We start from the raw sequence: 60948 nt of genomic DNA, 5'->3' as shown, positions 1-60948 counted from the left end.
CACGTTTCGCTTGGCTGACCCTGATCCGACTGGATGGAGGTCCAAGAGGATGCGCACACATATTGCTGTGTTTTTTTTGTGTTTTTTTAAAAAGCATACAGAGCGATTTGATGATTGTCTCTGTCCATGAGCACAAAGACACCCCCCTCTCAAAGTGAAGCCCTTCTCATCTGTTTGAAACCCATTATGAACAAAATGTAAATGCTCCAGATATCACCTGTGTTTTTAGGCCAACCCCGGAAGTTAGTATAGTATAGGATACTGATAGGATACTTTTCTCAGCAACATAATCTTCACCAGTCACTGTTATGATTTGTGAAGCATGGATACAATTGATGTGTAAAACGTCCAACATTAAGCTATAAAAGAACTACAAAGCTGTGAAGGCAGAGTCGTCTGCAGATTATGTTTTGTATAGCTCGCACAGTCAGTTGTTAGAAACCGCCTTTTAAAGGAGGCGTAAAAGCTTAAGAAATTCACGAGAGTGGTATTTACTGTAGTGTTTTATATTGTAGGATATGACCAAACATTTCCCAATTCCCTTTCAAATAAAAATTGCACCAAGTCTATGCCCGGTAGGAGACGAAGCACTACCGGATCATAAAACACAATAATGGGAAGAAGAGGGGAATCTAGGCCGCCATAAGTTCTTAGGGACTGTATGAACATTATTAGAGGGGGATGGTTCTGCACGGGGTTGTTCTTTTTTACTTATCTGGGTGGGTGGAGGAGTAATTAAATTTAATATCACCAGAATTGTTTGTCAGAAGGTGACCACCTTCATTTTATTCAGCTCATTTTAACAGAAAGCAAAGCAAAGTCGAATTTATCAATGTGTTGGCAATGTGAACATTATTTATTAATGTTCATATTAAGGCTTGAATTGGAAGTTAACCATCCTAAATAATTTTCTGCATTTTTGGCCCATATCGTTATATTAGTTTAAGATATTATGTGAAGGATGTTTCAGTTTTAGAGTCACAAGGAGGGTACAGACAAATGATGGACAAACTATGCATTTTGTATTTTAATTTGGAGATCATGTTCAATCATTTTCATGCAGTCCCTTGAGTGTGGTTTTGTGAGTTGCCACCGTGACTTTCACAGACCCAGTCCCGCATAGTCCCAGTAAAATGAATCTGACACCAGCAGTACATCAGTGTGGTGCTGGAGGGTGAGTAACGCTGAAGCATGGGATCCTGAACCCATCTCACAAACAAGCGAGCTCTCCACCATCACTGTACAGCATGTAAGGTGGCAAATAATAGCCAGACTGCATCACAGTGTTGTGCTCTATATTCCTGAGCTACTACTATATTCTCAGACTGACTAAATATACCTTTGCACAGTTATGCAACAGTTTACTAAAAAACAAACTGCTCTAACCCAGATATCTGACAGTTATACAATGCGGAGACAAGGTTTGCTCACACGAATGCAAACATATATTTTTCACCTGCGATAATCCCATTGCGGAGAACTGCCCCTTCTGTGGCCCGGAAACACTCAGGGGGGTAATTCTTACTGAAGATTAAGTATGACCTCCAGCAGCTGCCTGTGGTCAATCGAAAGAGCGATTATAGCTGCTTAATCCCAGATGATCTCTGCTTTTAAAAGCCACTGCAGCAAAGTCAGGGAGGACCGCAGTTTAGGAGTCACGCCTGGCCGCCATGACGACTGGAAGATGAAGGAACAGGAAGAAATAGACAGATGCAATAATTGATTCTCAGGCGGTCGATGAGCTTGACTTCTGTGTACTGATGCACTGGCATCCATCCATTAGGTCATTGATAGTTCTTTGATCCCATGTATCCAACCTTTAACCCGCTGTACAGTGTGACACGTGTGACAAGCATGTTCACTAACTTCAGACTCATCTCATTGTTTTCCTTTTGAAACAAAGATAATCATATCTGTGCATGTAGAATCCTAATACCATCTGAGAGTGAATTACTTATATTCATGCAAGATGCATTTTACTTTTACAGTACTGAGATTTAACAGCTATGCCTGAAGAGATTATAAATTGGATTTCTTTGCACACATACCGTTTACAAGCGAGGTAATCCTCTCCATCAGCAGCACCATTTTGTAAACTGCAATTTCCTGTTTCTATCGGATTTCTGTTTGTCTTTAGTCTCTTTAATATCATTTCATTTAAGTGCTCAGATGATGTCCGAACCTTTGTTTTATGAGTAACACATCAGTGGTGAGACATTTTATTTGAAAGAGGTTTACACATTCTGTGCTGCTTTATGGTTTGTGTGAAAATCTGGCGCTGGGGGTTTGCACATTAACCCTCAGCACTGGCCTGAAGCCACGGCCAGGCTTTGGGAGGATGCCACTCTCTTTTTGTTTGAGCCAACAGGAGCTGGAAGGCAGTGGGGCTGTTAGTAGTGATGACATTAGCCCTGCAGAGAAACTGATCAGCTCCACATGGAGGTAAAAAAGAAAAAAGGATAAATTAATACTCAGTATTTGAAGAAAGTGTCAGAGGGGTGAACTCTCACAGCCTCTGCTGTATTTCAGATTATATGACTGCCAGAGAAGAACAAATAATTCACCCGGGCGCTCTCTTAATCTGAATAAATGTAAGCTGGTGGGGCATCAACACAAATCCCTCTTTTAAGAGATAAAGAGAGAAAGATGCTGGTTGCTTTTCCTATCCGTTTTGACTCAAAGAGGCACCACACATCAGCGGGAGCCATTGTCTGTGACTGTGTCTTGCTCCTGAAATGTTAGGACTGGCTTTGTCTTTTTTTGGATTTAGACTCCACAAAGGAGCAATCAAGACTTTTGATATTTTACAGGTGCTTTAAGTTCTTCTTTCCAGCGGTTTGATGCCTGACATCCTCGGGCCGGATGTTTCAAATCTTCACAAATCTTTATCAAAATAGCTCTGCCTTGTTGTTTTGTTTCTAACTCAGAAGCACTTTTTGCCTAAAGTAGATGTAGCAGACAAACCTGAGCCGCAGAGACAAACGCTTTTCATCAGTTTGCAGCACTTGTTTCGACATAACAATGTTTGCAAGCCGAGGTGGTAGTGGAGGAGGTAAGGGAGGGAAATACTCAGTGGAAGACCTCTATGGAATCAGTAAGAAGCCCAAGGCGTCGTCCTCCTCAGGGAGCATCGTGGCCAAAACTGGAGCCCGGAGCAGCAAGACTCCGGACCAGAAGACCGAGTCAGAAGCCCTGGCTTCTCAGATCCTGGAGGCGGCACACAGGCTGGTGGAGCGACGCCGACTGGAGCTCTATCTGAGAGAATGTGGCCTCTCCCTGGCCGAGTGCGAGGCTGAGCGCTCTGCAATGACTTACAAGTAAGAGTGGAAAAATAGAAGTGCAGCAAAAATAATGATGTGAAACCACAATGTGATTTGATCGCGGAGAATAACAAGATGACAGGCAGATAAACACCTGATAATTAAACCTCTCTGTTGCATTCATGAATAGGGAATATTATAAATAAAACATAAAGCTTTAATACCTACAGTCGTAATAATAAGTCAGATTTTGAAATGCTTCTAAGCGAGGAGAGATTGCAGGACGAACTGAATGTTTGAGAGAGTCGGACCATCTTTGAGCACTCAGCCATCTGGGGATATGACTCATTTAAATAACATGCTTAATACTTTTTTTGTGGTATATGAATTCTGCATGAATTGTTGAGTGTTTGAAGAGGCTTCAGTTGAAGGCAGAGAGTGGAGACATCTTTCAAGGGTGAAAGAAAATGAAATAGATTAGCAATTTTCTTTTTTCCACCAGTGACCTAGAAAATAAATATCACACTTTTGATGAGATTTCAAAGCACAGCAGCACTGGATAAATGTGTCTGGACTGCGGATCATGTTGACGCCAGATACATTAACTTACATGGGACTTGTACGTCAGCCATTGTCTAACTTTCTTCCAAACAGACAGCTTGACTGGGTCACCAGCAGTGGGGCATACGTTTAGGGTTAATGATGCATGATTGACAGCAGGGGACAGGCAGTTGGTTGCTACTCTGTTTGTATCTCTCAGTTTAATGTGTGCAGATAAAGCTATAATTGGATCCATGAATCCATTTTCACTGGAACATGTGCAAAATTAAACTATAAAGAGGATAAGAGGACACACAGCAGATTGTTTTACATATGTTGTAGCTTTGTTTGCATTTTTATATCAGTGGCTTCTTTTTGAATGTCACTTAATTGATTTACTGTTGAAAAACATATTTTGGAAACATCGTTGCTATGATGTGATATGACATTTTAATTTCATTATCTATATCTGAAACAGACTCACACAGCATTTAAGAGTGCAGTAAAGTCGCCTCTAGGTGGCAGCGTCACTCCAGTGTGAAGACAAATCAGAACTGTGGCTCAATGACTCAAAGCCAGGGAAGAAACTCAATCTGCAGTTTAAACAGAATCATTTGTTCGTGCAGTCTCAGAGATCATGCCTCATATACTCTCTGATCTATTTGCAGTGTTTTGTATCAGCAAACATTTGATAACTGATATAAACGAATGAAGTAACAGAGGATAATGCAGTTGAGATACTTCCACCTCTGGCAGCGCTGCTTCCATCTCTCGAGCTGTGAATTTGTGAATCGTGATGGCAGCAGTCTCTGAGTGTGTCATATGTTTGGTTCATTTGTGTAGCGATGCATCCGACTTGAACTCCCACCTGACTGAAAGTCATTAGTTGTAATCAACACAACAGCTCACAATCTACCCCATAGTTCTGTCTAATTTTTCCACATCCGCTCATCTCTTGACTGCAGAGCAAATTTGGGAAAGTAAGACAGATACTTTAATTTTGAAAAACTGAAAGGCTGAAAGTGTAATCTTGTCTTTCACTAGAGAAAAGCTTAAAGGTTAGGCATATTTAAACAAATTGCAATTTGTCAGATGGCTTCAGAATGTTGATGGATTTATCCTCCTAAAACATATGTAATATCATGTCCTCTGACTGTCCTCCTTGGGTTAATCTTAATGCCGGCTGAATTGTTTTAAGATGAACCAAAACCGCAAGAAAAACAAGATGTCTGAGGGAATATATCAAAGTTACAGATTCAGAGATAACTGCCCTCAGCTTTGCTAAACTACAAGCACATTTCATGTTGAGGCACAACTCAAATATTTCTCAGCATTCTTTATTTTTGCTTCAATCCAAGGAAGTGAAAACCAGCTGTTCATCTCTGCAGGCACCAGAACAATGACACTGTGAGAGATGTGTTCCTTCTGCTTGGAAACATTTGTTCATCTGAAAACTAATATTCTCCATGTTATAGAGTGTTATCTTTACCACTTGTATGTTTTTAATGACTTTGAATGACCCAATGAGGTCAGACACCCTTTTCTAATATGGCATGATAGTTATTCAACACCTTTTGGCAGAATACCTCCCTCAAATAAGAGATTTACAGCACAAGAAACCTCATTGTGTGAATAATCTTGAGCATTTTTTTTATCAAGGACGAAAACTCGCCCGATTATAGAGGATCACAGTCAGAAAAGACGAGAGCTTTGCCTTCGAGTCTAATGACAGAATTGTATTGAAAATCTTCCCCTTCAAGGACGTTCTCATACAAACAGTAATATAATGTATCTTCAGAAGAAAGATGGTCATCTATCTCATTTCCTGAGACGGCAATTTCATACAGCCTTCTAATTTGCAGAGAAGTGAATATATGTATTTAAAGACACGTTCACGTGTGTTGTCTATCAATACTGAACTTAAAGGGGAGCTCCATAGGGCCATGTTGGGTCTGAGCTGTTGAGCAGGTTGTGTCATCGCATTACAGGGATGATGGCCATTGTTTGGAAGGTGAAGGTTAAGCCTATGTGTTGATGAAGATGTAATCAGAGTGATGATGTAGGTGTGTCTCTCCTCACTTCATGGTATTTTGTCAGAGGTCTGGAACACAAAACAGCGCTTTAACAGGACAGGATATCATTAAACCATCTTCTCTTATATAATGTCACGGTGCATTCACATTTTTATTCCGCCCATGCGGCTGGAAAACGTCCCCGTCCCAAAATGTACCAAATAGCTCTTTAAAAAGAGTCCAAGTTACAGTCTGCTGGCAGCTGACTGCTCTGGGGATCATCCCGGGACTGCAGATTGCTCTAAAGCCACATTTCATTCGACACGGCTCTGAAGAACAAATTGACAGAAAGGATGAATGTGTGTTCGGAGTGCGTGTCTGCATTTCTATTTGCACAAGTGTTTTTTGCAGGTTGTCTCTCTGTGTGAAGCAGAGAGAGAACAAACACTGACTGAAACTTTTTGGATTGACAGTCATCTCTGAAGTTATGGCACCATAGACTGTAAACACAGCCTTGAAGGTGCTGTTATCATTGCCTGGCCACCAAATGACACATCAGTTTTATTTGGACGTGATGTGATCTGATGCAGTACGATATGATACGCTATGCTACGTGGTGATGTGATGAGAGGGGACTTAGAAGCCATGTATCTTTGTGGTGAGATGATGATGATGATGGTGCAGTATATGGTGTTTGGGGATTGGTATAAAAACACAGCAGATCAAGTGAAGAAAAAAGGACTGGTTTAAGGGGGAAACGTGGGTGTGGTATAAAGAGAGATCCCTTGAAAAAGAGAGAGAGGCATGCGCGGAAATGATGATGGAATTAAAGTGATATAATATCATTAATGCGATATCAGGCCCTTTGTGTGCCACTATGAAGAAATTGCATGGATGGAGGCAGACTACTAGTGTTCAAGCTCCAGTACCATAATGTGATGAAATGTATGTATACACCCGCTTGATGACAGAGAGAGAGAGAGAGAGAGAGAGAGAGAGAGAGAGAGAGAGAGAGAGAGAGAGAGAGAGAGAGAGAGAGAGAGAGAGAGAGAGAGAGAGAGAGAGAGAGAGAGAGAGCATCTTGAAAAAACCCACATTGCTTGTGTGTCGTGAACATTTTTGGAGCCCCTGTAAAAAGGAAGAGGAGAAGAAAAGAAAGTCGGACTGAACTGACGGACTGATGCAGAGGGAGGGGGGCACGCGGCGTTGGACATGTCTGGTTTTTGGGCCAGTGTGCCGGCGTTTTTTTCCAATCCGTGCACGGGGAGATTTTGTCGAATAACGGGAGAACTGCACAGCTGCTGCCGGTATGTGAGCGACTTCACACACTGAAGGTAATAAAAGACACCGGCTCGGTGTTTGCTGCCTGCATTTGCTTCTGTTTCCTCTCTCTCTCTCTCTCTCTCTTTCTCTTTATCTTTCTCTCTCTCTCTTTCTGTTGCATCAATTTGATGCTGCGTGAGGGTGCTGGGCGATGATGCATCGGCGGGCTTTGCCTCTGTGAATTCGCATCACATCAAGTCTATTCACCCCGCTCGGACTGATCACCTCGGCAATGTAAATTACAGCAATTTAAGTCTTCTTCTTCTTTTGCTGACAAGTCTCGCGACAAAAAAAAAAAGAAAAGAAAAGAGAAAAGAAAGGAACGAGAAATGCCTTATTTCGACGCGAGGTGCGAGGATGCCTGTAGCTGTGGTTGTGTCATTGCTGCGGCACACTCCGGAGCTCCTCGGCTCGAGACAGACACAACACACCTCAGATGAAGAGAAGACAGCGAGCTACCTTGTGCTTCACCACCCAACATAAGCCATACCAGCCCCGTGCGTGTGCGTGCGGGAGAAGGCCCGCTTTCTGTTGCACTGAGGTTTTGGGGCTTCCCAAAGAAACTGCCACATCCCCAAATCCGTCTGAGGACTGCTGTGAGCTGATAGGCTTCCTGGTGGCTTCTGGAGGGCAGCCCTGATGCATCTTATGAGCGTGAGAACTCTGCGGACCCTTTTTGCCAGGTTTGCATCACCAGACAGGAGACGGAGCAGATGGTAACTCTGTGTGTGCCATGTTAGAGGCTGGACTCTTGCCTGCGCCCTCCAGCTCGCAGCCAAAAACTCTGACCTGCCCTGTCTGAGCCCTTTTGTATGAGCATCACTGCTTCGCCACAACAGCACAACAGGAAGCAGCACCAACAGTTTGCAGACATTATTGGTTGTGTGATTGTCCCCACCCCCCACCAAACCCACCCCCCCTCTATCAAAATAAGAGCCCCCCAGAATCCAGGGTCAGGATGCAGGTGTCCTTCGCCTGCACTGAGCACAACCTCAAGAGTCGCAGTGAGGACCGACTTTGTGGCCTTCGCACTGCCCCACCTCCTGGAGGAAGCAGTGGAGGCGTAGGGGGCGGTGGTGGAGGCGGTGGTGGCAGTGGAGGAGGAGGAGGCGGTGGAGGTGGTGGAGGAGGAAGTGGACAAGGGAGCAATGGCAACTACATGTCTCAAGGCTCGGTCAAGACCAGGGAGGGGCCCGGGTCCCGTCATACTCCACAGGGCCATGCCCACATGAAGGAGGCCATCGGGCGCCACACCAGTATGAAGTATAGGTGAGTATGGGGATTAGGAGCTTCATGGGTGGAGGGTTGATCCACATCAGAGGGATCTGACTGGTTTTCATTTCACTTTGATTATCTCGGCCTATTGACCTCCAGATTATCCCACATTTACTAGATTATCGTAACGAGCATCAGTGGCAAATCCTCTGCCAGCCAAGTTATGAGGTGGCAGGTTCCTCTCATCACGAAGCTACATGCATCCTGTAACATATTGTGCAGGCTGCCTACACATCCATTAGCGAGCACTCAGCGAGCGCACACACTGCAGTGATTATACTGACATTATAAAAAAGGATATCAACGCTTAGAAAGCGTTTGCACTGATGGATGTGAAAATGCTTATATAATCCATAACAAACAGCCATGTTATCGCAGTATAACAGACAGTATGCATATAGGAGCATCTGCCATATAGGCTTAGGTGTTTTATGCAGATTCTGCCCTGGCCTCTTGCTCTTCACCACAGATTAATAAAAAGAATGCCTCCACTACAAGGTTTTCTAAAAGTACCTCGGGACCCCGCAGCTTTTCTTCGAGGTTTTAAAAGCATTTTATTTTTATAAAATAGATTTGCAGCCGGGCATCTTATGCACACTCCAGGTCTCAGTTGTAATGTAGAGGGAAAACAGACCAGATAAACCGCAAGAAAGGGTTTTTTCTTTCTCTTTCAGTTTTTCTCTGATTAAGCTCACCTTGATGGATCAGAGCTCCAGTCTAATATGATGTTTAAAAAGGAAATGAGGCACAAGATGACATCAGAATATCTCCACTACTGTTTAATCTCCCTTGAGAATTGCATACATTCTTCTGATTGTGTTATTCTGGTTGCTCTGCTCTCTCTGTAAAAGTGCCGGTATTAGGGACTGCAGCAGTACAATAAGTCTATAGAGCATATGGCCGGCTCCAGTTGCCAGTGGCAACACCCCAGGCATTGCCTTTAGTTTTTGTCTGCCTTATCAGTCGGCTCAAAGCCCCACCACCCGGCCACAGAGTGCGCTTGTGGCAGCAGTGGTCGCACATTCTCCATTTTACACTGCTGTCACGACCACGCTGAGGTCGGGAAGGAGCAGGATCTACATAAAACATGTCTGCATGCCATATGAATGAGTCTGTGTATATCTGTGCAGAGACATGGTGGAGAAAACCCCAATAGAGCAGAGTTGAACAGTTGTGAGTAAATCTGCATCTGCAGATGGCACCCATCGTTTCCAGTCTTGGCGCTGTTTGACTGCTTGTTTTCTAATGTCCCCCGCTATGTCATTAACGTGAGTATTCATCACTCAACGGCAGGTCGCAGATGATGGCACCTGCTGCCAGTCGTCACTCCCATGAGCCCCTGATGTTACCCCCCTGGCCCAACTCTTCCGTTTGAATCTCTCTTCATCTCCTTTCTTTGATTAACAGTTCTCAATTTCTGACAATTAAAAAAAAAAAGAAACGACAGGGAACACTGTTGCAGTGCAGCATTCTCTGTTTGTTAAGTTGAAAATGTGTGTGTGTAGTTTATAAGATACGGAGAAAGGTGACCAATATGCAAACGTGTGTAAACAACAGAGAAATAAGCTATTGTCAGGGATATTTTAGGACTATATTTACTGCTGCTGATGTCTAAAAGAAGCGTGCATAGATCAATATTTATAGGCACAATTGGTTGGATATGTCAGTTGCTGTTTGTTAACACAACACTCAAAGTTGGCCCCTCCTCCCGAGCTCAGTGAGGGTCAGGGTGCTCGCGGTCAGTGGATGAAAGCCAATGAACCGAGCTTTGTCTGCTCGTCCCGCTATAGTTGAGTACAACGCAAAATGAAAAGAGAAGAGGAAATACAGACTGAGAGCAGAAACAAACACTGCCTTACACGTCTATTGAGAGGGATTATTTTCATATGAGTATAACATCCTACTCATTGCCTTACAAAACATTATCTTTCAATAGTTAACATAAAATATACCTTTGAGTAATGGTCCAATATTGTGATTACAAAACTGTAAAAACCTTTGCACCCACTTGTTCAAGAAAACCAGAAAGTTACCTGGAATCTAAAAATATGTGTTCACGTCAGCACATTTCAAATTCCTGAGTTTCAATTAAATGTGTACGGTGTATTGATCAAACTTCAATAAGCAGATAAGCAATAAGTATACCAAGCAGAAAACTGCAGATACGGTCTATTTTCTTTCGGGACCTGTGGAGGTGAGGCCAGTCTTCGGCAGTACTGTCTGTCACTCAACAAATTGTCCGTTTCTATGGTAACCAGGCCCTCTCTGTTCTGCAACAGCAACCTGGTAAGCAGGTCAGGTACATTTCCAAGATAGATTTATCTGCCACTGTTGGACATTTTTCATGGATTTTAGTGAGGGCCGCAGGGCACATTGTGTCAGTTGGAGATAGCTGGATGCAGCTGGATGCAGCTATTACGATGCATGAGTGAGAAGAGTTGGGAAGCTTAACATTGTTAAAGAAGATTGTGGTTGCAGACTCTAAAACAACTTTAAAAACAGCAGGAGAGACAGAGCTCTCTGCTGTTTCTAAATGCATCGTCATGGTTTTCTCAGCCCTGAACATTTGGCAACATGTTGGTTCTATGCAGTCAATTTAGCAACTTGTTAAAGGGATAGTTCTACATTTTTTGAAATATACTCATTGGTTTTTTTGCATGAGATGAGAAGAATGATACCACTACGTATCTGGTGAACGGTACCCATCTTCCTGTCAAACTATTCCTTTTACATTTCAATGGCCTCAGGTAAACCTGAAGGTCTCCTCCAATCTTGTCATAGAAGTCGATGTTAAATAAATTTCCAGCAAGCTTTTGTAATTTATTTTTTAATTACCTTAAAGTAGTAATGGCAGCAGCTAGTGGTAGCTGTTGGTCCCCTGACCTCGCATCTCAGGCAGGTCTGTAGACTCTCTTTTGGATATATTTTGGTCGATTAATTCTTAGTTTGGTTTGATTAATTCGTCCGTGGCTGTTTTGTAAATGTCTGTTTATTTGGGGGAATCTTTGTTTGGGGGTTTGATTTAGTTTTTGACTCTACAGTCAGCCAGAGCAGGTTAGTGGTAACCCAGCAACTCGACCGTTGGACCACCGGAACCGTCATGGATCATCAAACTGTGCGTAATAAACTAACAGCGTGCTGATCACGTCTAACGTCTGTGTGCCGCTACCACTTCAGCTTAATAGCTCCAATACGTTCCTTTAGACTAACGTTGGGAGCTAAACCACCAAGTGATCTACTTAAGCTAACCAACCCCAAAAAAAGTGTTCCAATGATTAAAAAAAAGATGCTCACGTTACTTAATTTAGCAATTGTTAGCTAGAAATTGTTAGCTTGTCAACAAGCAACTAGTGATAATAGTAATAGGCTAGTAGTGGTGATAGTAATAGTATAAAGAGAGATAAGTATGTGAAGGAAGTAGCTTATTATTGATTCATTGGTCAAACTAAGGACATTCATCACACTTAGTCTAAGTTGGATTTCTATGAAAAGCCTATGATTTTTACTTATTACTAATTATTTTGTTTTTATATTATTTTTATTATTTCCGGTTATCAGTTACAGACACCTGGGTGCTTGTCCCTGCCATGTTACAGACACGTGGGTGCTTGTCTAAATCGCTCTATATTTACAACTTGCTGCTCTTGATTTCTTCTTGTACTTTGATGGCCTGTAGTTGTCTAAAAGTAAAGTCAAATGTGTACGCTAAACTAGATGTTTAAACCAGATAACAAATAGAAATGTCCAGTGACAGTTGATATGCCAAAAAGTAAAACACCATAATAATGATACTGCCTAATATTCAGTTGCATTTTGAGCTGGAGAACAAGGCTTTGCTTTTGTGTAGAGATTTGAAGTGTCCTGACATTCAACTGTGCAGAGAGGCGCTGTTCTCTAGCAGAGTACTCTTGAATGGTGAGTTTTGAAAGCCTGAACTCTCAGCAGCTGATGAAGTAATGATTGAGTTGTACTGATGAACAACCCTGTCAAGTTGTACCGATACATTTAGGTCCTTTAGTGCTATTAGACAGTGATTCAGCCCCAGTCTTATAACTCACTCAGTTACCCTTTTATACACGCTGAGGGCACAATGAATTCACAGCTTCAGCTTGTTAATTTGATCCCAGACTATTTACTTCAACGTGGTTTTAGAGTTGCCTCATACATTAAAAAACTGAAGCAAGCAGACTATTTCCACTTTAAAAACCCTATGGACGCCATAATAAATACCAAACAGTTATAAAATATGGACTTCACAGTGTGCAGTCATGATGAATATAACTAATTGACTAATAATGAATTGCTTCGGCCTCATTGTCATCATGATTTTCATTGACATTGGAAAAAAGAACCAGGGTAAGAGAACCAGATAAAGAGAACCAGTGAAAGAGAACCAGAGAAATAGAACCAGAGAAATAGAACCAGAGAAAGAGAACCAGGGTAAGAGAACCATGGAAAGAGAACCAGGCTCGATGCTGCAACAACCTTGACCTTTAACTCTCGCTCGCCGGCTCTTTCAGTTTCCAGCTGACTGAACAGATCAGTGACGTGACTTTGATGTCCTGCATAAGTTTTAGGCAAAGTAACCCAATTTACTTGCTTAATTTCATCCTGTCTCCTAATCCAAATATATAGAAACTATGATCTGTTTTTGGCTGTTAAACGGCAAACATCTGGTTGCTTATTACATCTGCCACCTACTGATATATATTAACAGGTTGCTGAATTATAAATCATAAAAACATGCAGTACTTTAGATCGATATTTGCATAGCTGCAGGGTTGGAGACCTTAAGGTTTTGTCTAAAACGTATCACTTAATCTTTTCGAAATGTGAAGTGACTGCTGGGTCAGTGTTGTTTGTTGAGGCTTACGTTTGTCAATATTTGCCTGTGGATGGAAGCAATAACAGCAGCAGTCAGCAGGCTGGTTTCTGCACAGCGAGCGTATCAGGACCAGAAAATCCACATTACGTTCTCTGAAAAGTCTAATATTGTCTTTCAGCAGAGACAAAGTCATTATAGCATGTCATTATGTAAGTGTAGGAACACAGCCTGATACAAGATAAGTCATGTTAATGTCTCAAAAAGTATTTAAATATATCATCTAACTTTTAAGATCTTTGTAAAAGCTCTTTGGAGTCTCAGTTACTTCCATAATTAATTTGTACCCAATATTCAGCCGTCTGGAACATAGACATGCACTGCATATGTAATTTCAGTTTTTTCCACTAACTTCACTATTTAATTAATTGTGGCAACGTAGCAAAGATGCAATAAGAGAAACTAGGTAAACTAAAGGACGGTGGGACACTCAAAAACATCTTGGCGACAGCATTTGATCATTTTAAATTCATCGAGCTGTCAGAGTCTACATTTATGAGGCAGCGGACCAGACATATCTTTCCAATATTCGGCTTAATACCTCGCAGAGGACATAATGCAGGTTGGCAGTGCACTGACCCTTTCAAACATAAACTAACTATACACTTGTCCCACTTATAATCAGGACACCTCACCTTTCCTTAACTGTGTTGTCTATGTTCTTCCGTGTGTTATTGTAAAACTAATTGCCTTCCGGGGACAAAAAGAAAGTTGACGTTGACACGCAACATTAGAACGGAGCAGCTGAGATTGTGTGGTGTGTACGTGTGTGTGTGTGTGTGTGTGTGTGTGTGTGTGTGTGTGTGTGTGTGTGTGTATGTTTGTGTGTGTGTGTGTGTGTGTGAGAGAGAATCTGCTTCTTTTTCTTTGCTCTGCTCAGTGTATCTTCATAATTAGGACAGACCTACTTTCCTAAATGTTTTAATATATTTTCAATATAACTCAATTTAAAAACATTACACGACATGAACCGTCTGTTGTTTAGCTTAATTCATTAATAATAGCTGAAGCAAGAATTAGAGCGCTGTCAGAATGACACTGGGTCCTTGTCCCACAAAGTTAATTAATTTACACAATATACATTCTCTCACTTACAGTGGTATCTAGCAGTGCAGATATTAATTTCTTTTGTCCAGGTTGTGAGATGTAAAACTCGAAAATGCCTGCCTCTACATCAACACAATGGAAGTGAGGGGAAGTCTGTTTGTGGGGCTCCAAGTATGCAATTCAACAGATGTCCTTGGTTATGCTTTTCAGAAATAGTTCATGGGGATTACCTAGAGTAACAAGGACACTGATCATAGGAGAAAGATGTTGGTGAGAAAAAATAATGCAATTTGAGCACCGCAAGTAAGAATTCATTAGCCTCCTTTGTTTTGAGGCAGAAACTGAAATCTCTGTGTAGGTAAGAAAATGTGTTCTTTGTAATTTGGGTAAATGACCCTGAAACAGTGTATACAGCATTATTAAAAGAGACCAGACAGTCCACCACCTTTCCACAGTTGGTGCTCAGAAAAAATGTGTATGGGCACACACACACACACACACACACACACTGACGTGAGTGTTATTAATATCTAGGCGTGCTTCCCTCTGGAGAAGAGCCTGCTCAGCATGTGTGTGACAACTGCAGGGGGAAAGAACCTCCATCATTTACACCTAACCATCTGTAAATAGGGTCTTCCTCCTGTCTCAGGTGAGAACTAAGTGTAAATGTCAGCACAGGTTAAAATGCCGACTACATCATGACAGAGCACCCATGTGCCTGCTTCCTCTCCCCCATTAACAATGTATGGAACATCCAAGTCCCTATAATCACATTTTTCTGAGTTCATGAATCATGGCGAGAAAGAAAATAGATGAGTAAACACAGAAAGCCCCGACTTCTAAAAGCCACAGAGAAGCGTCTGTGTTTCTGTGTGCCCTGCTCACAAGTGCATTCATGCGTGACTGCATGTAGATCTGTGCCCGTGGTGGAGTGTAATTCCCTTCAAGCGTGAACGTTCACATGAAAGCAATGAATCCCCCCCCCCTTACTCTGCCACAATATAGATCTTGTTAGTTTTTCACTAGTCAAATGCATGTCAAATGAAATATAGGTTGAGTGTCTGCATGCATGTGTGTGAGAAAGAGTGAGAGAATGTCACGGGAGATAGTGAGAGGAAAGAGGGAGAGCATGTGTCTCTCCAGACTTGCTGATAGTAATCCAGCAGACTGCAGCACTGCAGCGGTTGAGTTGAGAGCTGGGAGGGGGCGGCCAGTTGTCATACAGAAAAACAATGACATCCCTACATAGCCCAGAAACGAAAATAAATTGTGTGTTATGTGGCACGGCAAGCATGAAATCACCCACTAATGCAAACTGGTTTCTCTTTTGCTCCTGTAATGACGTGCCCATACTAACATGTTATTCTGTCAGCTCTGTGCACCTATTTTCTTTAAAATCCATATTGAATACGAGCTCATTGAAACAGAAAGAAAAAAGCATGCACTTGTGTAACACTTGTGGATGCTACCGGATGCTTGACATGCTCTCGAATGCTGACTCATGTTTAGTTTCTATTTGTCACACATTACATTTGTAAAATAACACATAGCATTCTGTTTTTCCATCATGGTGCTCTTGTGTGATGAAGGTAGTTAACACAGTCAGCTTTATTGATGCAATGAACATTTACCACAAGCAAGATAGCCTTGTGCTAAATAATATGGGGTGCATATATATATATATAGATAGATAGATAGATAGATAGATAGATAGATAGATAGATAGATAGATTGATTGATTGATTGATTGATTGATTGATTGATTGATTGAAGGATTAGTTTAAGACAAACACATCTCATTTATGTACTATGTAAGATGTGGCATGTTGGGTGATGGACTAAAATATTATTACAATATTTTGGGGTTGCTTTTATTGGTTCCACCTTGTCAAATGTTGTTTTGACCAAAATCTCCCTTGAACCTCCCCTGACTGAAGGCACAATTTGATGGATGTCACAAAACAAAACAATACCAGTACAGCAAAACCAAACTAACGGGAAAAAATCATTTTAATATTTGATTTGAAAAAGTCTCTGAAGTGTGTTTTCTCCCATGTGCCTCATTTATATTTACTCCCAGTGTTCAAAGTGACTGTCAGTGTGTGAGAACATGCTGAGCTGTCATTGGTTGACATATAAGAGCCAGAATACCATACAAGGAGACATCAACATCAAACCCCACTAACAGTTTCCCCTCTCTATAACATCCCTGACCCTCCACCTGGGTGCTATTTTGACGAGTTTAAAGGAATGACACAAACAATACGCGGCTCACACCCACACTGCAGCGCACACCCAAACACTGACGCCCACGGGCATTAAACACGCACACACTGGGACACACGCTTACATATGCAGGAATCCAAAAATAGCTTAAGGTCAAGCATTAAAAATAGACTGGAGAAAATAAAAGCAGGACTCATTCGACTGAGTCTAAATGCTCTGACAGTCTGTCTTTCTGCATTTGGCTATTTGTGGCGGACGCAGGCAGGCGGAGAGGAGAGAGGCGCTGGAGATGAAAAGACGGCGAGCAGTGAGTTGCACTGCAGTTCTGCTGCTTCTCCAGCTGGCTCCCCGGCTAATTAGAATGGGGGAGAGCACGCATTGGAGGAGGAGAGCGAGCATGAAGCCCACATCACTTTCAGCCGTACGTGAAATGCATCTCTCTTCTTCTCCGAGCTCGGCCTTCAAAAATTCAGCAGTCTGAATAATAAGATGTGGCATGTTGGGTGATGGACTCTTCTTCTGCGTGTGGACCATTTTGGGCCATTTACCGAACAAACCAAATAAGCTTTCGAAGCTTTATCTGAGCTGAGCCCGGCTCCCTCCAGCTGTTTGCCTGACCTCGTTTTAGACACTGAACTGCTAACATACGAAGGATGAAAGGTCAATTGTTCAGAAATAATTAGACGCAGGCTGTAATTTAACCACAGGCGAGAAAGACTTTCAATCAGCAGCAATGGTGGAGGAAGTATTCACATCCAGGAACACTGTGGGAATAATTATCTTCATATTTTGTGATTTTATCTTGTGTTACACTTCAGTTTTACTAATAATATAATAATTATTGTTATTATTATTATTATTATTATTATTATGATATTATTATTTTGTCTTTATTTATTCTTGGTTCATGTTGATTGAAGATTAAATCACATTTAAACATTAACTTAACATTACCACTAAAAATGCGATTAACAAATGTGTATATATGGATACGTATATATATATATATATATATATATATATATATATATATATATATATATATTATTTTCTATTTTTGTATTTCACTTGAAACTGTTATGCCCATCTTGCACTGAAGTTCTTAACAAAATGAGAAAATATTCAGGATAAACAACAGGATATCAATTGTTTTCAGTATCTTTAGTACACAGTGACAAAACCAAAGTAGTCGTTTTATTTGAGTCACAGTAGCACTACCAACATGTTAAAATACTTTGATACTACTAAACCTACTACTACAAAGTATTGTGTGCAGCACCTGTCATTCACACACATCAGCATACAGTAAGGTGGGGTCTCGTCTGTGTCATAAATGCCCACACATCACACCTTCTGTTTTTCATTTCTGAGCTTCACAGATTGTTCTTTTTCTTTCTTTCTTTCTTTCTTCACAGGAACCTGGGGAAGTCGGGCCTCCGTGTTTCCTGCCTCGGGTTAGGTGAGTTGGTTTGAAGGCAGGATAATATTCATCTCTGTTTCAACCCCTCAAACAAAACCCCGTCTCCGTCTCTCCTCTCGTTCAGGCACCTGGGTGACGTTTGGATCACAGATCTCTGATGAGGTGAGCGCTCTGTTGTCTCTATTTGTATGAGAAGTTGATTCCTGAACGCCCTCACTCGTATTGCTTTCGTGGGAAAACACTGAGTTCAATCTGTGTTTTTCAATTATAGAAATGTCTGAAAATCCCACAAACCTGACGCCGAGAAACTAAAGTAGCTCTGGTGCAATATTAGATATTATCTCTACTGTATTAGCCTCTCCGCATCGTGCCCTTCACGGACGACCTCTGTGTAATTGGAATTTGTCTACCGTCTCCCTCTCTCAGTCTCAACGTTTGTGTTCCCCCAGATGGCCGAGAACCTGATGACCATAGCTTATGAGAACGGAGTGAACCTGTTTGACACCGCCGAGGTCTACGCGTCTGGAAGGTCAGGCTGCACTTATTCCTCCAAGCAGAGAGAGAACAACATTTGCTGCAGTTTTTCTTTTCCTAGAATGTACTTTTAAGTCTTCTTCACATCCTCTGATGCAACTTCTCTCTTGAGGGTTTCTTTAGCACATGACATGCCTGCAGAGTTCTTGTATGATTCAACTTTGTTGTGCAGCAATCTGAATTTAGCATCAACCTATCACAGTAAATGATGTGTTTCTCCACAGAGCGGAAATCACTCTAGGGAACATTATCAAGAAGAAAGGATGGAGGTGATATTACTCATTTTTCAAAACTGACTCACATGCTCATTTAAAGCTTTCTAACTCTTTTATGCTATGAATTTACGTTTTGACATTTTAATAAAATAATCCCTTGCTTTTCTGAAATGGCCACCATTTTTATTACTGTTGGAAAAGGCAAAAGCTCAAGGGAAATTCATACTTTTTACATAAATGGGGAGCTTTAGCCTCAGAAGGACTATAAAAAGATTCAACAGTTACCATTTTAAAATAAACACTGGTGGCTGACTTGCCGGTCTGGGAAATCCTTGAGATATTTTTATTGGGAGAAAAAAATGTATCCACATTATTGTTTTTTATGTACCAATGATTGCAGGCATGCAGAAAGAAAACTGTCAGAGGATCGAAGATTTCAGACCAATATTCTTTTAAATAATTTCCTATGCTACGCTCCTAATCCTCATATTTCTTTGACAGACGTTCAAGTTTCGTCATCACAACAAAGATCTATTGGGGAGGCCAGTAAGTATAACACTATAGGGAAAATCATTGTCTCCATTCTTCCTTTCAATAGACGCTCAATCATTTGCGTTTGCATCTCTCCACAGAGCAGAGACAGAGAGAGGACTCTCCAGAAAGCACATTATTGAAGGTAGCATATTTTTATTATATTAACAGGGTATTACCTGAAATGTATTTATAAACAATCATTGCCTTATACAAGAAGGCTCAGAGTTATCTCCAGGAAAGAAAAAAAACATCAAAATGTCTACATACAGTATTTGCTTAACCTACGTTTAGAGATCAAAGTTTAAAAGAAAAGTTTAATTTGATATGTGTGCACTGTTCGCCTCGCTCAGTTAAAGCCTCTCCATGTCTGGTGCCACAGTGAAAACGTCAATATGCAAATCAAATAAACTACCATTGTGCAAAAAAAATTAAAAAGTGAAGTCCTTTTGAAACAGTTGATGGCTGTAAGGACATGTTACTGGAGTGCTTGCTGGTAGGAGATGAGGAGCATTAATATAGAAAATGTGAGAAAGTTGATGAAATACAGAGTGAAATCAGATGAGGATGTTTTGGTGGATTGCCATCAGATATTGTCTTTCAAGTCAGACAAAAGTACACAAAGTCCAGGGGTTCAGATGAGGTATCAGTGCCAATAACATCTCAGGATCAACAGGTATATCTTTCCAGACACTTAATCAGTTCCCCCTGCCCAAAAATAATCCAAAAGAGGCCGTTGGCCTTATATGTTTTGTTGCCGGCCCTCATATTTGAACTTCATATTTCACTTAATTTGTGGCTTCAACCTGGAAAGTGGGCACACAGAAGACACAACACATTTGAGAAGATGAACATCTAACATAATAGTAACCTGTAAAAATAATGTAATTGTTGCCTCCCGTAAGGCACTGGTTTGACCAGTTAAAGTTATTCAACTATTTCTTGGGAATCTGTATTGTCAAGATATTGCATAGATGGTCTTTTTTTTCTTTTTTTCGTGCATTCCCCCCACTCTGACTTGGCTGTAGCCATGCTAGCAGTGCGGCAACATGTGTCTGTCAGTCCACCACTTTGGTCCAGACTCAATTACCTCTGACATGTCTGCTGCACTTTGTGTTCAGGACTAATTAGCATAAGGGATAGGCGATAATTCAATATGTTAATATATTGCCTTTCGATGAAAAATCAGATATTGTGATACACAATCACGTCGCTCCAATTGATATTAACAAGCCCATACAATATTTTGAAGGAATATCATTCGAAGACTGCGATTTTGTTTAACATCACACCTCAACGTAAACATAAACTTAACATTACCGCTAAAAATGAGATTAACAAATGTGCATAGAAATATATATATATATATATATATATATATATATATATATATATATATACAGTATATATATTAGTATTTTTTTCTTAACTTCACTTGAAACTGTTATGCCCATCTTGCACTAAAGTTCTTAACTAAATGAGAAAATACTCAGGCAATAACAACAGGATATAGATTAAGATTTTCATTTTCATTTTCAGAGTGAGCATGTTTTTAGGATTTCGCTCAAAGCACCACTGTGCCAAAGTGCAGAATCATTATCCATAATCATTTTGATGATGATGACGTCTAATCACTGACCATTGTTTGTAACAGGTTTACGAGGATCCTTATCCAGACTCCAGCTAGATTATGTGGACATCGTTTTTGCCAACAGAAACGATGTCAACAGTCCGATGGAAGGTCAGTTACAGATGTTTGAAATTATTATTCCTGATTCCTTCAATCAATTGTTTAAAAGAGTGTAATGTAAATATGATGTATGCTGTGATTTACAGAGATTGTACGGGCCATGACGTTTGTAATAAACCAGGGTATGGCTATGTACTGGGGAACATCACGCTGGAGTGCCATGGAAATCATGGTGAATGGCGGCCTCACACTCAAACAAGCTCACTCTTGACAAATTGAAGGCTGTCAGGTTATGGCATGAATGCTGATCGGTAACCATTTTATCTCTGCCTGTTTGGCACCAGGAGGCGTACTCGGTGGCACGCCAGTTCAACCTGATACCACCTGTGTGTGAGCAGGCAGAGTATCACTATTTCCAGAGGGATAAAGTGGAGGTGCAGCTTCCTGAGCTCTACCACAAGATCGGTCAGACAATCCTCAGCCTTGCAGATCTATCCATCTGTATTCTTTGAAATTGAAGGTTATTTCTGTTTCATTCAAAAATCTGCTCTTTTTCCACACTTTCAGGTGTAGGAGCAATGACCTGGTCTCCCCTTGCTTGTGGATTAATCACAGGGAAGTACAGCGATGGTGTTCCAGAGTGCTCCAGAGCAGCAATGAAGGTCAGTTGGATTTGACTGGCTCTCCTCTGGGATTTCTCTCACTGGAAATCCGCCTCAGTGTAATTATCGCCCTGATCAGTGGGATATTGCAGTGAGAAATCAGTACTGTATTAATGCGTTTCTCCATTTTGCTCCTGGTGAAGGGATACCAGTGGCTGAAGGAGCGAGTGAACAGCGAGGAGGGCCGCAGGCAGCTCGCTAAAATCAAGGAGCTCCATCTACTGGCGGACCGACTGGGCTGCACCGCTGCACAGTTAGCCATAGGTACAACAACATGACTGTGCAGACATACAGATACTCGGTTTGCTTTATTGTTGTGTGACTAAAGGTTTAAATTGATCGTTTTTACGTTTGCTTTTTTCAAAGCTGAAATGTTTTTGGGGTATAAAACTATTGATTCAAAATGTTTGTTCACATATTTCACACATAAGATAAAAGTGTTTTGTGCATAGAGAAAGTGAAGCAAGAGATTTAGTGCTTCACTCACATGTTTCCTATGGGGCCGTCTGCCTTTGTGCAACTACTTTACTCCTAATCAATAACGTAACTTTTTTTGTACCCATCTTTGTGTTTAATCAATAGTGTTGAGAATGCATGGTTTGTCCATCATGTATTCTTGCCCGTCTGTTATGAAAATTGGTCATCTAATCTTAGGTCGGAATTCTGATGCAAATATGTTGGATATGTATGTATGTCAGGTAGATACGTGTTTAATCTGCTCATTTGACAACACTGAATGTCTAATTTCTGCAAACAAAAAATGTTGTTCTACACTTTTTCTTAGGTTATCACTGATATCACTCACTTTAACTGAGTTTTTTTTTTTCTCTCTCTCTCTCTCTCCTTTTTATTTAATTTTTTGTACAGCCTGGTGTCTGCGCAGTGAGGGAGTCAGCTCAGTACTTCTGGGTGTTTCTAATACAGACCAGTTACTTGAGAACCTGGGTGCCCTACGGGTAGAATTGATTTCCTTTTTTCATTTGATGTTAATACAATTTCCTGACATACTGACCCATAATTGTAAGAACCAATAGTTACTTATTGGTGAGCATTGTAAATGACAAAAAAAACTAACTAATTACCTTTCTCTCTTTTCTTGCTTACAGATTTTAACCCAAATGACCCCTCAAACTATTACTGAGATTGATGCCTTGCTGGGAAACAAGCCACACTCGAAGAAAGAGTTGCGCGCTTGAAGATGCAAATCTGAGTGACAGATGATGTTTCGAGATGATGAAGAAGACAAATGACATTGGGAAACATCGTTTTTTGCTCTGCTGTATACTCAACAACTTGCATGTCCTCAGCAACATTATGCTTCCAGTATGTGCGCATAACCATTTTGCGCAATACGTTGTATCATGTATGGAAAAAAAAGATCTCTCAATTGGGGAAAAAAAAGAAATAACAGGTCATACATTGCTCACTGCCGATTGTTCACAGCTTAATTATTTCTACAGAGGGGAGTCTCTACTATCCAAAGAGACCAAGGCAGGTTGAAAGATATTCAACTAATGTCAAAGCAGATTTGACTCGTGTTAATCAAATGTATCTAAATCTAAAGTGGATAAAACCACCTTTGTGCTAAAACTTTAAAGTGTGAATGGTGCTTTCATCAGACATGAGTCTCCTCCCCTCACAGCTGCCTGTTATTCTGTATGTTTAGTACCCAGCAGCCAGAGAGCCAAAGGTTAGTACTCATGTGTCTAGCCTAACATTTCCCATAGTGTGCATGTGACTGGTCTGCCACGCTCACTGCTTTACAGGGTTGGGAACAATGGACTACTTGTAAAGTTGTCGCAGTAAAAACAAAAAAAATGGATGACATGTTTTAAACATTGATTTATTACTTTGAAAGTAACCAAATATTGTGAGCATTTTTACACATGCCGAAATAAGGATGGCTCAAATTACTTGATCTGAATTAAAAATGAATGGATTGTACTGCAGCGGTATTTGATACACTGGCTTTTTAATTACAGTGCATTACGTGAGTTATTAAAATATAAAATTGGCAATCAGAAGTGGGTAAGATTTTGAAAGTAACTTTCCCAACCCTGCTGCTTTCTCAGCAGTCTATTTGCCTCTCCTGTTTGTAAACTGTGCGCATGTCCCTTTAAGAGAGAATAGCCCTAACAGGGTGTAAATGTGGCATGGCTTTTATGGCTTATGTAGATTTGCAGTGCCCTTGTAAGCCATTTCTTCTTACTATAAATGGTCTGGCAGTTTGATCGAGGATCTGTGCTGGCGGGCACTCTTGCTTTCAAGAATCTGCAGTCTGCAGACACGGCCGTGTGTCCATCTGACGTATGGACGTTGTATTGTCCTAAACTGTATCAAAACTGTGAAGAGCATAATTGATCCTAAATCAGAGGTTTGAGGCGGTTGGAAAATGTGGAAAGGTCACTGAGCATCCGACACAAAGATTTGGACACACTGTGGATAACTAGTTTTCAAATGATAGAACATAAATTATATTACTGAGTTTATCTAATGTCATATTTCTCTTGCCACAGGTCACTTGGGGTAAGATTTAGCAAATGTAACAATTTTTTTTTTGTGGAAGCCTAAAAATATAGCTTCTCTGGGAGTTCTCTCTCTCTGTATCGTTTGTTCCCTGGATTCTTGCACACATGCACAACTCGTTTTCTACTGTGCATTTCATGTCTTCTCCCTTTTGTTTTGTATTGATTTCAATACTTTGTAATGTAAAAAGGGATTTGATCATTTTGTGATTTTATTTATTTATTTTTTCTCATGAAAACATCTCCAGAGTGGATGATTTGATACATGAAGTTGTTTAATTTGGTGCAAGGTTACATTGTACTGTAAATAGGCTTTTCTGTTTGGCAGTGAGTTAACAAGATAACAGTTAAATATAAGAATCTTGAAAGAATTCCTCAAGGAGACGTTACTTAAACATTGCTCCCTCCTGTGGCTCTGATGATGTTCAGTTAGACTTGAGTGTAGCTTGCAGTGTACAAAAATACTTCAATCAAACTTTGAAAATGTAACTTTTGCTTGCATAATTTATATTTTACTGTCTTGCAACAAAGAGAAACCAAACGAGAGACGAGACAACTCATACTGAATGTATCATGTCTGTTGCTCAAAACTAAGGGAACAAACTTGTTTTAAAGGTAGTTTCTGTGTGAAACTGTTGCATAAAAAAAGAAAAAGTTACAGCTGTCAAACATTTACATTGGAATTCGGACAACAAGGTTGTCCATTCAGGAATTCATGCACACACACCATTCTGGGTCAAAATGTTTATCGACAGTCGGATAAGTTTTGTGTATTTACTATTCATGGCCTGCACCTATAGGCTAAACCATAACTGTAATGTTAAAGTTAGCTAACCTTCCATGTTAACATTTGGAATAAACTGTTTATTTGTATATATGTACAGGGATATTAATTTATGAGCTGCATTTAAACAACCTATCGCTCCGAAAGACACTAAATTGCATATTGGCCATTACCCACTGTGCTGTGAGCTCTAGTATTATAACCAACCTCCAGTGTAACATACCATGTGCTCCCATCGTGGTTTTTAGCTTCCTTCTGTACACTTAACAGCACAATATACTGTTGACGGGTACACTCACACAGATGACTCACTAACTACTGACTGTATTTGCACAAAACTGTTATCCCTCAAATTCAACATGTTTATGCAGACAAAGCAAATACAAGCAGCAGCAGCTCCTTGAACCACATGATTTTTGTTATTCTTGAAGCTAGTCTGCACTCATAAATTAAGTCAGCAAACAAAGAAAGCGGTAGATAACACCTACCAGCGTAGTGCTTACCATCAAAGCTTATCAGACATTCTTTGAGGCTTCCTTGAACCCTGGATCGGTTTGGTTGCAGCATTTCTGCATCCAGTGACACTCTAAATGTGCCTTTGTGTGTACTTCCTGGTGTGGTAGTGTGTGACACCAAAATGAGTCTTTTTGCAAGTATAGACAATGATAGCCACAAGTACTGAGCATAGAGAAGCGTCTGTGTGCCTGTACTATATGTGTATTGAAAGAGAAGCATTCTTTTTGGAGATGTTTTAAATATAGCTCGCCCCTTCAGAAGCTTTTTGAAAAAATGCAGAACTGCTTGTGAAATGCTGTTCGTGCTTGTGCAGACTTAGATTAAGCTGTTACTTTTATTCCTGAGTGTTTCTCATGACCAAACTTTTACCTTTCTTGTATATTAATGTGTGACTAAACAGCTTTGTTTTGCACACTCACGCATACTTGTAACAAAAGCCCAGATCGACCTAATATCTGTGGTGGCATTCGACAATTGAGGTTTGAAAAATGTCACTTCTGAAATGTTGCCCATATGGACACACAGATGTACAATTGCATATGAAAATGCAGGAGCCAATTAACACGTTATAGCTATATGTATTTTGAGGTTTTGGTAAATTACTCTTATCCTTGGTGATACTTAATATGTAATAGTGAGAAAAAGGTCTGCTTTACAGGTAGTACATAAGTGGGATGAAAAACAGCAGATAACTCTTTGAAGTTAAAACATTTTAGAGCTACCAAGTCAAAAGATTGTTTCACTGCTTGAGAAAAAAGAAACAGATACTAAACCACAAACTAAATGGAGCCCTGTCATCCTCCCAAATGTGTGGCAGCTTCACTTGTGGGCCTCGGGCTCATTCAAATGGATGAACAATGTGTTAGCTGCGTGTCCTGCGCTGATCTGTGCTGCTGAAAGAGAAGATCCTGCCGGGACGCCACACACGCTTACATCACAAACACAACAAATCTGTGACGCCAACACTATACTGTTAGCCCAGTGTGTGCATTACATAAAGCCACCCTCTAATAAAGATGATCATATGTGCCGGAAAATGTAGCATGTGTCACTGCCAACACCGCCAGAGGAAGACAAAAAACAGGTTTCACCGCATGATTCATCCTCGCTGTGAAGAAGCTGATTGGAAAAGGTGATGAAAAACAGAACGCAAACAAGTCAGTAGATTAGCACATTTGAGATTCATGAAGCCTTCACATCTAATAAATGACATTTAATACCTTGCCTAGTTGTTGCTTTAATACCAGTTCAGTGAATATATAAATGATCAGGCACAGCATGAAGTACCAAGTAGCCTGTAGTGGCTGCTGCTGTGCACCAAAGGTTACAGATGCCAACTGAAATATCCTTACAAATAGAGTCATTCCATAGAGCAAGACTGAGTGATTGTGCCATTAACTACATCGGTGTCTGTATTCTGACATTTAAATACATTCAGAGAAGTTTAAAGTGGACTTAAAGGGTTGCCTCTGGAGCCAAATTCTGACATATATATAGGAGCCACTCCACATTGGGTGACCCTTTAGTTTGTCCCTCTATACATAGTGTGTCATTCAGTTGCATTTTCCAGGATGCAAACCAGCATGCTTTTCTGGCTATTCTGATCCACAATCCTCTGCCCAGCATCTATACTAGAAAGAGCGTCAAAGATCGAGGTGCAATGTTATGAGGAAGTAGGATGTCCCGAGTGCATATTGGATGTGACAGGACGTGCTGTGAAAGGGAAACTGCAGTATGTACGAAAAGCACAAAGAAAAAGTACTTGGAACACAGCTCAAATTTTGTATGTCTAAAATAAGTTTACATTTACCATTTACTCCTGTTTGAGTAGCGTTTGATAAAAACTAAAGCCCCGTAATTGTAGTGGCGTTGCTGTAGTTACCAGTGATTTTAGTGAAGTTGTATTATACAAATTATTATTTGTAATGTTACATTATTTAAATTTTTCCAGATACTCAGACAGCATGTAAATCATGTCGTGACACATCTAGTTTTTATTTGTTAATTGCAGTTCATAAAAATAAAACTACCTAAATGTGTTGTGTAAAAAATACATAATATCTGCATTCCATTTCAACTTAGACGCTCCTTCCTGTCCTTAATTCATCCCGGCTGTCTGCACATCTGCTGAATCACATTCAACTCCCCACAGGCCGCTTTAGAACAAAAGTCCTTCACATCACTTCAACATGCCCTAAGCCTACTTTAGTTACTGAGGGAATTAAATACTCCCAATAGCCAATAAAGTGTTTTTCATAGCAGCTTATGAAAGCACTCCCATGCACTATATTGTTTTATTCCCTATTTTATCCCCTATTTGACTGATCACTATTGGTGAAATTTATTAAAAAGGAGTGATTACTGTAATTACACTATAATCAGACGAAACAAAATGCACAAAAGTGAACAGAAGATGAATAGAGTGATAACAGGTTACTTTTATTTTCTACTAAAATACATGTTTCATGCAGGTTTTGTCACTTTCTACAACGGTCAACAAAAACACAATGAAACGACAGTGTAGAACCACCTGGAGGCATTTTGCCTCACAACATTAGGCAAAGATGGATGTTAAAGTTGCTCAGTAGAAGGTTGTGTGTATAAATAGTGAGTCTTCTTCTGCTGTTACATGCTGTTACATGCGTTCACTTGATAACCAACGGCCAGCCAATCAAACCTGGTCATGATATTGCATTAAATGAATAATGTTAGAGGGGAAAAGCCTGTACCGAAAAGCATGCTAAATGCACCGTAAAATGGAAGATAAATATTCAAATAATATGACCATGTGAAATATTGCTTTTAAAATATGAATGTAATAACAATTTGTGTACAGTACAAAGTAGCCAAAATGCTCTATTAAACCACCAATTGGTCTCCTCTAACTCGTGGATGTGGTACAGTTTGGTTGGTCTCTCTGGATGTGGAAAGTAAAAAGTAAATGTTTATCTTTTCTGTCCCGTTCTGATGCCGACTTTGAAGCGCCCACTGTGACCTACAGAAAAGATTGTGCACTGGCAGGCTAGAAGGCAAATGTGAATCAGGGTATGCAAAATGTAAAGGAGCAAAGGAACAAAGGAGCAGGGAGGAAACTCTACACTCTACTTTACAAGGCCTGCTATGACTTTCGTATGAAAATAAAAAGAGGTAGGCAAATTCACTCCACTCCTCAGAATATACTGACAGTTTAATAAGATGCAGAGATAGGCATGAAGTACTTGTCAAACATGCTACACACAAAGCCTCTTTAAAAGATGATAGTCCGGCACAGCATGCTTTAAAATCTGCCATCCAACCTATACTAATTTCCTTCCTTACAGCTTGCATATTAATACTATACTGAATTACTTTTTCATGTAAACAAGGAGACAACAAAACACACGACTCATGCATGCAGTATCATCTCCACACGGTAGAACAACAGTAAACACAGACAGATGTTACTGCACAGCATATTTAGTGCTTTTGCGTTGCTTTTTTTTTTAGGTTGCAGGAGAATGTTAGAGAGCTTTGTTAATACAGAAATAAAGAAACCGCAACTCAATGCATCTTCTTGTCTTTCTTACTACCCGTCTGCATGACATCATTCAGGGTAAACGACATGAACGCAATCTGCTCAAGTTCACTTTCTTTCCCGCACTCCATCAGGCATGAAAACTGATCCTTGTCTCCGTTGTAAGCCAGGTCTGAGTAGCCGCTGGGCCCGCTGTGGATGATCCTGGGCCGGTCCCACCCCGACGAGTGCAGGGGGGACCGGTTCAAATACACGCCCATGTCCCTTCTACTAGACTTGTTAGTCGGGTGGATGAAGAGGAGCCAGGTCTGTGTGTCTGGAGACAAGAGCGACGTGCCGCAAGCTTTGCTTTCAGCGTCATCATTGGGGACAAATTCGGGAGCCGGAAAGCCGATGACGCTGCCTTGACAGCCTGAGGGTGGTTCGACGAGCTCCGGGGCAATGTGAGGTTTGTCAAAATGCACACCGCTGTTTTCACTCAGGGCCTCACACCTGTGGCCTCCAATGTTACGAGCATTGCAGTAAAGATGACTCCTGCCCTCGTGGTCTATGATCTCCGCCATTTCACATTCACAGGATTTTTTCCGAAGCATCTTACCTATATGCCACGTCTGGCCAAAGTCCTCGCTATATACCGACAGTGCACGTGGGTAGACTGTAAAAGGAATGGGGAAGGAACAGCATCTATAAGGGACATAATAGGCGTACGTTGGGATGATTAATCTGCCGTTCTCCAGCTGCACCCCGTGGCCCGGACCCACAGCGAACGTGGCCCACTTCTGGATAGTTTCACCAATCACACTTTCCGTCAAGTCCCTCACTTGACTCCAGGTTTGCCCGTCGTCGCTGCTGCTGACACAGCAAAGACGCGTCTTGTTCTTACCTGTGATGATCTGCCTGTGCTCTGTGGTGTTCCCCAAGATACAGATGAAAAATAAAAACAGTGTTTTGCTGTTTTTTTCATACACAGGGCAAGGATTCATCGTGCGGTGGTTTGGCAGACATGCTGTTGACAGCTCCTGACTGGACGACCACTAAAAACATGACAAAAGACAACCTTTAAAAAGTGGAGCACAGATTATGTTGACAGTGTTCAAGCAAAGGTTAATATGATGGTTATTGCATGTGAATAATAACCTGAACAGATCCATCATCTTTCAACGTTCCGCTTCTCATAACAAGGATTTTGGCATTATAATCAGAGGGAGAGGATCTTTTCTCTGCAAAGGCGAGGAAGGTGTGACTGTGCCTCAGATAAAGGAGAGCAGGGATTCTGTATGTTATCCCACTTGGCTCCTTTTCAAACAAAGTTGTTTTGACCGGTTCCTCTCCGCTGCCACTCTTTGATGGTGTGTTTCCCATGGTGGATCAGAGTTCCTGCGAATTGAAAATGGTCCAAATGTGTGACAAGTCTCGCCTAGATTGTTTTTAGTGTTGGTAAAACAATCTTAATTCAGAAAGAGTTCACACTCCAACAGCTCCTCGTCGACACGTATGATTGCATTGTTACAAATTGCATCCAACGCATACTGTGCGCGCATAACAAAACCCTTACCTTCACTTGTCACTCTTCGCATGTGTCACCCTTGATCTTTGCGTGAAAGGCATTATAACATCTAATCTCACGCCACAAAGAAGGGGACCTCTGATGTTCACGACACTGCTGCTATGGGTTCATCAGAAAAAAAGACGGCGCTGAAGCGAAAAACACCCTCGCGCTCACTTCCGTGTTTGCTAAGACGAGTCCTGACTAAACTAGACGTCGGGTTTAAACACCCACGTCGGCCAGATGACAGACAAGATACAAACTGTTACCGGTAGAGGAGTAGCTGACACATACTGTGACTCCGTGCGCATGCGCAATACGGCTAAATACCGATTAGACCCTCGCTAGCCAAACTGTTTCAACGAACAAGGGTCGAACTGGTCAAACGGAAACTCGTCTTGGGGAGTGAGTTGGTTCCGTGTGTTGTCTATGAAGAGCTGTGGCATCTTCGTGACAATATACGTCTAATGTATCGAATGCCGTCGGGTGGTTAGGCGGACTATTTCCTTATCATTGAATTCAATCTTTGATTAGCTTGGCTCACGGGTTTCTTCCTCTTCCGCTCAACCTAAGAAACCCCTCGTGTTTCCTCCCTACCGCCCCCACTGGACTGGAGACGTAACTGTCGCCTTACGACGTACTGTTGCTAGGCGACAGAGCGCCACAGTGTCGGATCTATCTCTACATGGTGACAGGTTGTCTTGTCACTAACTCACGAAGAGTTGTTTGTGATGTATCTCACGAGCAAACGAGATGGCTGCAGCATCCTATAAACTTGATGATGGCCAGAGCACTCCTACCAAATGTTTCCCAGCTCGGACATTACACCAACGAAGAAAAGAAGGTGACTAAATTAACAAAATAAAATGAAAAAATAAAAGCCAAAGCATTTAACAAGCGTGTGAGGCACTCATAGGCTTCCTACATAGTGATTAAGTTTACATGTTGTCCATCTGAAAACAATATCATCTTTTATTATTGAATTGTATTTTCCTTGTAGGTGCAGGTAATTGGCTTGTGGCCTACAGAAAGGCAGAGGAGCAGCAATACAGGAATGTGCAAAGAAGAATAAAAGAGACTTATAAAGAATGTGAGAACAATAGGGGGAGCGATTCTCCTCATGGGAACACATTAGATAGCCTCTTCCTGGTAATTCACTGATATTTATTTATGTGCCTATTTGACAAGACGTAGCAAGATCAGTTGTCCTTCTGGTGACGCCAAATACTTACATTTGTTTTGTAGCTCCAGTTGCATCATGTTGATAAACCATCTGAGCTCTGCTCTGTTGACATCAGTGAGCAGAAACTGAATTCTGTAAGTATTACTTTCCACAATGTTTTTACATTTATTTGGCAGTGTGTGGGTAAAACTGACGTGTTTCCTCTCCGTGCACAGGTCAAGCCAGAAGACCTCAAGGTGTTTGACAATGTGGCTTACATAGATGCATCTATTAACTCCCTCTCTTTAGGTGATTATTCTGAAACATCATTCATATTGATTTACCTTTAAGAAGATTTGGTATCTTCAAAAAGGGGTGACGTTCATAAAATGTTTCTCTGCAGGGTCTTTCAGCAGTTTTGTGTCTTTAAGAGAACTCAATCTGTCGTTAAATGGGCTTTGCAACATGACGTGTCATGCTGCTGACTTCCCTCATCTCCAGGTAAGATGACTGACTTTGACATACTTATTAAATGCACTAGTTATTACTGTTGTGTCTATTCATATATGCAACTTGACACAACCCTTTATTCCTAAGAACCTGAGAGCATTTTATTTCCATCCAACATGTTAATTGATCATCTTCTTTCACATCTGCAATATTTTTCAAAATAAGAGCTTTGATATTAACTAGTGCCGGTTTTGTTTTTTTCTTCATTTGTTATGTCTACTAATGCTAATGTTAAAAACAGAATTTCAATATTTGTACCTGTACCACAGGTTTTGGATTTGTCCTACAACAGTTTGTCAGCTGATGATATTGTTTCCATCGGTCATCTTCCACATCTAAAAGTTCTTCATCTGACTGGAAATCAGCTACATCATCTTCCTCCTAATCTGGGTTCCTTAAACCATGACCCGACTCAACAGTTAGTACCTTATTTTCCATAAAGCAGCAATATAGGAGTGACTAGAGTGTGTCATGAGATGTTTGGTTAATTTATAGCATTCCTACTTCTTATTTAAAAAAGGCCTCACCTATGATCAGACAACTCGCTGTGTCAAGTCAGACAATACATTTGCTGTTTTTTGCTAATAGATCTTGGATTTTAATTAATTAAAGAAAATCAACACACAGGAATCCGCTTCACTGCTAACAGTATTTTCTCATTTGTTCTAAGTGAAGAAAAACAAAACACAAGTACCTAATTGATTTAAATGAGTCATCGTGGTGTTGCTTTCCTGTCCCAGCTTCAAACACAGGTCAGCTCTGTCAAACACTGCTTTGTGTTATGGCTGTTTTACCGGTGAGACAGTGGCAAAAAGGCTCATTTCCATATCAAATCTGTGATGTAAAACATGTAATAACTGGAAAGTGAAAGACAACTAATCTGTTTTTATAACATGTTTTCAGCAACATGCAACAACATGCAAATTAATTCTCTAACAACAGTCTGACGCTGCCTCCAGTCTGCTTTTCAAAATTATTATTATTGATGTCCTTAAGCAGGCACATAAGACAATATCTTTCTCACAAAGTATTACCATGCCTTTCGATGGTTACAGCTCATGAGTAAGAATAAATTGTAAGCTATTCAAAGTCCTTAATGAAGCCAATAATAATCAGCACATTGTATAATTTCATAACACAGCAACTTGACCGAATAGTTATTGAAAGAGAACGGCCACGAACTCAAGATGCATGTTTTCATGTTGACCAAGAGGTGGTGCACAAATGTTCAAAATTCACACTCCTGATTCTGGTGAAGCAAATGTAATGACGTTCTATACACCTGCACTACAGAAAGGTACATTTATGTATGCATATTTATATCTCTATATATGTGTACATACCTAACCTTTACAAATGTACGTATTACCATTGTATGTGTGAGTTTCATGATGTAGATGAATTGTATTGTTTTTCTTCTCTGCTTCCCTACAGGCCAGCTAAAGAAGACGAGCCGGAGTTTGAAGCTCTTGAAGTTCTGATGCTTGACGATAACAAGCTGTCCTCTGGAGTCTTCAACAGTCTTGCTCACCTTCAGAGGTAATGAGGTGGTTGAAGTTTTCCATGTAAACTAACATAAGGCATTACTTATGGCAGACCTGTATATCGCAATGCATTAAATATATGTGGAAACATTCATTAAGCATTTATAATTGTCAATTACAGGCTAAAGTATTTAAACCTACAGGGGAACCTCATTTCTGAAATACCATATTTGCAACGGAATGGATCTAACCAGTCAGTTGCAACTGATTTGCAACTGACTGGTTCAAAACTGTGGGGGACTTCTGTTGAGGAGCAAGCTGAAGAAGAAGGACTTGGTAAATAATGTAACAGTGGGCCTGCATGATGACTTTCCTCATCATGCTCAGAAAAATATAAAACATGTTGTCATGTTTATTCCCTCAATCCTCAATCCAGCCCACACTGAGACAAGTCCTAGCGTCATTGAAGATTTTAAGAAGATTTCACAGGTAGCTAATTATGCAGTCGGTGTTTGAGATGTTGCATCATCATGTTTCTCATCATTTTTAATCTCTGCATCTCTCACGAGAAATACTTGGAGGAGCACCGCAAAAGATCCAGTTTCCCACTACCTCAGCTCCAGTTCCTCAATTTAGCTGACAACAAGGTGCGTTGAATGATTTGTGCAAATAAATCAACCCTTTTTTTGTAAAACGAGTTAACGTATCTCTGGTTCGTCATCAGATTGCAGAGGAGGAAGCGCTGATGGCTGCTGCTCTTTTCCCAATCCTTCGAGAGATCGACATTCACTCCAACCCTCTGACCACTCAGAGAAGTGGTAACAATTCGCTCCTCGGAAAAGAGATCATTTTTAAAGATCTTTTCTGAAATGTCAATGCTTTTTATGTCTGTTTGGACACAGGAGACCCTCCCTTACTGACCTATTACCTCCACGAGGGACTGGGGATTACGATAAAGCGCAAGAAGACACAAGTGGTGGTGAAGCTTCCACTGAAGGTGTCCACCGATCCTAAATGGAAGGTGAGTGTTCCGCACTGGCGTCTGATCATGACCTTCCAGATTTCTCCTTGTGAAAGTTAACGATTCACCTGTTTTTTTTCATTGCAGGTGGAGGAAAGAATCCCAAAGGTGAAGCTGTTGTTGATGGATGCAACTTGTTCTGCCCAAAAAACTGAATCTGAGGGCGAGCACAGCGGAGATGACACCTTCCAAGAAAACACAGAGCACTTCTTTGTTACTCAGGTATGTATTTTGTGGTTTTCATGTGCCTCCTCTCTTTTAGTGTCAACATTCTCTCACTATGCTGGATGTTATTTCATGTTCAGGCAACAGATGTTCCTGAATATGAGTTTGGTCTTCCAGCTGACGAGAGAGAGAACAAGGAAAGATTGATGGATGCAAAAGCAAAATCAAGTCCTGATGTGGTGGAGCCCATCGGTGAGCACCGTAGTTTCACCTACCATTTATTTTTGGACATTTTCCTCATGCCTTGAAAACCCAGCAAAGGAGAGTATTCACTTTTTTGGGGGTTTTCAACAGGAATCCAAACCGCTGTTCGAATGCTGGAACACACACTGAAGAATCTTAATGTGTACAGAGACTCAAAACCAAAACTTGATAGCGTCCAGATGCCATACAGAGAAAGAGAGAGAAGGGTTGAACAATTTGCATTCACACTCAATATTATTATGAAACTAGCCGACTGTAAAGATCAAGGAACATGTTATCACCTTTGTAACTTTAAAAGAACATCTTGTCCGTACACAGATTAAGGAACCTCCACCTGTGAAGCCAATAATGCAGCCAACGGAAAGGGTTAATGAAATGATCAAGGAAATCAAGGAGAGTACAACGATCAGAGAAGTCCCCCTAAGTAAGCACATTTCGGACACAATGAAAGTCAGCTAACTTCACCTGTCATGACCTTTCCCCATGTGACACTGTGTTGTCTGTGCAGGCCGTGCCATTCAAGGCACAGGTGTCAACAAGCAAGAGCATAAGGAAGCGCTGTCGCTGTTGAGAGACTTAAAGACCAAGCACAAGATGGTCCATAAGAAAACAATGGAACAAGCAGCCAGCATCGAGTCCGATATGAACACCGACCACATCGGAGCCGAACCTCCACCTGTGCAGATGCTCCCCAGTGCTTAGCTCCACTGGGATTCTCTTTTTGGCACGACTCCCACATGTTGGCATATAATTGGTGTGAGTGGAATTGGTGAGAAAATCAACCATGTGTAAAAAGTTGTGCATCTTATTGAACAACTAAGATAAACCAACTTTATTTTATATATATATATATATATATATATATATATATATATATATATATATATATATATATATATATATATATATATATATAAATGTGATCTTTGTGAGGTTTAGTTGGCTGCAGATGAAAGTGCCTGAGTGTCTGATTAATACTGGGACAAGGACGAATATGTTCAGAGTAATGGTTTCAAGCAGCTGCTATCAGCAGACTTAATTCAGCATGCAGTGTGCGTCAACTGTTTGCCAGTAGAGTTCAGCTTCTTTGGGAAAAGAAAACTTGAGAAAACTCCAGTTCCAGTGTTTTATCAGGCCCAGTCTTTTTCCATGAGCATACCCTTGAACACAGAGTCTAGTTACTCATAATATGTTTAATTCCAGTATTAGGCAACATGCATAAGCAGTCAGGAAGATGCACATTTCGTAAGCCTCCATCCTGCTGAAGTGTCCTGGGGCATTAAAGCAATGCTGCTTTATAGACAGCTCTGACTTCTTTATTCATTCACCTTTTAAACTTTTGAGAAAAGAAACTAAACTGTGTGGATTCATATCACAATAAAATCCACAATGAGTTCGGTAAATTAAAATATAAGTGCTCTTTTCAACCAATGAATGGTGGAATAGTACACCTTAAACTCCGCCAGAGAGTATTTATGCTGCAAAGTGGCAATAGGTTTAGCTATTCCTTTGATCTGCTATCTCATAACTCAGAACTGTCTAACACCTTCTGTTTTGTAGTCGAGTGGAACCTGCTCTTATAGTCTTGAGTATTACAATGTGATTGAATGAATTCAGTGAAGCTATCTGTGCTAATATGTAGGAACAAGAGTATTTAGTCTATACAGTTCAATATGATTTACATTACTAAACACATTCATGGGTGTTTCCCTGCTTCTGTATGACTGGAAAATAATATATATATTACATACAGTAAAGAAAAGGGCTTAGTGTTACTGGTAGGTTGTTATTCTGACACGTGTTTCACATTTTCATTTTAAAATTGCATTTAAACTTAAATTATCCACATATTTTGCAATATGTTTTCCTGTAGCAATGCCATAAGTACTGTACATACAGCGACAGTGTGGTTTCATTTCAAATGGAACCGTTTTGATCTGGTAAAGGCATTCACATTTTGAGAAGTTTCCTGATTTATGCGATCAAACACCTGGCCTTCAGTCTGAGGGTCTGCTTGGGATCTCTTCATCTGTAGCGGTATATTTGCTGGTAATGAGGACACTGTGCCAAATGGCAGAGCTTTGACACGCTGCAGAAATACTATTTTCCAGGCCGCTGGAGCTCAGCTCTGCTCAGCAGAGCTCGTCTGTGTTGCAAAGATCTCCCACAGTATCGGACTCCGCAGCTGCTAAAGATATCTGATCCTCAATGGGATTGAATTTCATCAAATGTGTGATGAATCTCTTCAGAATGACTGTTTTACCCCACAGTACTTTCACTGCTCTGTCCAGGCTCGAATGCAACTCGAGTGAAGGTCTTCTGAGGATCTGTTGTTGCCTTCAGAAACATGATGGAGTTTGTTCTTTGGCCAATGAGTCCTGGCATGAATTTATTGTGCCTGACCGGAATGCTGTTACCATGTCATTTTGAAGTGATAATTATTAGTGCTTTGGGCATTTACGGTTATATAAGTGCAGTGTTTTCATGCTGGAATTCTAGACCGAAAATTGACTATTTTGCAAGAGGTACACACTTACGTTTTCCACTGTTTTGGACTGTGATCAGTCACAGTAAAGGTGGTTATATTCCAAGCTGACTTCATCACAGAAAACTCTTCACAGAAAAGCTGAGTCAATTCCCCCCCCACCCCCCCATATTGACATGTTGACAAGGAGAAGATAAAGAATAGTATGAACGTCTTGAGATGCGTTCTACTTTATGCCAGCTGTTATAAATACAACCTGGCAGAATGAAGATGTGTGGAGCCAGAGCTTTCTTTAGCACTGACACTGGCCCGTGGAGATGGCTAACATCTTCATGGAATACCATCAAACAAAGCACCTGTTAAAGGGACACTCCAGGCATTTTGTATTTTGTATTGTTGTTGCACTTCCATAAAGTTGGGAGACTCACTGGAGATATATTACATAAAAAGTGTGGTCAAAATCGAAGCAGTACAGAGATATCCTGACTTTTAGTCCCTTGGGTTCAAGCTCCAACACTACGCTTCCCATAATGCAACTCAATGGCATCTTTTACTGAAACCTCTCTGTCTGTTTGAAACAGTTTGAAAGTCTTTGAAACCAAGCAGAGATAACACTGATGACATCACTATAACTTTATCAGGTTTATTTTTTTAGACTTTGGGCCGCTCCCCGAGTGCCTCAGATGATGTCATACAAACATTTTTACAGCATGTTAAACTGAACTCGATGTGTAAAATTGGTGGAATACTGCTTTATGATGTTTTCGTCAATGTGTCTTTGATGAGCATCAAACTGTTTTATTAACGGCTCTTCAAACATCAAAAATCTGTCTTGCCTCATGGAGGCATGCATGCTATAGAGGTGAAAATGATCTATTTATGTGACAAATCAATTCAAGGCTGAAGATAATCACACATCCACACATTTCTGCAATTTGTTTCTTACAAATATGTTGTTATTCTGAAGGTCTCTTGAAGCCATCAGAAATGCACGTCTCTTTTTATTTACATTGGACTCTTCCTCGCATTAACATCAACATGGAATAAACAGACTCAGTTGAACTGTTCCTTTTATTCCTAACGTGAAAAACTGATGAGTTGAGTTATGAACTGAAAACACATTTTCATCCATTCTCCCAGTGACATAACAAACTCTGGCAGCAGAGCAAAGTCAGAAATAACAAAAGACGTGGTGGAGAAAGGCGTCGATGGTTTGTGTCTTAAACAAGATCTTTGTTTATATATCTATAAGCGCATTTTTACTTTTGTCCGTGTATTTCAGAGCAGCACATTCTCACATCTGGAGCAGCCATCGCTGCGAGCCTTGAGAAATGTTTGCGTAAGATTTGTTTGACTTTCAGATTGAGGGCCAACAGTTAAGCTTTGAGAATAACCCTGTGGAGAATCAGACACCAGATTTGACTCAGGAAGAAAAAGCCCAAATATCTCATCAATACTCCTTCGCACTCGAGTGCCAAATGAGTTCACCGCGGACCGGACCTATTCATTATTTCTTTTGATGGGACAATTGAACTGCAACGCACTTATCATTAAATCCTGGAAAGGCTTTGAATACTCTGGCTGGCATCTGAAAAGAGGTTGTTATTAGTTACAGATCAGACCCGTAAATCTGCTGGTCTTCTCCATCCAGTGACACAAAACATCTCGTTATGCTTTGTTTTTAATAGTTTAGTTGCAGCAACATGTGCTAAAATGCACAACCCTTATAATGAGCTGCTCGGGATGAAGAGACAAAGACCAAAGTGTTCATGACATGTATCCCGGTATTGTCCATGTTCTCTTGGCCAGACTCCAATCCTCTATATCCGCTAAAATTATCAGCCCAGCTTAATTAATGAGAGGGTAACGGTGTAAAAAACAGAGCCTGTGATAGATTTCAGAAGTATTTGATGAAGTATAAACTCTTCTGCTGAGCACCTTAATCATCCGTGAAAGCAAACGCATCTATCAGACTTAATTAACACCATTTTAGCTCAAAAGACTGGCTGATGGATTTGCAACGCTTCAGTTCCTCACAAACACTCAGAGAGGATACCTGCTGCAACGCACGAGGAAATGTTCCATTGTTTGTTGGTTTGAAATGAGTTAAACTCATCTGCTTTCCTTTGGTTACTGCAGAGGCCCAACGGGTAATAAACTCTGTAACGAAATCCTTCAACAAGAAGTGTGTGAAAGCCTTTTTCTGTGACATGCATGAATTGATGTTCTCTGAGATGTGTTAATATTACAACAATGGCTCAGACGTTCCTCCAATCCTGGGCTGAGTCGTGACCCCGAGGCTCACATTTTCTTCCCTTCTCACTGAGGGGCAGCAGGGCGGAGTACACATACACAGAGCTGACCGACTGCATGATTTATACCTACTGACTGCCCCCAGCTGTTACAATTGGCAGAGCCAGGACTAAGCATGCATAGCAGAATTGGCTTGTGAGACGAATTCAAAACATCCTCAAAATAAGAACAAATCGCATCAAAAAACAATAGGCAAAGATATCGGAAACAGCATATTTTGGGGAAAATCCATATTGTTGTAAATGTGGACACTTCATATTCATAGTTTAATGACCTGCATGGTAAATGGCAACGTGAAAATGTTGATGACTAATTTCAGATGGCAGCGATAAAGTAGAACACCCCTCTCTCACCCGTTTGCCTCTACGGGCAACGAAGAGAGAGAGACTGTTATAAACTGTCAGGTCCAACTACGGAAAAATATGACAGCCTTTTTGTGAGTGTAATGAAGGCGTACAAGGGGAGTGCGTCCATTTCAAAACATTGTTTCATGCCTTCGGTGAGAGGCAGACAGAGTTGTGTGGCTCAAAGTGTAAAAGAAACACAATGAGTCATTGTGGAGGGGAGGGGACAGAGAGAGAGAGAGAGAGAGAGAGAGAGAGAGAGAGAGAGAGAGAGAGAGAGAGAGAGAGAGCACGTCGACAGTTCACAAAGAAAGAAAGCAATATTATTCTGGAGCGCCCACTCAGTCTACAAAATCTGCAGTTGCACACTGAGTCACTGGAACCACAGTGATAATTTGACACTCATTGATCAAACATGGCTGCTGAGCAGAAAGACCGCTTTCACAGATCATGCTTACATGCTTATTATTGCCATGAAATTGTGTAATGTCGGTGTTTTGATTGGAAGCATGATCTACTTCCTTTACTCTGTTTTGGAAATACTTCAGTTTCTTGGCCTACGTTCAGCACAATCTCACCCGTTACGTTTACAATGGGCCAGGAAAAAATAGATGAAATAGAATTTCAAGAAAGTGTAATTTATCTGCTTTTATTTTGCGAATGATATTGTAAAAATACAAATAATAATAATAACTTATTTTGTTTTAGAGCTTGGGTGCAGTGGAATTATTATTATTATTATTTATATATATATATATATATATATATATATATATATATATATATATATATATATATATATATATATATATATATGAATATACACCTTAGCTAACAGTTGCTTGTTTGCACATTCAGCAGTAACATTAATATTCAGGTGTTTCTGACTGGATTTACTCTCTTTTTAACTCTGTTTTTGGTCTCTACTATCTCTTGAGCAAAATATCTGTCTCGTTAGTTAAATGCTCCACTTACTTCACCAGTTCGTCCCTAACTTTGTTTCTCCGCTATTTGGTGCTGAGATAACTGGATTTCCAGCTCAAAGGGAGATTGCTTCATGGCACAGAACAGGAGGAAGGCATCTTCTGCCGGTGCACACAGATCGGTGAATTTTCCCGCGTTCTTCTGGAAAAACATCTGCCTTGCGTGTGAACACACCTGTTTTCAGCTCCTATATCTCAACCCTGAATCTCTCTAATTAATAATAGAAGAGATTTAAAATAGAAAAGTTAGGGTGAAGCGCTACAGGGCAGGAAAACGCTAATGTTGGATAAATATGTGTGCAAGGGTGAATTTTGAACTTCTGCTTTTGATTTCCATGCCTCTGGTAACATTTCATCTCCAGCGGAGAAAGTTTATCCAGCCTTCCCGAGCTCTATTTACTGGAAGCCTTCAGGCGTACGGACCGCTCTGCTGCGGCCGGCATACAGACTATAATTTTAAATCGGCAAAACCTTTTCAAGCAACGCCTTCAAAGACAACTCTGAGCTCCATGAGCCCCATCTTGAGCCATGTCTCAAGTACATATTCCCCGTGTTTTACTGTGTATGACGCCAATGCAAATGATTTCATTACATGTGGGCACCATTTAAACACGATAGTTACAGCTGAAAAGAAATCAGATCTTTACTAAAACACTGAGAAAACTTTATGGGATAAAATTGTGAGAAGAGGGAAAGAGTACATTCAGCTACATTGACCACTTTAAAGTACAAATATTTCTGGTTTGTGTAGGTGTAGTAATAAGGTCATAAGGCTGAATTAACAAACCAAATATTGTGGCTGCGTAACAAACAGCTACACTATGTGTATAGTTTAACATCAGACAGAATTAAGAAGGTGGTTTTCTCACTAACAAATACACAGCTGTGTATTCGCTGGCAGATTGAACCCCAAAGCAATGCTTCTTTCTACTTCATGCAAAAAACATTCAGTCAAATGTATATACACATAAATCATACAAGAACAATCCGTTTTAAATAAGGTGAAAAACCCCTTAGTTTAAATGTACAATAAATATGTTGATGATCATATAACATCCTTACATTCTTTTTTTAATTCTTAACAAACTGTGGCTTTTCGTCTAACATATTCTAAAAAAACGGATTATGTTTATATGGTTAAAGCAAAGTGTCATCATCATATCATTCAATGTCAACAAAGTGTGAACCCTTGTTTATGACCATGTCAGTTATCAAACACTGTGTTTTGTAACTTAATAATTAACATGTAAAAATATGTGATGATTAAGACACGATGGATCACAATGTATGAACAATATTATAAATGAGAAATAATTCCACTTGTATGACAGGAATGATGCAGGACATGTATGAATAAAGTATTTACTGTATGTTAACCATGTAGTTATTGGGAATATGGCTATAAAAAGGGGAGGAAAAAAATCAGGGTGAACACACATCTTGTATCTGCTTGGGATTTAGGAAAGTCACAATCTCCCGAATGCCATCTTCACAAATTCTGGTCTTAAACTTTTTCCACGGCTCTGAAAAAAAAGCTTGAATTAATCTAGAAATCATAAAAAAAACAAAAAGTCAGGAGGGTTTCCAGAATTGTGAAATAACACCTTCATTGAGTGTTGCAAGTAATGTGTAATTTTCTGGATGATCCACAATATCTTTTCTGAGAACGTCACCAATTTCCATTAATTGTAAAACACCTGTATGAATAAAGAACTCAGATGAGAGTCATACATTTGTGAAGCAATACTGTGTATTTGTCTTCAAGGAAAAAATTGTTCTCTTGAAAACGTGTGCAGTTGTCGTTCAAATATGTTTGCAAGTATGTGCACAAATGCCACCTGTGCATGTTCACCTAAGTGCCGCCCAGAGAAGCATAATGACAGCTTCAGTTGTATATATATATATATATATATATGCTAGTCTAAGTCTCGATTAGCTGTTCATCTAACGGACAGATATCAAAGTGGTATGAATCTTCTCATCTGTCAAACTATTTCTTTGTTATAGTTCCCACCAGGAGTTACAGTACCTTCTACAGCCTTCCATACTTGCACTTCAACCTCAGCAGTACTCTGTCTTTCCACAGCAATGATCCTAACTGGACTGGGTGGATCCACTTTCAAAGATGAGTCTACTTTATACACTGAGAGGCTATTCTTATATCCGACACTACACTGGGTCTGGTTACTTCCAGCTTTACTTCCTAAAGAGACAAAACAGACACACGTTATGTGGACGGTGTTTACAGCCAATCAACATGATGTCAGTATAAACAATTCATTATGTTGAACGTATTTGACTACCTGGACAAGTCTTGCAGCACTTTCCCGCTGATTTTATAGGATGTTGGCATGGGTACTGTCTGGGACACGTGATGCGTTTGCAGTCCTGGAGGCCATCAGTACAAGTGCACAGGATGCATTCCAGGACCTTCCCCAAAACTGGGTGCCACATGTCTCCATGTGAGTACGACTTGCCATTGTATAAACAAGCTGCGAGAAACGGAAAACATCTTGAGTGTTGTGCTACATGTGGAAGTGATCGTAAAGTTGTGAGGAACATGTCTATAAAATAAAATACCTGTACATGATCATTCTGTTTGAACAAAGTCTCACCTCTTTGGTGTTTTCTCTGCAAATAAATCTTCACGGTGGTCTCTGAAGCCCCTTTGAGGTTAAGTTTACTGAGGCTCAGGCCTCGAGGAGAAGTCCGGACCCTGAAAGGAGTGGCACGGTCGAACCGTGCCCTGCTCTGCTCTCCAGCGCACTGGTCGACTGAATGCCTCTTTTGTAAACAGATATAATAAAACACAGTTATCTTTCATCATTTCAGCTCTTGGCTTGGCTTTGAGTGATCGCTGAAAGACCATCAAATGTAACCTACATCTTAGAAGTGGAGTGGCTCCAGATCACTGAATCGCTGCCATTTCAGATTTCTTTTCAGTAATTAAAATTGAATATTGTCTTATTATCAGCCCGAGCGGTCCAAGAATCTTAAGGGATTTGACAGCTTTAATGATCACTGAAAGATGGATGTTTAAGACATAATTTGAATAATGTGATCCTCAAGTGAAAATAATTGATTCACACAGTGAGCTCAAAGGTCAGCGAGGGCTCCAGAGCAGCTCCCCTGTAACCTCAGTGTTGTGTTCAAGGACACTTCATCAGAGCTGGCACTTCCCTGTGAGACTTGAACTCAAGTCCTGTAATTAAAGTGCAGCTGCTCAACTGATAGCATACATTTACATATATTTTCAAGGATAGTAAAGTGTAAAATGAAAGCAATATCTAAGATATGCTAATTTGAACATACCACGCCTCTGTTTAGTTGCTGGTTCCCATCCTCAGTTGACGAGGACCCGCTGGTGCCATGATCTAAAGACCAAAGAGAGAGAAAATAAATGAGGGCGATGTAATTAATATGGAAGCCAAGGGCAGTCACTTAAGAATAATCATGTATAGACTTTAAGTGGAATTGTATCATGATGACATGATCATTGTAATTGTTTTGTGCCGTCTGAATAAGTCCATTACAGATTTACTGAATTCATTAATTTTGTTTTACTTTAAGTGTCATTTTGCATCTACTTGCATTTGGTTACATATACACATCGATACAAATATTATTAACAAGCCATATGCTCAGGCCGAGTACTCAAATAAAAATATATTTTTCTCAGCTTGGAGGAGTTTGATCACCTTTACACACCAAACAGCAGGTATCTTGGACTGAGACTGGGGAGGAACAGGTGATTGGTTGGCATGTTTTCAGACCGCAGAAGATGTTTCCATTCTGAGCAAAGAAGAAGTGGGATAGTTTTCATTTATCTCCAAGAGATATGAGCTCCAGAAAGCAAGGCACAAGTACTGCAAGGATTCAGCAGGCCTCTCGAAGATGTGGATTCAGATTCATATGTTATTCAGAATAAGAGAAACAAAGTCCAAACAACATAATCACAGTGTCTTCTGCGATCCAATATCCTTGAAACACATCAACAAAAATGTAATGAGACGTCACATTTGTTTTAAATATCCTTTTGCCACACGTAGACTGGCGCTGTCCTGCTGATCGGAGGCAATTATGTCTTCAGTGTTTTGCTTCAGGACACAAATAACTACAAATAACTACAATATATTAAAAGGAAATGGCAGAGAGAATAAAACAAGTTAATATTGACGAAGTGACTCGTGGAATAAATATATCAGGATAAATGTGATTTGTACTGCTCTTACATTGTTACTATGAATCTGTTTGTAAAATTGTTTTGTGTTGTCTCCCTGGAAACATCTGTGAACAAACATTACTTATCAACTCATCAAATGAACTTATCACATCACGCAGCCTTTTAAAAAGGACAACTCCAGGGTGATGTCAATTTTGGCCTCACTTCAGCTTTCCTCTCCGATATCTGCTTTTGGTTTTCTAAATTAACACTGTCATCAATTTCGTTCTGCCTCAACCAAGCTAAGCCTCAACATTTCAACTTTTACTGCATAGCATGAGGAGCCACAAGTTAGTAGATGCAACAAACGCTACCTGAAACAAAACAAACACACATAACGAATTTGGGAAAGATCTCAAATCTTTCATTACATGAAATATTAGACATTTTATATTTTATATGTAGAGGTTCAGCAAACAGTAATATAAAAGCTTTTGGTGAGCATGAACACACATGTTCTAATTGTTAGGAAGAGATTGTGTTTTGTATCTATTGTAAGCCTATATCGAGTAATTAAAAGCTATTTTGTATTAGAGGAAAAGAGAAATTCATATTTAAAGGAGGATTGTGAGAAACCCATTGGCAAGGGTTGAAGTTTTGTCATATTTCTTACAAGATTAAGATACATCTGAATATACTACACATCTTATCAAGGCAACTTCTCTTAAAACCATAAACAACATCTCACAGATAACTTGAGCTCATTGTAGACTTTAAATGTCTGCATTTAAAATGGTGGTATTCTTTCACCAGATCAATAAAAGTAGTCAATTAGATGTCACTTACAGAGCATGTGCACATGACACACTGATTGCTTCGCTTGGATGGGAAGAGGTCGAGTTTAGTGAAGGTCTCCCCTGGCTGATAAATACTTCCATTATGCCTGCAGGATTTCACAGACGCTCTCAGCCCTGCAGGGATCCTGGGCTCATCTGAGGAGGGCACATCACACCGGACAGGCTCGCAGTTAAAGTCACACCGAGAATCGTGTCCCTCTTATTTAAACTGTGTGGAAGTTGCTTGCGGCCTACCTGTGCATCTTGGACAACACTGCTGAGGCTCAGCTACCGGGTGTTCACACGACAGAGCTGGACACTTGATTGTGCTACATTTCACATGACCTATCTAAGAGAGAGAGAGAGCAATATAAGAGTTTAACAAGCACCTTTAAATCCACACCACAGAGCATTTTATACAGTTGGGCGATTTTTAGTGCAATAGTCCAGTTCGGATGTTTGTTTAGAAGCGATTTTTATGAATGTACCTCTGAGCAGACACAACGCATGCAGAACATGAACCCAAAGGGCTCCAGATAGGGATGCCAGCTGTCTCCTGGACTGTATGTCTTGTCTTTAAAAGTGCATACCACCCCGGGCCCTGAGTCAAACAGGAGGAGGATGAGCTTCTTGTGGCACAGATGAACAGCAACAACAACAACAACAACAACATCAACAACAACAAATGCCACTGATTCCACTTCATGAACGCCATTAAGAAGCAGAAGTTTAACGTGAAATTGCTTCAGACAGAATTATATAAATAAGCTTCACCAACCAAAACATAAGAAAAAGTTATGTTTAGAGCAACAGAGGGTATTTATCTTAAAATATCAGTCCAGCATGAACTTTAGTTAACTTGCCCCATCAGACTCACATTGTCATGCGTTCCCTAAGCACTACACATTTGGATCCGGACAGAATGAGCCTCAGGTCTTACCTTTCCGGGGTTTTAGCTCCGTTTCTGTGAACCAAATGATGAAGAAGAAGTAAAATGTGGGCTTCATTTTTTACATGTGCGTGACTGAGTCTTCAGCGCGCAATAAGTGTGTTGCTGCAGGACAGAAACTGCAGGGCAGCGTGAGACAAGGTAAAAAGGAAAAAAGAAAATAAACCCCAAATTGTTCTTGGTTAATCTATGGCGCCTCCCTCAGGAGACAAAAGGTAGCGCCAGGTCCGAAACAGGGACGAGAGACAATAACAGACGTGGAGGAAGGGATGAGATATTATATAAGTAATAGGAAGTATGTTTGCAGGGAGGACAGAAGGGACACGACCACTTCACTTTACCAGAAGGTAGTATGAGAGCAATCCACAGTACAACAACTAACGTTATTTAAAAAATAAATCCTTCAATAAGTGGATTTATTCACGCACTAGGACCATGCGGAACTCCCGAGTTCACCCACTATCTCCCGTAGAGTCCTTGAAGGTTTAGTTCCGTCTCTGTCAACCCGTCGAGTGATTGAGGGCTCTCTGGCCTATATGAACCCTTTCTGTAAATCAGCGTTAGATGCAGACTTTGCCCAAGGGGATTACCCACAATTCATTGCAATGTGACGTTAAACCCGGGGTTACCAGTGGAAGCATGCAAAAAAAATAAAGGAGGGCACGTGCCTGTTACATTTACACAACAATATTAAGGTTTAAAGATGGAACATAAAAAAAACACATGAAATCAGAGGAATGCAAACAGAGACTATGTTTCACAGATTTATTCATCAAACATGTAAAATATTTTGACAAAAACAAGTAAATAGATTATTGGAAATGACCTCTCATCAAATCAGGGAGTAAAACGTATAATATAAATACCCACAATTGAACACAATATTTGTTGACGTTGTCGTGGTATTTATATTTACACCATGTCAAGCCCTTACAGCCTCACACTCAACCGAGTGGCACCAGTAAGTCCCTGAGGGTGCAGGGTTTGAGGCCTTAGACTTTTTATATATTTGGTATGGCATATTTTACTATGACACTATACTATGACATTATTATGACTAACTACACATTTGTTATGGCATACTATCTTATATTTTTCATGAAAAACTGTACTATGACATTTTTATAATTTCTTTATGGCATACAACAAATATATATATTGTTCATGACATTTTTATGATTAACTACATATTGTTTTACTATACCATAACATTATTATTATAAACAAACTTTATTGTTTTTTTTATGACACAGTATACAACATTTTTTTTAATATCTTCTGTAAGACATATTATATATGACATTTGACTAACTACATTTTTAAAAAAAAAATACTATACAATTACTTTTTTTCAGGATTTCTTTATGTCATACTGTACTGTGACATTTTTCCTTTTGCCGTTTTAATGACTAACTACATTATTTCTCCATGGCATATTTTACGGCATACTATTTATGACATTCATATTATCTAATTTTATGACATATGAGATAATATAATTACTAATTAAATAATAAATCATTAAATCATACTATATTATCACTTTGTTTTATGTTGTTTAAATAGATAATAGATCAAAACCTTGAAAAACACAGGTAGGTATAAATTGATTGAGTAATTATAATCTGCTTTGTGTAATGATAACAAGGAGTTAAACATGTCTGACATGTAATTACATTTAAGGCCCTTTAAGTCACAAAAGGACTCACAATGATTAAATGGGGACCTTTACTGTATGTCAGTCCATTCATTTGATACGAAGTTAACAAATAATAAAATACAAATCAAAATGAGGTTGTTATATAATATGAAATTTCCCTGGTTCCATTCTACACCATCTATTTTCAACAACGGCTAAAAATGCCGATGAATTATATTTAAAAAAAACAGATACAAAACATGAAACAATAATAACAGCGTCAAGAGAATATTTTTGCTTCACTGACGCTGAGTTCGGCCTCCCTGTGGTTCTCTAGCTGCTCCTCCGGCAAATGGAGACACAAGAAAACACATTAGTGACACACACTCATTCAAAAATAGAATTAACATCATGTGACAGTGGCACTTTCCAGCTGTGTACAGACGTTAGGGTTTTTAAATCCCTTGATGTCCTCGTCTCCATTCAGTCTGCTGCTCCTTCCCCAACACGAGTGTCTTTTATCTGAGAAACAACACAGACGACAAACCAGCTCATACTGTAATTTCAGGTTTAACTAATGAAATACAAAGTGGATATTTGCACTTATAAATTATCTTTTATTTCATTTACATGTATCTGGTACCTGTCAGCAATTATTGGAATAATAAATAAAGAATAAAATAAAATAAAACATATTTAAAATAAAAGATGTGCTGCCAACTGCCTCAAGAAGAAAGATAAGCACAACCCACAGTTTGCAGAAACAGACAGGAAGCAAATAAATATGCTGCTGTGGATTGAAGTAGCAGCAAAACCTTTTTGCAGTGGACAACCTAAAAAAAAATCAATATCTAAATAAGTGCTATATAAAGAATATTGGGATGGATATAGATTTTTTTAGCTGCATTTCTTTCAAGTGGCTTAAATACATTTGGCTGCATGGCAGAATGCTTTGCTCGGTGTCGGTGCTGCTGCCTGTTCTTCAAACTAGGGCCAACCGTCCTCTGCTGGGCACCAAGTAGGAATAAGCTCTTCAAAACAGGCAAACTATTCCTTTAACTTATACACGGTCAGTCACCATGATGTCTTTTCAGCGGTCCAGGATCTCGGAGAGGAGTGGATGTGACTTTGTTCTGATCATTTCTTATGTGTTTAGTCTTTGGCACACACTCAGACTTCTCCAATATGCCTAATGCATGCCCAGCTGGCACAGCGTGAGCATATCCACTCATGATTTGTCTGTAATGTATTATAAAGTCAAACTTACATTATCCCACAGCAACGGAAAGAAGCGACGACCAATTGCGACACACATGAACCATTTTACTGCCAGCAGCTTCGTTATTTGAATAGTTGTAGAGGGAGCAGCAGCCATGTGTTTGTGTGGCCGTTGAGCCTCTGACTGACCTCACAGTTCACCAGAGCAGGTATTTCTGTTGTTTTCCTCCAGTCTCACTCCTTTTACATGTCGTAAAATAAACCGTGGTGGACTGACAGCTTTTTTGAAATAACATCCAACAAGAACAGCGTTTCAAAACTAGCTTAGTTTTGAATCGCTAGTTATATTGATATTCCAACATGACGTCAGCATGTGTATCCATAATAAAAAAAGGTGAGATCAATTAATATAGATTATGTTTTGTGTTTTCCTCTGCCACTCATTTTTTAGCTTGCATTTTCCTGATGTATTGGATTAAATATTGACACCAAAACCAGTCTAAAAACTAACATTCAAATAAATTAGGCTACGAAGAAATGAGGGCAACATACAGTTCTGTTCTCCATTTATTAACACCCATGGGGGAATTTAACAGTGCAACCATGTTAAAATCACATTAAGATCCTTAAAAACTTACTTGAAGATATGACAAACAAAAAAAGATGTGACCAATTTTCCTACAATTAGTATAGTAGTCATCAACAGGCTTAATAATAAAACACATCATTTGAATAAACAGTTTCATTGAGATCTATCAAAACAAAGAAGATCTCACACTTAAGATTCCTAAAACCGACAAAACAGTTTTTCTCTAAAAGGAGACTCCTCATGAAATGGAGGAAATGGCATGCTTCCAACAAGACAAAGATCTGAAACAGGTTGAGACCAAGATAACATCCCCAAAAATGTACCCAAAAGCTGGTCATTAGACACCATTCCTGTTTCCCTTTTAAAAGCTGCACTGAATATTTGGAACTTTGACTTTTCAGCCATGTTTGCCTAAAACCTTGCTTTCAAAACGTCAATATTTTCTGAATAAAAATGTCACTTGGGACTGTGAATGCACATCTGTATCAAACATGTCAATCATTGCCAAAAATGTCCCGTTAAAGTTTGTGTGTGTGTGTGTGTGTGTGTGTGTGTGTGTGTGTGTGTGTGTGTTGATAATTGACATCATAAACAAATGCTTAACACGTATGGAAATCCACCTCCTGGATCAGACTTCACCGAACAGGGTTTCATGATTTCAACACAGTCTAACACAGACATTGGTGTATATACTGGATTCAACGCATGCCTTTTAAGTTATACTTCTAAAGATATTGCATTATAGGATCAATTACACAAACACAGACACACGCACCCAAACGCCCGCACAGAGCAGAAGGTGGAAATGGAGACTCAAGAGCTGCTGCTGCTTCGTGCCCCTGAGTCGCCCTCTTGCTTCTGACGTTTCTTCGCTCTCATTTCGTTCATGGCTTCCTCGATGGAGCGAGTGTCCCTCTTATTGGCCACCGGTACTGAGGGAGCAAAATACCAACATAATGAGTAAATACAGATGCAGCAGAAGGAGCACTGTGATGTGAATTAAGTGAGGCAAAGCAACACAGCGATCACTGCAACAACATTTACTCACCGCAGCCATACGTGCTGTTGGCTTCTAGTGTGTGTGCTGCATCCTTTGCAGCCGAGGTGCCAATCAGGTGACTGTACTTGTCTCTGTAGTTGGAGTTGGGACACGTTTCTGCCTTCTTTGTCTGACTGGATTCTGTTTCTTCCAATGCAGCCTGTTCCTGCAGTGAAGAGAGAACAAAAAAGCTGAGACTTTGCCCAAAAGAAAAATAAATCAGGGATAAAGCAACCTGTATGAATTGCCTTATTTCAACATCCCTCCTAAAAGTCAATAGGATTTATAGCAGTCAACTGTAGATTATGCAGATAAACCACATTCAACGAGCACCACAACAACGATATCCATAGAACAAAGAAGACCTTCTCCGGTCAAGGCAATGCAAGTTGAGGCGTGATGAGATTGTATTTATTTATGCTCAATTGACGTACAGATTTCTCTCCCGGCATCTGTGTTGAATCTGTACAAAATGTATTTCCTTTGTGCATAAGGAGGTGAAGACTGTCAACCTATTTCTTTTACTAAATCCACTAAAGCTTGTCTCCCTCCCTCTGTGCTCGTTTCCCTCGGTGCTGCTGTAGCCTTTCCTTCAACGTGGTTGCACTCAAGTTAAACTTACTAGGTCCGATCTACGATCTAGTAGGATAACCGCTGTAAAAGTGCCCACAGGGCTTATTCACGCATGAGACTAATCAGATTAATGTAAAGGGATGCATGCCTCATTGAAAGAACACCCAGTCTTACTTTTAGTCTGCGCCGTTGCTCTGCCACCTTGGGGTCCCACTCCTCTCCTTTGCGATAGGCTTCCAGCTCCTCGTCTGACGGAGCGAACTCCTGCCACAGCACACAGTGGACATCAGTCACATTTCCCCCACATTGTTACATTATTATCCAACGCTGGATTGAAAGCAAATGTTTTCTGACCTTCTTGAAAAGCATGACGTAGCGGCTCTCCTCATCCTCCCCAAAAGAAAAAGAAGTCAGACCGGCCACTTCTGCTACATCATGCCTATGAGACCGGAATGAAGGAGGTGTAAAGACATTTGCGCATATGATGCAACAAATCATGTTTTCTTGCATAAAAGGAGCTTATTGTATTCATCTGAAGTAACTACTTACAATATACTCCTTTCAATCTTCCCCATAGGATTATATTTTCGTTTCTGTTGTAAACTGTCTTGAATGAAATCCGACACTTCTTTCTCCATCTAAACAAGCGATGGAAAGAGAAACAGGGTGATAAATACCAACAGTGGTGAAGGGAGATCGCAGGAGCTCAGTGATCACTTTATTAGATACACTTTTACAATATAATGCAATACAAGTGCTTGGAATGTTTTTCTTGACATCATCATAGAGGTTCATTTATATGTTTTAGCATGGATGTCATACTTCTTAGTATAATCTAGACCAGTACGACACCACCTTTAACCACAACCTCCGTAATAAACACAATGGAATTTACATGAATATGAACATTTATGGGAGAGCTGTTGTATTGGATGCATTAGATTGTTATGGTGTGTCTAATACAGAGGACACATGTGTATTTACAACGTGTATTAGATAGGAAACATTCAAGCGCTCACTTTTCTCCTGAACTCTGCTTTCCTTTTTTTCTCCTGTTCCTCCATCTTCTTGAGTCGTGCTGCTTGCTCTTGAAAAAAACAAAATCAACAAGGACAGAAATTTATGTTTTCATTTGGTTCAATTGTGCCTGATAGCATTTAAAGTTTCCGTTGTAATCACAGTCTTGCAGCTACAACCGGCCAGTTTATAATTTCAAAGACGGAAGGGGACAGAATTCCTTGTGATTATGTCTTCACAAACAGAAAATTAGACGGCGTGTGTTTATTTTTAGCAAGACTCCACTCAGCACTGGCACAAGGTTATGGAGAAGTAGTTTTAAAGCGAGATCTGCAGACAGGAAATAATAACATATTCCAAAATAGACAGGAATTATTTTATTTTTAAAAAACCTAGGGGATTACCATCTAGCCAGTATTTATTACAACCAATGCGTTGTGTTCACATCATATTTACAGTATCTACTAAAATACCAGTAGCCTGAGCTAAAAGCAAAGGTAATGGTTTATTAACTTCAACAACTCAGTGTTGGCTCCGACTCTGAATGCCAGGAACCTCGGTGTGACACTCGACAGTCAACTCTCCCTGACGGCAGCACAGGTTCTGGTCCAGGCTCTGGTCATCTCACGGCTAGACTATTGCAACTCCCCCCTGGCAGGTCTACCTGCTAATGCCATTCGACCTCTACAGCTCATCCAGAATGCAGCTGCTCGACTGGTCTTCAACCTCCCGAAGTTTACCCACACTACTCCGCTCCTCCGCGACCTTCACTGGTTACCGGTGGCCGCCCGCATCCGCTTCGAACGAGCTCCCCATTGACATCAGGACAGCAGAAAGTCTCTACATCTTCCGTCGCAAACTAAAAACACATCTTTTTCGACTATACCTTGAATAAGGAAGGTAGAGCCGTAGTAGCACTCTAGTAGCACTTCAATGTCCCTTACCGATAGCACTTTGTTGTTTAGCACTTTAGTAGCAGTTACATGGCACTTACGGATAGTACTCTGTAGTTTAACGTTATTGAAGAAATTGTACTTTCTTGATTCTTGTTGTTCTGAGTTTGGACTCATGGTTTAATGTACTTATTGTAAGTCGCTTTGGATAAAAGCGTCAGCTAATAATGGAAATAATACAGGCTTAGAATACATGTTTATATAAAGGCACACCACCATTGAATGCTCTGAGGCATCTTGTTGTCCATGTCAACATCCAGGAGACTGTTGCAGATGAAACGGTGCTGGGTGTTTAAGTGGTGCTTCAGGCAGGTTTGTATTACAGTAACAGCAGTGCCACTTGGAGTCTGATAGGGCTTGGCTGTTTGATTGTGGTCTCACATCAAGGATTTGGCCAGCAGATATCGCCATTTTAACTGCATCAAATGCCTCGACACAGTGAACCTTTGTTTTTTAAACTCCAAGCACTGCATAACAACGAAGCTTGTTGTGCTTCAGAAAGTTTAGCTTCCCACATCTCTAGTCCAGACTCTGACCTCTGAGCTCTGCGACAGACTGCGGGACACGCGGGGCTGCACCTTACGTTGATGCGACGTTAAGCCCGAAACCACAGTGCTGACTTGAAGGCTCAACTGGCCAATGGCAACAGCAGGAAACGCTCTCCTCGACCTGTGCTAATCTTTTACACACATCTAAGTCCCTCCTTATGTCCATTTCAGCCGCTTCAAACGACCGCAACACGAGTTGTTATTTAGGCAAAGCATAATGTACCTCGAGCCTTTCGTCGGCTTTCCTTGTCGCCGACAGTTGGAGGCTTTTCCATCGAGTTTAAGATTGAGCCTAGGAGGTCCGCCATCTTGGAATGAGAGGGGGCACACCGTTCAGTTGTTGTTGGCGGCAGCTGTACGGAGCTGCGCAGGCGCAGATGTACGGAGTTCTTCTTCGTCTAGTTAAATAACCGGCGTTTGAAACACGTGTCGCCATCCTGCGTACCAGGAAGTTATATCAACTAGTGGCAGAATTTAATTAAGTCGACTTCTACTTCTGCTTGAGTAGGCCTATTTCTAAGCTATACTACTTTATACCAATAATGTATACGTCATTTTATAAAATGAGCATTGTTTTGGAGGAAACTATCCAACAATACAGTTGTTGAAATCAGCTGCCACACTACGTGATTCAAACGGATGAGATGGGTATACTTTCAGCTCAAAACGTTATCCAGAGTGACCTTGAATCTACATTATCTACTTTTCATCGGGAAGAAAATTATTACATTTTTCTTCTTTGTCATTCATCAACATGTTTACAATGTACCACAAAAGTGAGTATGCAGTCATGTGATTTGAGATGAGATAATTTATATGTTTTAATCTTCTAAAGGAAAGTTGCTTTTAAGTTTGACTTGTTACTGCGTTGTGCTTCTTTTTCGGACACTTTTTAATCAAAGATTGGATCATGATTTGTCACTTAAAGGTGGGTTCTCTGTCCTTGTGTGTGTCCATAAGCACTAGGGGGCATGCTACACAAGTAAATGTCTGTGTGTCTATGCCTTGTGGTGTTATTGTTTTGTTAACAAACCTCCCCTGTGTCAGTGGAGCAGTGTTTTGTGCTATTTGATTGTAGTTTCACAGCATCAGCAATAACACATGAACTACTGCCATATCCACATGTGGGCAGAGCAGTGGTCGCACAGAGGGCAGCCCTGAAAGCACAGCCAGACAGACAGCATTGTGCTGCTTACTGTGTTTAAAACAAACACTCATTCATATTTCACCTACACTTATAACTTTTGCAGGGCTTGTTCTTTGTGGTAGAGCCACAGTGGTGTATGTAAGTACAATTCAAAAGAACTTATCCGTTTACATTTAGATTTCTGGGTTTCTGTGGTCTGGTGAACAGAGCAGATCATTTACAGTATCTCTAAATCCCAGAGCAGGTTGAATAATAAAGTATTGTTTTATCAAAATGACAGTATGACTCAAGAAGCTGCAGCTGATGACTGAGCTGAGTAAGCTCTGACGTACAGCCCTCAGACTGCCATCATTCAGCGATACTTTGTTATTGTGATTTGGACAGAGCACGACGGACTCCTCCCCCGTGGTTGAAATGCTGTATAAATGCAGCATCAGCCTGTCAACAACAGTGTCTGAAAGCTTATTGGTACCCAGACATGAAGGGACTGAGCTTGGTTCTCCTTGTGCTTCTCCTGATGCTCGCAGTCGGGGAGGGTAAGCAATGTGGATACACCCATTTACTTACTGCGTGAGATCAAATCAAGCAAATCATGACTACACTGGGGTTGTTGTTTTCTTGTGTGGCTCTGAGGAGAAGTAAAATAAAATGACATCACAACTTTACAGTTTTCTTCACCATTCGATCATTTAATTGGCGATAACTCCAAGATTAATGAAGTTGTTGTGATGACAGTTTATGAAAAGTTAAGTCATTGTTGATCCGGAATGTGGGAAAAAGGTTTTTTAATACTTTTATAATTATTTACAGGCAATGATCCAGAAATGCAGTACTGGACATGTGGGTATAGAGGACTCTGCAGACGGTTCTGCTATGCCCAGGAGTACATCGTTGGTCATCACGGTTGCCCTCGAAGATACAGGTGAGACTGCTAAGATCAGAGCCGTGCATAACGTTGCAATATTAAAACTTTTAGTGAAAATACCAAACTATAGAAATGATTGCTAATTGTAATATTAAGTCGTACTGTACTCACTTTCAGGTGCTGTGCTGTGCGGTCTTAGCACCTGCACGCACCAACATGGGGCCTGACATCTTCAGTACAGCTTGCCATGGAAACCATGGTAACCAACAGCACTCTTCTAGGTAAACAGCTTTGACAACTTTCCTCTGAACCCCTCTTGGACGTCAAACATGCAGTGGAATCTGACAATGAGTGCTTCTGAAGTGGACTTTATTTAGATAGATTAGGTCTGCAACTGCAATCCGGCCGCTCATAGATCCATCATCATTGTTGCCTGAAACTGAGTGTGTCTGATCTTGTATCTCACATTTAATAACATCAAAGCTTTGTGATGTACAGTATACAATGCAGTGTTGCCAATAAATGCATGAAAATAAATTGACTGATGTTTTGGTTTAATCACCATCAGCTTGAAATATACCATCCCAATTACAATTCAAAGTAATTATTAAAATGTACATATAAATATACAATATAGTGTTAACACTAACTCTGCAGCTCATTAGCCTCTTGACTTGACCTCAGGGAAACAACAGCATGGAAATCAGTCCGACGTTAAACGATAACGGTCAAGTGAGTGACCCAAATAGCTGTGGTGGAATAGAGCTTTTGTGAATGAAGTGTTATGTCTCTTGCCTGCATTAGTGTCATCTCTCTGGACGTCACCATCCACCATCACAAAGCAAATTCATTGTCGTATTGTCCAATAGGAAGGTCAAATGTTTTTGTTGGTGACCTTCGGCTTTGTTTTATGTCATGTTATTAGGAAGTGACATGCTGACGAGCTGAAAACAAATGCACTCACCTTGGTTTGAGGAACAACATTAAATACAGACATCTAGCAACCGACTAACTATAATGTTCAAACATGTTATTATCAGTTTGATATGTACCAAAGCCAAGATCTGAAGATCGTTGATGGCTGGCCCGGACCAGTAGGTGTTAAAGGCTATTTGTTAAAGGCTATTTGTAAACACCAGCCGCTGCATTGTGCCCTGCATTGTCATCCGAGTGGAATCTTTGTGCTAGTCAGACAGCGCGGCGTGAGCAAACTACAAAAGGGGGTAACCCGCCACAAACCTGTTTACACGAGGCTGTCTGTCTTCACAAAGCCGACAGCTTAAATGAGAAAGTTACGACAGGATGGATGTATTTTTTTTAAACTGCATCAGTGTAGAACTGCATTGCTGCAGAGGAACTAGGGTTTGAGGAGAAATCACAGAGACATATTCTACCGCAGCCCAAGTATGTCCTGTGCATCTTAGAAGTCAACAAAATCAAAGTATTTCCATCTCACCAGTCGGAGCAATGCAAGTCTGCAGCCGGACCAGAAAAAAAAAAATGTTAAAACTACAAAGACAAAAATCTCACGAATCCAGACTTCCTGAACCCACTCGGCTGTGTGATTCTGGTCATGGTTTAGATAACTAGTGAATCTTTACCAACGCCAAGCAGAATATTTTCTAAAAGGACCTTTAACCTATGAGTCTCCCAGGTTTTGCATTTGAGAACCAGAGAATAATCTCCCTCATGCTCTCGGATCCAGGAAGTGCCGTTATACAAGCTCGAGGTAGAATGTCTTGAACTTTGACAGCCATAACGGTCTGATTGATGGACGCTTGTTCTGGCAAGTTCACTTGTAAAGGATCTCTGAAGCTGTTAGAGTTCAACAGGAGGTCTTCTGTCCCCTCTACTTATAGCAGATGTTTCTCCACCCTTCCTCAAGTCTGTTTCTCACTGCAATTGTCTGAGCTTGTTTCCTTTAGACTTCATTTGTTTTACTTTGAAATGTGTACATATTTGAAGGAAACGGGTCAATTTAAAGCATCAGGTCGGCAATCATAACCATGAGTTATGTCTGTAAATGAATGACAACTGTGTGTGGAGGCTCTCGGCATTTTTAAATGAGTATTTCTCACAACCACAGGAAATAAATGAAGACAAATTAATACTTACTGATGCCATCGTACCACACAAGAGAATAACACCTGTTCAGTACTTTGCAATCCTCGACAATAGCCCTGCAATAAACAGAACTATTGTGATGTGCTTGGCTTAATCATAATTGTATCATAATGTACAGGCTGTCATTTGCATTCACACCCTGTTCTCACCAAACTTTGGACTGTAGGTCTTTGTGTTTGATCATCATGTCGACTTTTATAGGGAAACATTATCTGCATGATATAACAATTCCCTTTATACAGGAGCAGCAAGGAACACAGCCGTTGCCCTTCTCCCAAAAGTCTCCTGGTGACATCACTCAACCTGACCCGTTTGCAGATGAAGGGGATGGATTTATCTTTAACTCACCGCTTCCATCAAAAGAGGTTTCTAACCTCTTCACAGATGCCGTGATGGTCGCCCCAATAAGAACATCTATGAGTCGTCCACAGCCCGCTCACTGCTTGTTGCTCATCAGAGCAGCTTTTGAAGACCGAACATGAGAAAGGTACCAAAATGCTGCATTACAGAACCACATAATATATCTGTATCAAAAGGTACAACAATACATTTAAAGAGCAGCCCGTGACTTACTGGCTGTGCCTACTACCATTCAACAATTACATTTCAGTTAAGTAACGTAGTGAGGTGCTACGTATATAATTAAATACTGAACCACCAAATTCGGAACCACTTTTAATCATTAAAATGTTAAAACAGAGAAACATTCAGATATAGCTTGTTGTTCAGAGGCATGACAGTTAAAAGCTTCCCTGACGGGGTGGGGGTGTATTCCAACAGTGTTTTTTCCCCAGAAAACTGATACTAGGAAAGTTAAGGTACATGTATAAAAAAAAAAAAAAAAGTAGTAATGTAGTTAAATTCCCTTGAGTTATATCAGTGTAAATTCAACAAGTAGAGGTGAATTTCAGCACCATTAAAATTCATACACACCTTCAGTTTATGCATTTTTTCAGTTGAAGACATCCAGTTTTACTATTTCACTACAGTTGTAGAACCATTTGATGTACTTCCATCTTAGAAAACTTCTAATAAATGAGAAGCAGGTACGCAAATGTAAGTACGACCTCTACGACGACATTATTGTGTTTGTGACAAAATATTTCTTCAATATTTAATTTCATATATATATATATATATATATATATATATATATATATATATATATATATATATATGTTTAAAATCGGAAGATACTGCTGCTGAGACAGTAAGGTGCAATCTTTCATATTGGTGGCAAAGCACAAATTAGCTATTAACAATTCTGTTTCCCAAATATAATACTCAATAAGGAAAACCTTTTTCAATTACAGCACCGGGCAGATCCAAGCCTGAGAAACTGATTGTCTTAGCTAGAAAGATGGGATGTGGTGCTGTATGTCTGATGGGCCAACTGAGGTTCAAGCCAATTCTTCTTCAATCCAAAATGTAACCCGCCGCTTCATTTTAAAGGTTAAAGTGTTCCACAACTTGCGTAAGAAAAAGTTTGATGGAAAAAGTAATCAAATCTTTTCTATTCTGAAAATGTTTAAAATGTCTATAAGATGTCAAACGATGTGAAATAAGAGTGCATTGACAACAACACTCCTTTCAAACTGTTTATAAAAAAATAAAGAGCCAATCTAACAATCCATGTGCCTGCCAGGACAGAACAAAGCAAACATATCAGAACTTTGCAATGTACATTTTCATTTGTTGTTACAGAGCTGGATTAGCGGTCCGTTTCAGAACAAAAACTCAGACTCACTCACAAATTGGCAGCGAACATTAAAAAAAGAAAAGAAAAAAAGAAGAACATCCACTGGAAAAGAACAAAAGCAGTTATGAACTTAATATTGACAACAGTAAAACAAATCTTTGCAAACATATTTACATTGATCACTTACTAAAATAGAAACATATCATCCATCTTTTCCATCATCTCCGACACTCATATGCCAAACGCTGTAATTGAACCAGTCACAATAAAAAGGAAGGTGTTCAGTCCCAGACACTTGAATGAGAGGTTGGAGATGAGCCGTGCTCAGTGCACACCAGTAGAGACACAATCACAAAC

The 60948-nt window shown here is 40.2% G+C and overlaps 7 protein-coding genes across 12 annotated transcripts in view; 3 read left to right on the top strand and 4 right to left on the bottom strand.

The window, feature by feature from the left end:
* The first annotated feature begins 3021 nt into the window (after positions 1-3021).
* LOC117742498 (voltage-gated potassium channel subunit beta-3-like) lies at positions 3022-22813 on the top strand. 2 transcript variants are annotated; one of them, XM_034549932.1, is made up of 14 exons: positions 3022-3317; positions 17981-18024; positions 18110-18147; positions 18435-18514; positions 18744-18788; positions 19236-19280; positions 19367-19410; positions 20920-21006; positions 21102-21187; positions 21300-21420; positions 21523-21617; positions 21761-21881; positions 22485-22573; positions 22724-22813. In XM_034549932.1, the coding sequence occupies exons 1-14, from the start codon at positions 3022-3024 to the stop codon at positions 22811-22813; spliced, it is 1281 nt and encodes a 426-aa protein (XP_034405823.1). The 2 variants fall into 2 exon arrangements, with proteins under 2 accessions (XP_034405823.1, XP_034405822.1); XM_034549931.1 differs by lacking the exon at positions 3022-3317 and adding an exon at positions 8094-8404.
* Positions 22814-28611: 5798 nt separating this feature from the next.
* On the bottom strand, positions 28612-31109 carry LOC117742497 (sialidase-3-like). Its single transcript, XM_034549930.1, has 3 exons — positions 30512-31109; positions 30094-30333; positions 28612-29990 (listed from the first exon to the last, which is right to left on the bottom strand). Exons 2-3 carry the CDS (start codon positions 30316-30318, stop codon positions 28983-28985), a joined length of 1233 nt encoding a protein of 410 aa, XP_034405821.1. The 5' UTR covers positions 30319-30333; positions 30512-31109; the 3' UTR covers positions 28612-28982.
* Positions 31074-35954, top strand: xrra1 (X-ray radiation resistance associated 1). Its single transcript, XM_034549929.1, has 17 exons — positions 31074-31346; positions 31503-31651; positions 31748-31819; positions 31901-31973; positions 32068-32165; positions 32444-32592; positions 33609-33713; positions 33840-33994; positions 34095-34147; positions 34228-34305; positions 34383-34476; positions 34561-34679; positions 34767-34901; positions 34985-35096; positions 35199-35314; positions 35427-35532; positions 35617-35954. The coding sequence occupies exons 1-17, from the start codon at positions 31256-31258 to the stop codon at positions 35808-35810; spliced, it is 1899 nt and encodes a 632-aa protein (XP_034405820.1). The 5' UTR covers positions 31074-31255; the 3' UTR covers positions 35811-35954.
* Positions 35955-41913: 5959 nt separating this feature from the next.
* Positions 41914-47297, bottom strand: chrdl2 (chordin-like 2). Its single transcript, XM_034550370.1, has 11 exons — positions 47172-47297; positions 46720-46832; positions 46487-46580; positions 46242-46387; positions 44932-45025; positions 44546-44607; positions 43849-44017; positions 43537-43725; positions 43263-43436; positions 42838-42930; positions 41914-42756 (listed from the first exon to the last, which is right to left on the bottom strand). Exons 1-11 carry the CDS (start codon positions 47236-47238, stop codon positions 42656-42658), a joined length of 1302 nt encoding a protein of 433 aa, XP_034406261.1. The 5' UTR covers positions 47239-47297; the 3' UTR covers positions 41914-42655.
* Positions 47298-50591: 3294 nt separating this feature from the next.
* spag7 (sperm associated antigen 7) lies at positions 50592-55131 on the bottom strand. The gene is made up of 7 exons (XM_034551019.1): positions 54980-55131; positions 53258-53325; positions 52788-52876; positions 52593-52677; positions 52413-52502; positions 51675-51831; positions 50592-51558 (listed from the first exon to the last, which is right to left on the bottom strand). Exons 1-7 carry the CDS (start codon positions 55062-55064, stop codon positions 51440-51442), a joined length of 693 nt encoding a protein of 230 aa, XP_034406910.1. The 5' UTR covers positions 55065-55131; the 3' UTR covers positions 50592-51439.
* A 1228-nt stretch (positions 55132-56359) lies between these two features.
* On the top strand, positions 56360-57151 carry defbl2 (defensin, beta-like 2). The gene is made up of 3 exons (XM_034550603.1): positions 56360-56439; positions 56714-56825; positions 56946-57151. Exons 1-3 carry the CDS (start codon positions 56382-56384, stop codon positions 56965-56967), a joined length of 192 nt encoding a protein of 63 aa, XP_034406494.1. The 5' UTR covers positions 56360-56381; the 3' UTR covers positions 56968-57151.
* Positions 57152-60476: 3325 nt separating this feature from the next.
* mepce (methylphosphate capping enzyme) overlaps positions 60477-60948 on the bottom strand; it is an 8511-nt gene continuing 8039 nt past the window's right edge. For all 5 annotated transcript variants that reach the window (XM_034550073.1, XM_034550075.1, XM_034550074.1 and 2 more), the window contains exon 5: positions 60477-60948. This exon is cut by the window's right edge and continues 2008 nt beyond it. The gene's annotated coding sequence lies outside the window, so the exon portion shown is untranslated.

This window comes from Cyclopterus lumpus, chromosome 14, assembly GCF_009769545.1.
Source record: "Cyclopterus lumpus isolate fCycLum1 chromosome 14, fCycLum1.pri, whole genome shotgun sequence".
Classification (NCBI taxonomy): Eukaryota; Metazoa; Chordata; class Actinopteri; order Perciformes; family Cyclopteridae; genus Cyclopterus; species Cyclopterus lumpus.
The sequence above is the reverse complement of the archived record's forward strand: the minus strand, read 5'-3'. Positions and strand labels throughout refer to the sequence as shown.

Bases quoted from the DNA above. Each gene is read 5' to 3' on its own strand.
- LOC117742497 (XM_034549930.1), bottom strand. From the start codon at position 30,318: ATGGGAAACACACCATCAAAGAGTGGCAGCGGAGAGGAACCGGTCAAA. The intron at 29,991-30,093 runs GTTATTATTCAC...TCATGTTTTTAG, and splicing joins AAGATGATGGATCTGTTCAG to TGGTCGTCCAGTCAGGAGCT.
- spag7 (XM_034551019.1), bottom strand. From the start codon at position 55,064: ATGGCGGACCTCCTAGGCTCAATCTTAAACTCGATGGAAAAGCCTCCA. The intron at 52,678-52,787 runs GTAAGTAGTTAC...CCGGTCTCATAG, and splicing joins AAGATTGAAAGGAGTATATT to GCATGATGTAGCAGAAGTGG. The intron at 51,559-51,674 runs GTGAGTAAATGT...TTGCTCCCTCAG, and splicing joins CAACAGCACGTATGGCTGCG to TACCGGTGGCCAATAAGAGG.
- LOC117742498 (XM_034549931.1), top strand. From the start codon at position 8,094: ATGCAGGTGTCCTTCGCCTGCACTGAGCACAACCTCAAGAGTCGCAGT. The intron at 18,148-18,434 runs GTGAGCGCTCTG...GTGTTCCCCCAG, and splicing joins GATCACAGATCTCTGATGAG to ATGGCCGAGAACCTGATGAC. The intron at 18,515-18,743 runs GTCAGGCTGCAC...GTTTCTCCACAG, and splicing joins GAGGTCTACGCGTCTGGAAG to AGCGGAAATCACTCTAGGGA.
- chrdl2 (XM_034550370.1), bottom strand. From the start codon at position 47,238: ATGAAGCCCACATTTTACTTCTTCTTCATCATTTGGTTCACAGAAACG. The intron at 46,833-47,171 runs GTAAGACCTGAG...TGTTTGACTCAG, and splicing joins GGAGCTAAAACCCCGGAAAG to GGCCCGGGGTGGTATGCACT. The intron at 42,931-43,262 runs GTACTGTAACTC...TTATTCATACAG, and splicing joins AGTATGGAAGGCTGTAGAAG to GTGTTTTACAATTAATGGAA.
- defbl2 (XM_034550603.1), top strand. From the start codon at position 56,382: ATGAAGGGACTGAGCTTGGTTCTCCTTGTGCTTCTCCTGATGCTCGCA. The intron at 56,440-56,713 runs GTAAGCAATGTG...AATTATTTACAG, and splicing joins GATGCTCGCAGTCGGGGAGG to GCAATGATCCAGAAATGCAG. The intron at 56,826-56,945 runs GTGAGACTGCTA...ACTCACTTTCAG, and splicing joins GGTTGCCCTCGAAGATACAG to GTGCTGTGCTGTGCGGTCTT.
- xrra1 (XM_034549929.1), top strand. From the start codon at position 31,256: ATGGCTGCAGCATCCTATAAACTTGATGATGGCCAGAGCACTCCTACC. The intron at 33,995-34,094 runs GTAAATAATGTA...TCCTCAATCCAG, and splicing joins AGCTGAAGAAGAAGGACTTG to CCCACACTGAGACAAGTCCT. The intron at 35,097-35,198 runs GTGAGCACCGTA...GGTTTTCAACAG, and splicing joins TGATGTGGTGGAGCCCATCG to GAATCCAAACCGCTGTTCGA.